Source organism: Pristis pectinata, chromosome 10 (assembly GCF_009764475.1).
Source record: "Pristis pectinata isolate sPriPec2 chromosome 10, sPriPec2.1.pri, whole genome shotgun sequence".
In the NCBI taxonomy this organism is placed as follows: Eukaryota; Metazoa; Chordata; class Chondrichthyes; order Rhinopristiformes; family Pristidae; genus Pristis; species Pristis pectinata.
The window spans coordinates 26101446-26172117 of NC_067414.1; the positions used below are offsets into that span (position 1 = coordinate 26101446).

The 70672-nt window shown below is 39.5% G+C and overlaps 1 protein-coding gene across 5 annotated transcripts; it reads right to left on the minus strand.

Moving 5' to 3' along the window:
* Window positions 1–6141: 6141 nt before the first annotated feature.
* On the minus strand, window positions 6142–54051 carry elovl4a (ELOVL fatty acid elongase 4a). 5 transcript variants are annotated; one of them, XM_052025375.1, is made up of 7 exons: window positions 53916–54051; window positions 44782–44881; window positions 28809–28996; window positions 27685–27765; window positions 19910–20081; window positions 14470–14597; window positions 6142–12364 (listed from the first exon to the last, which is right to left on the minus strand). In XM_052025375.1, exons 2-7 carry the CDS (start codon window positions 44846–44848, stop codon window positions 12080–12082), a joined length of 921 nt encoding a protein of 306 aa, XP_051881335.1. In that variant the 5' UTR covers window positions 44849–44881; window positions 53916–54051; the 3' UTR covers window positions 6142–12079. The 5 variants fall into 5 exon arrangements, with proteins under 5 accessions (XP_051881335.1, XP_051881337.1, XP_051881336.1 ...); XM_052025377.1 differs by having other exon boundaries at window positions 53957–54026; XM_052025376.1 differs by having other exon boundaries at window positions 53928–54002.
* Window positions 54052–70672: the final 16621 nt, after the last annotated feature.

Below are 70672 nucleotides of genomic sequence, written 5' to 3' on the forward strand. Positions count from 1 at the left end.
TAACTTAGGTCTTCAACCTTAAGGTGTGATTAGATGGATAAGATCAATTACTGCTGGTGAAATACTCCCCAGTAATTCTGGTTTATTTTTGACCCACACATGTGTTATGTTTGCTCTGCTGCTGTGCTCTTCGAAAGGACCTTTATTAATAATCATGCCCTTCTGGGAAAAGCATCTATGGAAACAATGGATTAGAGCAATGGGAATATAACTTGAAAGATCAGATAAAGAAAGTAAAAATACACAACTGATTAAACTGTCACTTCAGGATTAGGAATAATATGCATATGCACCATATGTGCTTTATCAGATGTCAGGACATGGTATCACAGAGTGCACAGATACAGCTTCTTACTGTAAACTTCTCTTGGTTCCTATTGTGTTGTATTTAGCATTTTAGGGTATTGTGTGAGATGCTGAATGGATGCATGCCCTCTCTTGATGGTGGTGAGAAGCCATTGTAGTGTATGTCTCGGGGGGAGTGGCTGAAGGGCAGTACTGGCAGAGGGGTAGGACAGCTTGAATTAGGAAGATAAGTGAGTTGGTGAAATGTCTTTAGGCCAAAGACTGAAGAAATCTGACGACCTCATGACTCACTGGTATCCTCTCATGAAAACTGATGATTCAAGCAAAAAGCAGACTAAATAGAAATTTTTGTGAAGATGTGGCAGTAGATGTGAGATCAAGAATATAATTTGTTGCTTCATAATTTTCATTCAGGATGGTTTGTATCCTATAATTCTCATTGCAGTTAGTTGTTCCGGCAGTGGAGTAAAATATTGATACATGAAAAATTAAAATGGTGCTTCAAATCTTTGCCTTTCTGCCAGTGGCACGGAGTGTTAGACCTACTCTGGAGTTAGTCTCTCTGTCAGACCCGACCTTCTCTGTTTTCTTTGAGATCATGAATCACTTTCTATCTTTCTTTCACTTTTTAAAAAAAATAACAAGTCATTGAGAAACGAGGTGATTAGCACTAACATTAAACCTCGTCACAAATACCATCACTTTGTTGAGAAACCCGTCCCAGGTTGTTGGTGCTGAACATTTTATGAAGTAACATCAATGCATGTTAGATGAAAATAAAACAAAATGCATATGCTAGAAATCTGAAATAGAAACAGAAAAGACAGGAAACACAAGGTGGTACAGTGGTGCAGCTAGTAGAGCTGCTACCTCTTAGCTCCAGAGATCCAGGTTCAATCCTGACTTCCAGTGCTGTGTGGTGTTTGCATATTCTCCCTGTGACAGAATGTGTTTCCTCTGTTTACTCGGGTTTCCTTCCACATCCCAAAGACATATTGAGAAAGTGTATAATGAAAGGTTAGGAGAGTAAAAGTAAAACTTACATTACAATGGCTTCTCACCACCATCAAGAGAGTAAAACTCAATATGGGTTGGTAGGTTAATTAGCTACTGTAAATTGCCCCTGGAGTGTAGGTAAGGGGTGGAATTTGGGGGAGTTGCCATGATGATATGTAGCTGATGAAGCCGTCTGATTGAGGCAAAGCAACACGTGCTGATACAAAAACAGAAAATGCTGGAAACACTCAGCAGGTCAGGCAGAATCTGTGGAGAGAGAAACAGAGTTAACATTTCAGGTTGAAGACACTTTGTCAGAAATGATATCAGTGAAGTCACCAGATGTTTATCACCATGGCAACTGTGTACTCACCCTACCAGAGATAATCGCTTTGTCCTACCCATCCTATCTTCACCCTCTCTGTAATTTAAAATTAACTTGTTTTCTCTCTTTCCCACCTCTGACACAATCACAATTGCCATTCTCACATTTCCTATCATGAACTGCTCACAGAAGCAAAGTCCTGCATAGCCATGGGCATCTCATTTGTAAACCCCATCCCTCGGTAGTAATGGTTTGGGAGTGCAGCGCAGCACATCTCTCCATGAAACTGCTGCGAAAGGGTTTGAGAGCTGACCTTTGTCCCTTTCCTCAGCTGACTTGGACATTCTGCATAATTAAGAAAAACTGATAATTGGACAAATAAAACTTTAAGAATGTATAAATTTAGAAACTAAATCACTGAAGAACATGGTGTTAAATTTAGTTAAATGATTTTAATTTTAAAAACAATTACAAGCTTTTAACTAAAAGAAAATAAATGTGAATTATCAAATTCTTGCTTCCTTTGCAGCCATTCCTCCCCATTGGAATGGATGGAGGAGCTGTATCTGCAGTAGGACTGCCCTAGTGTAGTTCTCTGAGTAGGACCCCAGTGTAAGTGCTGGGGAGTTGCCCCATCTTTGCACTTTGCTGCTGCAATCCACAAAGTGTCCAATGATGGAGCTTGAAGGGAAGTGGCTAGCAAAGTGTGGCCAGCAAGTTTGAGTCTTTCTATTAATGCCATATCCACTGGACACTGTGCGGATTCATTGGCATTTCCACCCTAAGTCCAGGACAATGCTATACTTGGATAGAAATCTTACATGGAACTTATAACTAACACAAAGGCAATTTGTAATGTTCAGAAAATGAGAAAGCCTTTTCACCCAAATGTTACTGATAATTAATATTAATGGTCACTTCAATCCCTTGTTCTTTTTCCATTCTCTCTTCTTGTACACCCGCAAAACCTCCCAGAAAACCTCAACCCACTGCAATTTGCCTACCTCCGAAACAGGTCTACAGTGGACGCCATCTCCCTGGCCTTACACTCATCTCTGGAGCATCTGGACAGTGACAACATCTATGTTAGACTATTGTTTATTGACTATAGCTCTGCCTTCAATACTATAATTCCATGCAAACTCATCACCAAACTCTGAGACCTTGGACTCAACACCTCTCTCTGCAACTGGATCCTTGACTTTCTGACCAACAGACTGCATTCAGTGAGGATAGGCAGCAACACCTCCAGCACGATTATTCTCAACACTGGTGCCCCACAAGGCTGCGTTCTTAGTCCCCTATTCTACTCCCTATAAACTCATGACTGCGTGGCTAGATTCTGCTCTAACTCCATCCACAAGTTTGTAGATGATACCACTGTGGTGGGCCGTATCTCAAATAACAAAGAATCGGAGTACAGGAAGGAGATAGAGAGCTTAGTGACATGGTGTCATGACAACAACTTTCCCCCAATGTCAGCAAAACAAAAAAACTGGTCATTGACTTCAGGAAAGGGGGCGGTGTACACGCACCCATCTACATCAATGGTGCTGAGGTCGAGAGGGTTGAGAGCTTCAAGCTCCTAGGAGTGAACATCACCAATAGCCTGTCCTGTTCCAACCACCTAGCCGCCATGGCCAAGAAAGCTCACCAGCGCCTCTACTTCCTCAGGAGGCTAAAGAAATTTGGCATGTCCTCTTTGACACTCACCAACTTTTATCAATGCACCATAGAAAGCATCCTATCTGGATGCATCATGGCTTGGTATGGCAACTGCTCTGCCCAGGACCGCAAGAAACTGCAAAGAGTTGTGGACACAGCCCAGCACATCACGGAAACCAGCCTCCCGTCCATGGACTCTGTACATACATCTCGCTGCCTTGGTGAAGCAGCCAGCATAATCAAAGACCCCACTCACCCAGGACATTCTCTCTTCTCCCGTCTCCCATCAGGCAGAAGATACAGGAGTCTGAGGGCACATACCAACAGGCTCAAGGTCAATTTCTATCCCGCTATTATAAAGCTATTGAATGGTTCCCTAGTATGATAAGATGGACTTTTGACCTCAGAATCTACCTCATTATGACCTTGCACCATATTGTCTACCTGCTGATCATGTCACTTCCTCTGTAGCTGTGACACTTTACTCTGTATTCTGTTATTGTTTTTACCCTGTACTACCTCACTGCACTATGTAATGAATTGATCTGTATGAACAGTAAGTAAGTCAAGTTTTTCACTGTACCTCGGTTCAAGTGACAATAATAAACCAATACCAATGCACAATGACATTGTGCTTTCAAGACTTTGGTGCTATCTAGGTGCACATAAGGTGTGTAGGTTAGGAAACTTAATGAAGCATTTCTCTATATTCCCTCCCTATTCATTGCCACCTATTTTAAACATGTATTCTGCTTCATTTAATTATTCATATTCACAGTGAAACTACTTTCAACGTTTCTAATTTTACTGCAGCATGTGAATGAGGCTGATTCGCAAGAGCTTAACAACACTCTGCTTAGCAACAAGGTCCTGAATTATAGCGAAGGAAAACTTTGGGTTGAATCTCATTGTTTTTAATACCTGAAAATTAGAAGTCATTTGAATCACAACAATTACATATTTGGATCAAAATCAAATTTACTTGATGCAAATTCAATCCAAGTTGTACTTCAGTAATGTTGCAGAAGCAAACAGAAGTAGGAATAATGAATAATTAAATTTTAATTTACTAGTTTAATCTACAGGGACACAAAGGTTTCTTAGTGATCCAGGTGTCTCAAAATCATAAATGAGATAGAAAAGAATGGGTTCCTAGTTCCACCAGACCCATCACACAAGGGGATATCTTCTGTGGCTGGAGAACATCACAATAGATGCGCCAGCCACAAGAAAAGACCAGAGGTCAATTAAGGCTCATCCTTTGAGTATCCTATTTCCCTAATCATTAGACTTAATCATGATTGGAGTACTCCAATATTTTTGAGCCCATTGCTTGGTTGGTTGGAGTCTTACAGGGATTTATCACTTTTTTTAGTGAATAAGATTCCATTATTGTTTTTAAATTTTATCAAAATGAAGCCCACCTATGCATATATTTTCCATATATTTTAAGTAAATGAAGCCCATAAAGAACAGCTTTTTGACTACTATTTTGACTACTATCTTGACTATACTAATGAACCACACTGGTGATATCAGAAGTCTGATGAGGACAAACTCCAATCTATGCTGCAACTGAAGCAGATTTTAGTTCCTGCCCCCTTAGAATAATGTTATGAAAATATTTTTTAAAAACTTTGCAAAAAGTATATTTCTATCACAAATGTGCAGTGGTACATACATGCATAGTTTTCCCATTATACAGCACTGGTATGTGCTCCAAAAAACTTCACAAGTAGTAGGTAGCGGGGCCTCTGGTGCATTTTTAGGTGCCTTTTCCATTCTTCCCTTTGAAATGCCACACACAATACAGTTAGTGAATTCATAATGAAAGTTAGAGAATTGCAAATGCATTTGTTTATTTTTTCCTATTTTCTTAGTTTAACTCCCAATCAAATGTGATTCATGTTTGTTTGAACTCTGCAACTTTTATCCATGTTTGACTTATTAGCCAGTTACATAAATGCATTGCTCTGGTTTACTACAAACATATATGCAACACAAGAAGCCTTTTCCTCTTCTGCCCTGTTCCCATGGAATGATTTATTGTGGCCAGGCAGGGTGTATTTTAAAGAAAAAGTGCTCTGAAGCCTACCCAACCCAATCCACGCATTCCTCGAAATAGGTAGCCACCAACTCAATTTTAAGGCGGCCTGTAAATGGACAACTGGTATACTGGGAGGGTAACAGGATTCTGTAGCAACAAACAATCTGCTGGGGGAGCTCAGTGGGTCGAGTAGCATCTATAGGGGATGAAGGAATTGTGGATTTTTCAGGTTGAAACCCTGCATCAGGACTTGGATGAGTTAAAGTAATAACATATTTTTGAGAATAGATCCCAAAATCCTCCTTACTGCACCACTTTCTTCAGGTGTTACTTTATAAAACAGAATATGAAGTGCACTTTCTCAGAAATTCTCTGTCCAAATAGTTTTGATGTCACAGAACATGCTTATGAAACCATTTTGCACCAGGCACTAATAACCGGTGACAGGATTTTAATGACAATTGGGGAATTTAAGTTCAAATATTAAAATAGGATTTAAAAATTTTTCGTCTTTTTAAACTTCTGGATTGTTACCAACACATCTCCCCCCAGCTGACCCAATAGTTTTACTGATGTTCTACAGGTAAGATTGAGCTACTTTATGTGCGTCTCCAGACTCACTAATGTCATTACATGCTGCCTCCATTCAAAGGCAATAAGGGATGGACAATAACTGTTGGCTTTAGAGTGATGCCCAAATGTTGTGAACAAATAAATAAAAACCCCTTTCTAAACTAGATACTGTACTTGGTCCAAGCTTGTAGTCTATGAGCCATAATGAATTACAGAGGCAAAAGACATGTAGCAGTATTCCATTTTATTTCCACAACTGCAGCAAAACATTTGCATACAGAAAGACTGCGTACAGTCATATAAACTTTCCACTTCTTGGCATTATAATACTGCATACTTTCAAGTTTACACATATATGTGGACTTAAAACTTTCAACAGTGAAATTCTTCAATTAATTCACAATTTGACAATACGACATGAAAGGGCCAAGTCAATACACAAAGTCAAACTTAGATGTTCATGGAACCCCATACACCATTCAGGGTTCTCTACCAAATTCTTTGCTCAGTGGATTTTGTGTACTTGAAATACATGTTGTCAAAATGAGTTTGTCGTGAATACATCCATTACTTTAAATTATCACTCACTTTGAGAAAGGAATTCAAAGTGGTGAAGTACTACTTGGTAGATGAGAAGACCCTGCATCTTATCTTTACGTGTGGTAAGTCAGCATTTGAAGCTACCCATATGTGACCCTTAGGTAACCAGCAGCAAAGTTACAGGCAAGTCCATGCACCAACTGCGCTACATCAACAGCTTACTTATCAACTTTCATTTGCATGCGGAATATAATGGAACATTATGTTCCACAAAGTAATAGTATCCCATGAGGTAACAATTCTTCCCGAGTTGCAAATTTAAAACAGCTTTGTAAAGTGTAAATCTGGAACAAGCACAAATAGTGTCAACAAAAAGTGATCTTAAAACTGCCAGCAATTTCATTTATACATTATTAAAACACATAATGCAGCTACATTTGTCCAAGTTATTTGAATTAAAATTTGGTTTTAATTTAGATTTTGTTGCAACTTAATTCAGACTCCTTTGTTAAAGTTATCCAGAAACCTTTGGGAAGAGTCCACTTACAACTTTGAGTTTGTTTTGTGAGTTGGCTTATGCTCACAGTAAGATTATGTCAGTGCAAAATAAACAGATCAGAAAAAAAATTTAGCATTCTTCAGCTTTGTTGTACTGAATGTAATATTTATAGGTGTTTTTCTATTGCTACCACATTTGCCCCTTCACAACAATGCAAAAGTTACAGTATAATTCTGGAGATAAATTGATGAAACACCATTTGACAACTCTGGCTCATACTGCTTGGGCATGACTCATCGGGCATTACCTCAACACATTATTATTTTACACTCCTGGGTACAATGAAATTCCTGGGCACTTTGTAAACACAAAGATTCTTTTAAGATAAAAAAGCTTCCAATGCTCTCATACAAAATTTCTTACAGGGAAATCTCAGCAGATAAAAAAATAATTAAAATGGGTGATGCAACCTTGAGCAAATTGATCTTCATTTCCTTGAATCCAGCATTTTGGGTATGTGTTTATTCAAATAAATGTATAAAATATAACATTGTCTTTTTGGTATAACTGGCAAACTTTCCATCATACATCATTCACAGGCTTGTAAGATATCTCAATGACTGCTTTTAATGCTGTTCTTTGACTAAATGGTGGTAGATGCCACCAATACAGTTTGAGGAGCTCTGGATTTCCCCCTTCAATGTAGGCAAACAAATTTAAGTTTTTTTAAAATATTAATTTACCAATAACTTCCTAATCAGGAGGTGATCAGTCACCTAACAAGCTACAGGGTAACACATGCAACAATGTTTTTCCGCACTACGATAATCAATTATTTTTTTAAACAAAAAACTGGCCACTGACCCACTTACAGATCAATTTGAATAAAGAAAAACCACAATGTTTTTGATATTATTCTTCCATTTGATTTGTTCTGTTTCCCCGACTCCACTGTCATTCCCGCCGAACTGTTAAGCACTCTGTGAAATTACATTCCAAACTTTTCCTGAATGTATCCTTCTCATCAGAGATTGAGTGCTTCAATAAATCTGAACCTCAAAACCAATGTGTATGTTGTGCTGAAATCTCAACAATACCTAGGAAAGACTCCTCTGTGCATTTGAAAGACTGGATTCATCAGGTTTACTTTTGTTGAGTGCAATCATGATAACCACTGACAAATGATTTCCACATATGTTAAAAACAAAATGTTGAGATGGATAATCATATAACTACTACGGTTCTATTAAGTAATTCCATATCCAATGTTTACCAGGAGCAGTCATTTATTTTACAATTAACTAACCAAGATTGCTTTTTAAAAAAAATGCAACTAGTAATATTCAGCTGGAAAGCGTTCAAATTATTTTAGTGAACAGTACTGTTATTTGACAGATTTCACTTAACAGAAAATGGAGTACTGCAGTATTATAATAAATTCTTCAATAACAAGCATTTCAATAAAGAATATATGTAGAAAAGATTTATAACATGCTACATTTAAATGGTATATCCAAAAGCAGCATTTAGAAGAAAAAAAACTACAGATGCATAGGACTGTTATTACATTTTTATGCATCTTTACTGTTTTCACCTCTTAAAAAATTCTTCAAAATTATGTAAGAGCAGATAATCTGCAATGTATATTTCTCCATTAGAGTTGTAATCAGTTGTTCAGGTTTCTACCTCCATCTTAAGGGACTGACAGCTTTGTGTTTAATCAAAGCTAATTCAGTGCCTTTAACATTAGTGCTCATGAACTTGTTTTTAACCGGTCCAAACATTACCTCGTGATACAAAATCCAAATCATTTCCCAAGCAAACAGCTAATGGTAAAAGAAAAAAAATTAAACTGCTCTCATTAACTGAACATTCCTATACACAAGAAATCTTCAATCAACATTCAATTCATGGGTGCAACTAATTGTGTCGTATGATATTTAGGAGTTGGACCTCTCTGCATAGTATTCAAATATCCAAATGCTAAATAGGAAAAATCTGTACATAAATGAAAGTACTTTTAGAACTAGTACGCAAAAGAAAAAAGACATATTGATTAAATTTCTGACTCCATACGGTGTTAAAAATACAATATCAGCAGTAATGGCCAAATATTTCAATTACATTTAATCTTATAAAGAATTAAAACTACAACAAAAAGAAGAATCTATGTCAAACAAGGGGACAGGGAAGTCCCCTATCAGTGGTGTTCTTAAATAAATTAGATCACATTCACAGAGCTAATTCTTACTAAAATATGAACTGAACAGAAAATCTTCTGAATTAATCAAGTTCTAACCCCAGAATTAGAAGTTTTGAATGGAGGTTCATGTTTCATAACATGACCCAGATATGAAAGTCTATAGCCATTAGCACTAAGACTGGCTTTCCACAACCCAGTAGAATGACATGCTGATGCCAATTAGGATTTCATCAACTTAATCACCAGTAAAATTAAATCTAGGCAAGGTGCTGCTCAGGCTTAACAAAGCCTTCTCACCTGCATCAGCAGCCACTGAATTAAGAAATTTAAAGAAACATAATCCTGTTCAGGTAACCCACCTACAGTGCAAACATTTTAATATTAAAATGACCAAAATAAATTGGACTACTGTGCCACTCACACTCCAAATTTCTGGATAGTCAAGCGTTGCACACGTCACAAGCATTTTTTCCTAAGTAATATATATATAGACATTCTATACTCACTACATATTAAAAAAAAGGCTCAACTGATGAGAGTTTAAAAAAAAAAGTCCCTGTTTTAGTTACAACACTGCACTGGTACATTTAGAAAAGGTTTTACTTCATCAGACCAGAATTTTATTATATTTTTTTTTTAACAAGTCAGCAAACATAAAATATTTTGATATCAAAATCCAAGATTACAGTATAGCCCTTAAATCTTATTGTTGGATGTGTTCACAAATATATTGTTCCAATTTTATATGGGAGCTTTATCTGGTTGCAGGTCTATTTCTTTTTCCTGCAGCTTAAATCAGTGTTAGCATCTACTACTAGCACACTACATGACACTGATACCAGCTTAGATTTGTACTGGCTGTTTGTTGATTGGAATATCACCACTATAGTCTTATTGGGAAATAAATCTGCAAAACTATCTCTATGGCCTTCATTCATAAAAGTGCCACATTAGAATATGGGAGGTAAAGGGCAGCAAAAAAGCATCTTTGTGAAAATATGACTCAACGGCCCTCATGTCAGAAAATAGACCAAAACCAGATCATGCATATACAAATACAAACATCTGATCTACTGTCATAATCATGAAGGAAGATTTTGTCTTTGTGCTATAATTAATACAGCTAGTAAACACTTTTGTAGACAACATTTTACCATACAGAGAACATTTTGCATCATGAATGTGCTTATTCAGACAATACAGTAAATCATCCCCAAAAAAGGAACACTTTACTTGAAACTAGGTTGTTCCACCCTTGATTAAGAATTATTTAGCCTAGCTCAACTCTCAGGCCATAAGCTTTAAATCTGTGTAACAACTTGAATTATAATTGTATAATCTGTCTTTTGTGCTGTTCCTTTGCTTTTTATTAAAACCACAAAAAATTGGAACATTTTAAACACCAACTTTCTTTTGCCATAATTAAAGACTCTTACTTCATAGTAGTCTGTTGTAACGTGCATGAAAGTTGATTATAATTACCTCACCTTTCACTTGTCTGTTGTTCTAAACTATGGGCAACTACTGTTACAATTTAAACTTAGAAACAGAGGCCTCATGACAACAGAGCACTTTTTATTTCCATTACCTTAAAGTATGATTTCATTATTTAAAATTATTTTTAATTAATTTTAGAATGTAGTACCTGTTGCAATAAACAAATGTTAACATTAAATAAAATTTTGAAATCCTAATTGCACACAGTAACAGGCTTTGTTGTCACAGATATACTTGGATGTAATTCTGGAATTTAATTTGAAAATATTTTTCTGTTTAAAACATGCACTCTTCTCTGATACAAACCACTGTTTCTCCAAGAGTATACTGTGAAGAAAATGCACAACTCACTATAGATCTTCATAATCTGAAAGACAACTTAATTTCGTATTTCTGACATAAGTGGTATGTGTGATTTTGTGACTTGCATCCTGTCCCTGTGGTTAGATAGGTTTTTGCAGATTGGTGCTAAAGTCAAAGTGACAGAAAAGTCCAGTTTCATTGAGTTATTAAAATGAACAAACTCAACCAGAGGGATCATGAAGACTAGTGTTCTTAGAAACCAGATGGAGCACTGACAGGGGAATCACCATTAAGTGCTTCCCCTTCTTAAAGGAGAAACAGATGACCAATATTTAATATCTAAGATCACACAAAGAACATGCTCTGCAGAGTTGGGTACAGCTCCTTTCAAAAAGCTGCTCTCCAGTGTCTGCCACTGACAAGGGAAGGAAATTAACAGGTGGGGATGCTTGAATATGTTGCTCTCTAATATACTGTACTGATTGAAATTAATAGAACAATATTGGGATCTTGCTGAAAAGAAATGCAAGATCTGTAATGAAGTTTGGAGTTAAAAGTTTATGTTGCTACAACAAATAATGTCTTTTTACAAACATCCAGACTGACCAACACTGCCAACCTTACTCTACGTTAAGATCTTCAGTACAATGATACCTATTGGATCTAATGAATACTAGTCATTTCCTTGACATTCCTATGAATTTCTGGATATAGACTGTAAACAAAGGATACATCTAAATGTCTCTATGCAGTAGAAAATGAAGACATGAAAAAGCAGCATTACAACTGAGGTAGAAGTAAAGGAAAAAGCTATTTTGCAAGGACCAGTAGAACAGCAAACTTAACATTTAAAAAATTGATATAATTTATATTTGAAAAGGGCAAAAGTCATGTTCCTCTTTCAGTGCAATTCATTTAATGGTCAATTTTCTTGTCTATATTTATGTCAATACCAATGTATTGAACATAAATTTCATTTAAAATAAATACAATAAATTACAAAGATGGCAAAGGGTACAATAGATTCTTTCAAAGCCAGCTGGAAATGCATGCAGCCATCTTTTGCTGACACGGACTATTTGATTCTAAAACATAATCTTTTACTTAAACCTTTGCCTTTGTGTCTTATTCACGTTTGGCTTTTCCTTTTTTCTTCTTTTTCCCATTTTCTGCCACTAGCCTGTTTTCTGATTTGATTATTCCATTAGCCATTGCATTGCCATTCACAACCACTTTTCCAGTTTTGATGTGCTCTCTCTTTGGTTCCCTGTAGGTCTGGTAATAAAAGTTGGCGAAGAGGATGATGAAGGAAATGGCATAAGCGATCAGTGCCCAATGCATCCATCTTGGAAAAGGGCAATCAATATATAGGGAGTACGCAGTATGACCTATGGTTACATGAAACTGTACCTGTATTAAGAGATAGTAATATTTGTAATAGGAGCAAACAATATTGTTAGATCCAATGTCAAGATATTAGTTCCTATTTTTCATATTATTTTCCTCTCTCTTGCATCTTACTCCAAATTATGAACATTTTTTTAAATGTATGGAACCATTGTTTTTGATCTTCTGCACTACAATGAAAATCCAAATACTTCTGGATTCATGTGACTGCTTTAAATGAATGTACAAACAATACAACATTCATTAATGTGGATAAATCCCCAGGGCCTGACCAGGTGTATCCTAGGACTTTGTGGGAGGCTAGAAGAGACACTGCAGAGGCATTTGCAGAGATTAATTGCTTCATCGTTAGCCTCTGGTGAAGTTTCCCAAGACTGGAAGGTGGCTAGTGTTGTTCCATTGTTTAAGAAATGTAGCAAGGACAAACTGGGGAACTACAGGCTGGTCAGCCTGATGTCAGTAGTGGGGAAGTTACTGGAGGGAATTCTGAGGGACAGGATCTACCAGCATTTGGATAGGCAGAATCTGATTAGGAGAGGTCAGCATGGAAAGTCGTGCTTGATGAACTTTTTAAAGAGTTTTTTTTTGAAGAGGTAACCAAAAATGTAGATGATGGTAGGGCAGTGGATGTTGTCTATTTGGACTTTAGCAAGGCCTTTGACAAGGTCCTGCATGGTAGGCTGGTCTGGAAGGTGAGGTCCCATGGAATCCAGGGAGAGCTAGTTAGGTAGATTCAAGATTGGCTCGGAGGTAGGAAGCAGAGGGTGGTGGTTGAAGGTTGTTTCTTGGAATGGAGGCCAGTGACTAGTGGTGTGTCGCAGGGGTCAGTGTTGGGACCCTTGTTATTCATTATTTATATAAATGATTTGAATGTGAATGCACAAGGCTTGGTCAGTAAGTTTGCCGATGACACAATATTAGGAGGAGTTGTTGTTAGTGAAGAAGGTTATTGTAGATTACAGGGGGATCTTGATCAGTCAGGGAAGTGGGCCGAGGAGTGGCAAAAGGATTTCAATACAGATAAATGTGAGGCGATGCACTTTGGAAAGTCAAACTAGTGTAGGACTTATACTATGAATGGAAGGGCACCTGGGAGTGTAATGGAACAGAGGGACCAAGGATTACAAGTGCATAGTTTGTTGAAAGCAGCATCACAGGTAGACAGAGTGGTGAAAAAGGCCTTTAGCACGCTGGCCATCATCAGGGCATCAAGTATAGGAGTTGGGATATAATGTTGCAGTTGTACAAGTCATTGGTGAGGCCACTTTTGGAGTACTGTGTACAGTTTTGGTCACCCTGTTATAGGAAAGATGTGGTTAAACTGGAAAGGATTTATGAGGATGTTGCCAGGACTAGAGGGCCTGAGTTATAGGGAGAGGTTGCCCAGGCTAGGTCTTTATTCCTTGGGCCATAGGAGAATGAGGGGTGATCTTATAGAGGCTTATAAGATCATACTGCTACTGCCACGTGCTCAATTTTGTGAAGTCTTGTAAGGTGTATACCTTTGGGAGGTGTCAAAATAAATATTATGCTGACTTCTCTGTAAGCCTTTTATGTGGCTTCTCATGGGGAAAAATATTTTTTGTAACCATATTCAGTTGTGCCACAGCCCTTTGACCCAAGGATTTTGGGAGGTCTGGTGCCAAGTGGTTCTGATGAAATTCAAACCAGACATCGAGCAGGTATGTCCTGCTTGATAGCACTGTTGACAACACTGCTATCACCATGTCGATAATCAACAAAAACTATCGTCCATTTTGGTATAAAAATACAACTTATTTTTTAGGCTATCATTTATAAATAAACAATCATGATTAACATACTGGTTTGTTTGCTAATATTTACATAATTTCAGTACGAGATAAGGTTAATGAGCATGAATGGCAAGTAGAGATGGTGTGCAATTAGTTGGTTTATTTAGAGCAGATAGTGCTCAGGTTCATTTGGCATATTATCTTTATAGTTAGTAACCAGTGTATAAAGTCATTTGTCTGACTGTAGTTAAACCAAGTGACAGAGAAAAAATGGGTAATAATAATCAATCCTCCTTAATGAACAAGTAAGTCTAATTAAAAAAATATAAAATTAATCTATAAGATTTAATTTACCAGTTGCAAGATGGTCAAGTATCGTTTCCACCAGAGATATTTCTGAAACTGTGGGCCACAAGCTGCTAGTCCATAGTACAAATACATAATAATATGGATGACAGCATTCATATGAGCTCCAAAAAAAGCTGAAATATCAAAATTAAAGCATTACAAAGAAATGCATTCTTCAGACTTTATGATTTATAACAACTAATTTTCCTATAAGGTCAAAATACAAGAAATTCAATCATGCAGAGAATATTTTGAGGGCTATGCGACTGAATTGTTGGGTGAAATCAACCATAATAAGTAGCTTATATAGCACACCAAAAGATTTGATTATGCTATTACATGCAAGCCACCTGTTGTATACCTGAAGTGCAGAAAGCATGCAGTGTTGACAAGAATTGTTGTGCAATGTATAATTGATACCTCTCCTATAAAACTGCTTCATGCATATGCAATTACTGTGTTGTGCATGTAGGATGCACACAGGAAATCAGTCAGAACAGCAAGAATAATCCTTCCAACTAGGCTATTTGAAGGGATGATCAATTACTTGGAGGCTAGTTGCTGCGTCAGAGCGGAGCTCACTAGAGTTAGTGATTATCAGTTTGGAACTGCAACATTAGTACGGAAAATATTTGCAAGTGTTGGTATTATAGTAAATAAGTGAGTACAGTGTCAGTACTGATTGCTGTAAATTATTATTCATTCAGCATTGAATGGTGAACATATGAGAGTAAGCAAAAAACTGCTGAAGGAACTCAGTGGGTCAGGCAGCATCTGTGGAGGCAAAGGGATAGTTGCCGTTTTGGGTCTAGACCCAGCATCAGGACTCATGTTGAGAGTAGGCTTTTTAATTCACATTTTTTGGGATGCAGGTGGCACTGGCAATGCCAGCATTTATCACCCATCCCTAGGTGGGTGGGTTGCTTTGTCCTGAATGGAATCAATGCCTCTTGAATGTTGTTGGAGCTGCACTTATCCAGGCAAGTGCAGTGTATTCCATCACACTCCTAACCTGCCTCTTGTGGTAGATGGAAAAGCTTTGGGGTATCAGGAGGCAAGTCACAAGTTACCTACAGTTGCACTTGTAGCTTCAGTGTTTATGTGGTGTGTCCACTTGAGCTTCTGGTCAATGGTGACCCTCAGGATGTTGATGGTGGGTGACCAGACCTGGGTATAGTCATTGAACGTCACGACTAGGTTGTCTGACTCTCTGGTTGAAGTTGATTATTGTCTGAAACTCTTTGGCTGAAATCTTAATTGCCACCCATCAGTCTATGGCTAAATTTTATCTAGGTCTTGTTACATGCAGGTGTGGACTGCTTCAGTTGCAGGGTAACTGCTTATGGAACTGAATGTGGGCAATCATTAATGAATATCCCCATTTCTGACCTCATGGTCATTGATGAAGCAGCTGAAGAACTTTGTGCCTAAGACACTCTCTGAGGACCTCATCAGGCTGCGATGATTGACCTCCAACCACAACTATCTTACTTTGCACAAAGTGTGACTCTGATTACTGGAGTGTTGTTCCCTTGGTTTCCGTTTTCAATCTTATCAGGGCTCCTTAATGCTGCACGAGGTAAAATGCTGCCTTGATGTAAAGGACAGTCATGCTCACCTAGTCTCTGGAATTCAGTGTTTTGGACCATGTATGTACCAGTAATGTGGGGTGGTATGGAACTGAGTGATCCTGGTGAAACTCAAACCAAACATAATTGAGCAGGTTACCATTGAGTATGTCCTGCCTGACAGCACTGTCAACAACATCTTCAATTATTTTGCCAATGATCTAGAGTAGACTGAATGGTCAGTACTTAGCCAGATTGGATTTTGTCCTGTTTTTTGTTGTATGATACAGTTATTGGTGGATCGACTTTGTTGCTGATCACACTGACTGTAACCCCTGGCATGAGGTCATTAAAAGTCTTCTGGCACTAGAACCATGTCCTGAAATTACTTGCAGCTAGTGAGCTCAAATGGGCAAAAAGATTATGTTGACACCTCCTAAGAGCCTGAATGCAAAAAATTATATACAAAACACCCATGACAAACTGTAACAGTTCCTCATAAACACCATTTTAGCATGCTTTCACATACGGTATGTTTAAATTTCCAGGCCAAAATGTGAACAATTCTGAAGATATTTTTATAGCATCAGTTGAAAGAAATCTAATTAGCTACGATTGTGACTCATCCCTGTAAATAGCCAAAACAGCTTTCAGGTTTTGAAATTTTCTTGTTTGACTGAGGCTTTTGTATGGACTCAACATGACTCTCACTGTGCATTATAATTCTGCTACATACTTCAGAGATTTTGGATAAGGTAACCAAATGTTGAAATAGTTATCTAAGGATATTTCCATGTTTTAACTAACACCGAATTACAGGCTCTAAGAACACGGACAGATTTGCGTTTCCACTCATGACACCACTTATCACAGGCAGATAAAGGCGTGATAAGTGCATTAAAAAATACAGTATTCTATTTTCTGGGATCACTCATCACAGGATACCCAGTCTCTGACCTGTTTTGTCATGAAGGTATTTATGTAGCTGGTTGAGAGAATTCCACAGGTTCGCCATCTTGTGAGTGAATAAATTTCTCATAATCTCAGTCCTCACTCATATCCTCACATTGTGACCTCTTATAGACCATCTCCTGGTCTGAGGAAATATCGCAGTTATAATACTAGCGTTTTCCTGATAGTGTGACAATTGCCCTGTCCATGAAAATCAGTCAACTTTCTGTCAGCTGCAGTGATAGAAGGTATCATTGACAGTGTTTTCAAGCAGCATTTAATCATCAATAACTTGCTCACCAATGCACAGTCATTCACCAGGAGCACTTGACTCTAGACCTTATCACAGCCTTGATCTAAACATGCAGAGTTAACTTTCAGAAGTAAGCTGAGACAATCGTGACAATCAGAAAATTGATGGTGCAGGGTTTGGCAATGATCAGAGCAGATGGTTAGATTTTCTCTTGTTGGAGGTGGTCACTGTCTGGCATTTGCATGGCACAATATTACTTGAAACTTATTAGACCACATTGTATAGGTCTTGTTGCATGCAGGCATGTTTCATTTCCTCGAGTTGCTAAAGGAATTGAACACTGGACAATCAGAACATCCCCACTTTGGATGTTGTAACAGAAAGAAGGTCATTGTGGAAGCTGCTGAAAATATTTGGGCTTAGGCCAAATAGCCTAGCAACAACCTAGCATTGGGATGTTTCACCTTCAGCAACCACAACCATCTTCCTACGTGTGAGCTGTTACTCTAACCATTAGCGTATTTTTCTCTTGATGCCCTCTGACTTTATTTTTACTTGGGCTCCTTCATGCCACACTTGGTCAAATGCTGCCTTGACGTCAAGGGCATCCACTCTCAGCTTACTCAGTTACCAGCGATGGAGGACATTTATCAGGCTCGATGTTGGAGCAGGGCTTTAAACATTATTCGAGAACCAGCTCACCCTGCTCACTACCTTTTTAAACTACTCCCCTCTGGTAAGCGATACAGGACAATACATGCACACACTACAAGACTGAAACACAGCTTTTTTCCCCAAAGCTGTTAAATTGTTGAACATGGACTGATACCTCTTATACATACATACACTTACTATGTCTTCCCCCCCTTTACTGGCTGGACTCATCATGATGTTATTTAACATATTGATATGCTGCTGAATATCATTATTATTATCATCATGGTTCATTTGCAAGCTGCCTTTTTATATTCTTTTTAAACTTTATACTTGTGTAAGCATGTTTGTTTTATTTTATAGTTATAATTGCTCTTATGAATTTACTGTTTTGGTTTTTATTAGGCAAGGGAGTACCATCGTAATCTCGTTGTGTTGTTGTTGCAACAGTACAATGACAAATAAAGAAATACTAATAATAATAATAATTGTCACACTATCAGGAAAATGCTAGTATTATAACTGCGATGTTTCCTCAGACCGGGAGATGGTCTATAAGAGGTCACAATGTGAGGATATGAGTGAGGACTGAGATTATGAGAAATTTATTCACTCACAAGATGGCGAACCTGTGGAATTCTCTACCAGGGAAGGCAGTGGAAGCCAAATCACTGAATATAATTAAGGCAGGTAGATTTCTAGGGGCAAAAGACATCAATGGGTATGATGAGAGAATGGAATATAGTATTGAGACAGAGTATTGGTCATGATTGTACTGAATGACGGAGCAGGCAAAAACGGTCAAATGGTCAGTTCCTGCTCCTATATTTCTATCTATTAAAAAAATGCATGCCTAGAGGTGTAACTAATTCTAGAGTGTAAGTTTCAGTGCTATAGCCAGAATGTTATCCAGTCCTCTAGCCTTTGCAATATTCAGAGCTCATAGTCATTTCTTGACAACATGTGGATTGAATTGAATAGGCAGAGGACAGACTTTTGTGATGGTAGTCATCTCAGGCAGAAGAGAGATGCATCATCCACTTGGCACTTCTGGCTAAATGTTGCTGCAAATCCTTCAGCTTCGTCTTAGGCACTTGCATGCTGGGTCCTAATGAGGACATGGGGTATTCTTGGAGCCTTCACCTTTTAGGCACTTAATTATGCACCAGTGTTCAAGACAAGACCATTTGTTAGGATCACTTAGCTCTGTCTAATGCGTTTGCTTGTGTCCTGTGTTATAGCTTTGCAAAATTAATTCTCATTTTTCAACATGTCTGGAGCTACTCTTATCCGTTTGCACTTCTCATCCAACCACGGTTGATACACCAGCTTAGAGGTAGAATGAATAAGATGAAACGATTAATTAATAGCTGGCATGATGGAGTGAAGGATATGCTAGGCCATAAATTCCACATTTCTACTACTGTAATCAATATTATTTCTTCTTTTATTTTCTTATGACAAAGGTGACCATTCAGTCCATGGAGCTGATTCCATTCTCCACCTACTTCTCTGTAACGTATTCTCTCACACATGCCAATCAATACCTCTCTGATTTGTCCCCCATCCACTTACACTAGGGTCAATTTACAGTAGCCAATGAATTTAACAACTAGCACATCTTTGGAATGTGGGAAGAACCAAAGCACTCAAGAAACCATTTAATTTACAGAAGGACTATGCAAATTCCTCACACACAGCACCAGAGGTTAAACCCAGGTTACTGGAGATAGCTGGCATCATCTGCAGTGCCACTGTGTGCCAAAAGTTCATAGTGTCTTATGGATATTGTTTTCAGCTGCCAGGTCTGTCCAAGTCTATGTCTTTCAACATTATGGTAGTGCCACACAACACAATGGAATGTTTCCTCAGTAAGAAATCTAGAATACCATACTGTATCAAGGTAAACTCATCTTCAATCTTCAGCAATGTTTTATAGTTCAAAACAATTTACATGGAGATTTAGTCCCCCTGATGAGCTGACATCTGTGATTATATCTCAATTCCATTTTGTACTTACATTGTCCTCCTGCTACCCATTTGATTCCGATCCACCAAAGGGTAAACATTGTGAAGTGATGATACACATGTAGGAAGCTGACCTGGTTAAATTTCTTCCTCAATATAAAAAATACTGTATCCATGTATTCAATCCCTTTTGAGACATAATACCACCACAAGGCTGAAGCTATCTGTGGTGGACAAAAACTATAATTAATACAATAACTTTAACAATTACAAAAATGTAAAATTCACAACAAGTTTCATAAGTGATATTCTGTAAATAATGTTAAAGGTAAATCACAAGAAGCTGGCCAGTGTATGAAAGAGGCAAGACATTGAATGAGTAAGATTCCATAGAAGTTGCTATCAGAAAAAGTGATATTAAGATTTTAGATTGTCATAATGAAAAATAAAGCTGGTTCACAATAGCCTTCAGAAAATGAAAGCTACCATCCTTACTTGTTCTGGCCTATAGGTTACTTCAGTCCCATGTCTTTGTATTTTATTCTTAACATCCTCTAGGTGGCTAGCAAATCAAAATAACAGTGGCTTGAGAAGGCGGTCCACCGGCACCCTCTCAGAGGACTATTGACAAGCTCTGAATGCAATCCTTGCTTGAGACCCAAATGTCAAGAATGACATCTTTAAAAAAAAACTAACCATGATTCCAGGACTGTAAACTTGCATATATTATATTTTAATGACAAAGGAATAAAGGATGGAGTGAAAGAATGGATGGAAAACACGAAGATGAAAAAGACATTTAAGAGAAAATGCAAGTTATGAGCTAGGCTAAGGCATACCCTTTTTAGCTAAAAATAGTAATCAATTAGAATTAGTTATATTAAAAGCTGAACTTTCCCACTTCAAATATTTTCCTTCCCATCCTCAACAAGTAATTAACTATTTGCCTTACCAATACATCCCACTTCTTCCTCACCTAACCCTTGGAAACTAATATCAAAGCTAATTTGTGGTCTAGCTCCATCTAGCTATCTTTTCCTTAAATCCCCAAATACTTTCTGTTTAAAACCAATTCAATCTAAGATTTATAAATGATAATTGACAGTTTCAATCATTTGTGGAAGGCAGTTACAAATGTTCACTTCTCACTACATGTTTACCACGCATGTAACATTTGCACCAAAAATTGCCAGTGATGATCATCTTGAAAAAGAGATAGTCTAACCATCTAACCTGGGCATTCAGCAGCTTCAACTAGACTAAATATTCAACCATTAACATCATGTGGAGGCAGTGGGTGGAGGGAAGGGTGGACGGAGGGGGTGCAGTGTCACTTTTGGCAAGTAATTCAACTGAAGGATTCACATAAATGTTAAGGTTACAATAGGTTGATGCTGGCATCCTGGATGAAGAGGCTCAATTCCTAACACTCTAAAGTCTTCCTATCATCTACATAGCAGAAGTCTAGAGCATGAAGGAATATTCTACATCAGCTGGCTTCAACAACATTCAAGAATTGATGCCATCCACCACCCGAAACATTCAAGCCCTTCGCCATCAATGTGGGTGCCATCTAAAAAAGCACTGCAGTTATGCTCCTAGGCTCTCCAGGGACACCCCCAAACCACCTCGACCACCAAGGACAAGGTCAGCAAGCACATGGAAAAAAACCTGTTACATGCAGGTTCTCTTCTGGGCTGCACACTATCTTGAACTTGAAATATATCACTTATCCTTCAGTGTTGCTGTGTCTGAGTCCTGGACCCTCCTACCCAAGAGCATTGTTGGAGAACCTTCATCTCAAGGGTTGCAATGGTTCAAGAGAGAAACTCACGAGCAACTTCTTAAGGGCAATTAGGAATAGGCAATAAATGCTAACTTCCCAGCGATATCCATATCCCATAACACTCCTGAAAAGCTTAACTCTAATTTTTAGACCCTGCCCTCTTAATTCTATTCATACAAACTACATTAAATAGGATGAATGAAAACCGTGAGTTCTCCCTAATATCTTGTAGAGCTTCAACTAAATTATCCCTTGAGCTGTTAAATTCCAGGGAATGTAATCTTAGTTTGCATAATCTCTTCACAATTTAATCCTTATTCATATACATCGAGGGTGCATTACTTCTGGGGCCAATAAATTCTTTTCAAGCCTGGTCCAAACAGGGGCTTTGGATAACTTCCAGCCACTTGCACTCAAGTGGCTTCGGAGAGAAGAGGTGGAGGCTAAGGCAAGTCTCTGGTAAATTTCTTTCTTTGTTTGATTTTTCCTTTCGTGCCAGGCTAGAGTAGTTAGGATGGCTCCAGGACGAGTGGTGTGTTCATCTTGCGACATGTGAGGGTTCTGGGAGACCTCCAGTCTCCCTGATAGCTGCATATGCATGAGGTGTTTCCAGCTGCAGCTCCTTACAGACAGTGTTAGGGACTGGAGCTGCAGCTGGACGACCTTCAGCTCCTACAGGAGGATGAGGAGTTCATAGATAAGAGCTACAAGAGGGCAGTTACTCCTAAACTGCAGGAGGCAGGTAGCTGGGTGACTGTCAGGAGAAGGAAGGAGAATAGGCAGGTAGTGCAGAGTACCCCTGTGGTCATTCCCTCAATAACAGGTATACCGCTTTGGATACTGTTTGGAGGTGGGGAGGACCTACCAGGGGAAAGCCGCAGTGACCAGGTCTTTGCACTGAGCCTGGCTGTGTGGCACAGAAGGGAAGGGGGGAGAAGAGGAGAGCAGTAGTGATAGGGGATCCAACAGCAAGGGGGCAGACAGGAGATTCTGTGGACATGAAAGAGACTCCCAGATAGTATGTTGCCTCCTGGGTGCCAGGGTCTGGGACGTCTTGGATCAGGTCCACAGCATTCTGAAGGGGGAGTGTGAACAGTCAGAAGTCGTGGTGCATATTGGTACCAATGACATAGGTAGGAAAAGAGATGAGGTCCTGAAGAGGGAATATAGGGAGCTAGGTAGGAAACTGAAAAACAGGACCACAAGGGTAGTAATCTCTGGATTGCTGCCTGCGCCATGTGCCAGTGAGGGTAAGAGTAGGTTGACTTGGCAGATGAATGCGTGGCTGAGGAGTTGGTGCAGGGGGGCAGGATTTCAGATTTGTGGATCATTGGGATCTCTTCTGGGGAAGATATGACCTGTACAGAAGGGATAGGTTACACCTGAACTGCAAGGGGACCAACATTCTTGTGGGCAGGTTTGCTAGAGCTGTTGGGGAAGGTTTAAACTAGAATGGCAATGGGATGGGAACCCAGTGATAGGTTAGAGGTTGGTGCATTTGGTGTACAAGTAGATGCAACATGTAGATAGACTGCGAGGAAGGATAGGCAGTTGAAAGGGCAAAATTGCAGTCAGTTGGATGGGCTGAAGTGTGTCTACCTTAATGTGAGAAGTATCAGGAACAAGGGCGATGAACTTAGGCGTTGTGGCCATTACAGAGACTTGGCTGTCATAAGGGCAGGAATGGCTGCTGGATATTCCGGGGTTTAGATGTTTCAAAAGGGACAGGGACAGAGGTAAAAGAGGTGGGGGAGGGGCTTTGCTGATCAGGGACAGTATCACAGCTGTAGAAAGGCGGGATGTCCTGGAGGGATCGTCCGCTGAGTCAGCGTGGGTGGAAGTCAGAAACTGGAAGTCTGCTGCTGTTGGGGGATGGGGGTGGGTCTGTAGAATGCTCTATTGGGAGTATTCTACAGACGCCCCTCCCTCTCCACCCCCCCCTCCCCCCCCAATCGCAGCAGAGACACTGAGGAGCAGACTGGGAGGCAGATTTTGGAAAGGTGCAAAAATAACAGGGTTGTTGTCATGGGTGATTTCAACTTCCCTAATATTGATTGGCACCTCCTTGGTGTAAAGGGGATAGATGGGGCAGAGTTTGTTAGGAGCGTCCAGGAAGGATTCCTGACACAATATGTGGACAGGCCGACTAGAGGAGAGGCCATACTGGACCTGGTACTAGGCAATGAGGTCCCCATAACTCCTTGACCTTTACCATAGCCTTGGAGAGGGATAGAAGTAGACGATATGGGAAAGTATTTAATTGGGGGAGGGGGAATTATGATGCTATTAGGCAGGAACTTGGGACCGTAAATTGGGAACAGATGTTCTTGGGGAAGTGCACAATGGAAATGTGGAGGTTGCTTAGGGAGTACTCACATGGGGTTCTGGATAGGTTTGTCCCATTGAGGCAGGGTAAGGATGGTAGAGTGAAGAAACCATGGTTGACAAGAGACGTAGATTACCTTGTTGAGAGGAAGAAAGGAGCTTACCTAAGTTTAGAAAGCAAGGATCAGACAGGGCTCTGGAGAGTTACAAGGTAGCCAGGAGGGATCTTAAGAATGGATAGGGATCTTGGGGTACACGTCAATAGATTCCTCAAGGTTGCTGCGCAGGTTGATAGGGCTGTTAAGAAGGCGTATGGTGCGTTGGCCTTCAATAGTTGGGGTATTGAGTTTAAGAGCAGTGAAATAATGTTGCAGCTCTATAAAACTCTGGTTAGACCACACTTGGAGTATTGTGTTCAGTTCTGGTCGCCTCATTATAGAAAGGATATGGAAGCTTTAGAGATGATGCAGAGGAGATTTACCAGAATGCTGCCTGGATTGGAGAGCACGTCTTATGAGGATAGGTTGAGCAAGCTAGGGCTTTCCTCTTTGGAGCGAAGGAGGATGAGAGGTGACTTGATGGAGGTTTATGGGATGATGGGAGACATAAATCGAGTGGACAGTCAGAGACTTTTTCCCAGGGCGAAAATGGCTAACATGAGGGAGCATAATTTTAAGGTGATTGGACAAAGGTATGGGGTGGGGGAAGGATGTCAGAGGTAAGGTTTTTTTTTTTACACAGAGAGTGGGGGGGGGGGACGTGCATGGAATGCACTGCCAGCAGAGGTGGTGGAGGCAGATGCATTAGGGACATTTAAGAGACTCTTAGATAGGGACATGAATGATAGAAAAATGGAGAGCTTTGTGGGAAGGAAGGGTTAGATAGATCTTAGAGTAGGATAGAATGTTGGCACAACATCATGGGCCGAAGGGCCTGTACTGTGCTGTAATGTTCTATGTTCTTTCACTTCTGCCTTCTAGACGTAAAGGCCAGCATTCCATCTGCTTTCTTGATTATTTTCTGCATCAACCAAGTCATTTTAATGATCTCTGCATGTGGACCCTCAATGTCTCTATGGGCCTCCATTCCTTTTTAGCCTTCTGCCATTTAAAAAGTATTCTATTCTATCAATCTTAGATCTAAATCTATTTGCCATGGATTTGTACTTTAGTATGAGTTATTAATATCTCTCTGTCATCTTATATTTCAATCTACATTGCTTATAATGCTGCCTGTTTTGGTGTCTTGACAAATATGGATAGTTCAACTTCAAGCTTATTGTCATGGGCATAAATGCCTTGAAAATTAGCTTTTTGCAACAATAGCACAGTACATTAGAAACATGAAAAACAAATTACATAAACTTAAATTAACATAAATTATACATAGCCACCATCTAAGAATTTTATCAATATGATGAGTAGTCACAGAACTACATAGATCCTTGCAGAACAAAACAAGTGACATGCTGCCAATATGAAACCATGTACAATATTGCTGTTGGACCTGTATGCATCCAGCCAAGGGGAGACTACTACATCACATTCCTTTTGGTAGATGCTTGAAAAACATTGTGGAGGCAGATACCAATTTCTGACCTGCTCTTGTAGCCACTGTACTTATGTGGCTGCTCCAGTTAAATTTCTGGTCCTGGCTGAAAACATAGAAGATAGGGGACTTGGTAAGACCAAGAGTACTTTGTTAGAATCTCTCTTGTTGGAAATGGTCATTGTCTGGCAACCAAACATAAGAACACAAGGAAGTAGGAGCAGGGGTAGGCCATTCAGCCCCTCAAACCTGCCCGGCATTTCAATATGGTCATGGCTGATCTGTCCCAAACCTCACTTCCTCTTCTATAGATTCAGTGTCCACAATTCAGTCTCCTCTACAATTAAGAAACTAAATACAGTCTGGCTGATCTCTTTGCAGTTCACAAGAGGAACCCTGAGCTTTCAGCTTCCTGTCACTTTACTTTCCGTCCCACTCCCACTTTAACCTCTCAGTCTTCAGCATCCTACAGTGCCTCAATGTTGCCCAATTTAAGGCAGAGGAACAGCATCACATCTTTTGTCAGGGTACATTACAGCTATCAGGATTTAATATTGAATTTAAAATTTCAGGCTACTGTCTTATTTCTTTTTTATCCACAGATGTGGATGCACCTTTCTTTTGTGATTTGTTTCACCTTTCTATTCTGTCTCCAACTGCTAGCTTCAAAGACATTCCCTTCCCTTTTCCCACTTTCTCTGCTATCTAGACTAAGTTGCTTTCTCTCTTTCTCGGTTCTGATGAATGGTCTTTGACTTGAAACATTGACTGTTTCACTTACAACAGATGCTACCTGACCTGCTGAGCTTTTCCAGCATTTTCTGTTATTATAGTGGAAACCATCTGGTGTTTTACCACTATTTAGTGCTTCAATACTAGTGAGTCTCTCTTCCTGATTCATTATTAGTTTCCTCAATATCCATTATGCTCCCATCCTGTTGCTCCAACATAAATAGTGAATCAAAGGAATCATACATGATGTTCATTAGTTCCTCACTTTAATTTGTAGTAATACCATTATCTAGTTTTAAGAAGACCTCATTGTTCCTGATCACAATGTTTTTCCTAATGTAATTGTGAATATTGTGTTGATTGTGAAAGACTCAAATTTCTTTCATATTGCTTTTTATATTTCTCATCTTCTGTTTTGATGCCTTTAGCTCTTTGTATTTCTCCCGGTTGCCAGGACGTGTACTAGCTTATGCTGGAGACACAAGAGATTCTGCAGATGTGGCAATCTGGAACAACACCCACAAAATGCTGGAGGAACTCAGCAGGTCAGGCAGCATCTATGGAGGAAAATGAAGTCCTGATGAAGGGTCTCAACCCAAAATGTCGTCTGTTTATTTCCCTCCATAGATGCTGCCTGACCTGCTGAATTCCTCCAGCATTTTGTGTGTATTACTAGTTTATGCCCTTTTGTCTGCTCTGAGTTTTCCATTACCCTTTACTGTTTGTGGTCATCTCCTATAGTGCTTTTGATAAATAGAGCTCTTGCCCATTAGGAATATAAATTGCTTTTGTAAAACATTAAATTCATCTTTAAGCAGCTATCACTGAATTTCAACTATAATACCCATTATCAGATTTGTCTCATTTAGTATAGAAAGTTCATAATAGGCTGTTAAATAAATCCAGCTAATCGCTTATTGCTATATCTAATATTACCTTGTTAGTTGTAGGACATATTGTCAACAAAACCACCCGGAGCACACTTAGAAATTCACTACTTTTCAGCCTATCCCATTCTATATGAAAGTTAAAATCCACCGCTAGTATGAAACCTATATACAACTCCAATCAAAATTTTAAATGTTTCACTTTCTCAATTCAACCCATAAAAGTTCAACTGTCACCAGGTTACTATTTGACTACTGCACATTGAGGTAAAAGAATTGAAATATCAGGGAAAAGATCCTTTTACAATATAATTTAGGAAGGCTTCAATGTCCCTCTCATGATGGTCAGCAAAAATGTCTTAAAAGAATCAGTGAATTTCCTTCTGTAAATGCAACTCCAGAATAAAAAGGACACTAGAATGAAGATTGAGCAAATATTGAATATTCTTTTAAACTTCTGGCTAAGATATGAGCATACTCCTGCTTAATAGTTACACATTTTTTTTAAAGAAATAAATCCTCAGGAATTGCACAACAAAAACTACCTACCCGCACTTCATTGACATCATCTGTGTAATTGACAGTCTGACAGATATAACTGTATCCTGCTGCTCTTGCAGCAAAGAAGAGCTGTAAAGAAAAATATTGGTCATGAAGAATTAGCAGTTATGTATAATAAAACAGACGACCATGTATTTTAGTCTGTCTATAACTTGATTAGACCTCCATAATAAAGGATAAGAAAAGGATTTTTATGGGTTAAGTGTTCCTCACGTATTGTGGACAAATTTGCTCCATAGACATTACTGCTACAAGATAGCCATTTCAAAACGCAGATTTCAAAAACATGCAATTAAAATAAGGTCTTGCAATAAGCCTGAAATATCTTATAGATTACTAAATTTGTTGTCAGCAATGACTATGCATTTTGTATATTATTAGTGGTGACAATTCAAAACTATTTCATTGGCTATAAATCATTTTGCAACAGTCTAAGATTGTGAATGGCAGTATATAAAAACAAACTTTTCTTTCCAAATTTACATGCAAACTTAAATTTTATAATTTATTATTTGACAGACATGAAGCATTGCTGTTGGGGACTATTTAGTACCAATGATATTTCTGTATTTTAGATCTAGTATTGTGTAATGAGAAGGGCTTAATTGACGATCTGGTGGTTAAAGGGCCTTTTAAAGTAATAATCAAGAGATGATAATTTTTTTTTATACAAAGACTGGAAGTGATTTAATTCAATCTGAAACCAGTCTTAAATCTGATTAAAACACACTGTGAAAGCATGAGGTGCAAGCTGGCTATGGTACAGTAGAAAGCTACATTAAACAGTATGAAAATAAACCAACAATGGTTATCTTTTAAAGAATTAATACGAAGTTTACAAGCAACATGCATCTGTGTGCCGAGAGGTGGGATTAGGTTGGAGTGTTTCTTTTGGACTAGCATGATCATGGTGAACTGAAAGGCCTGCTCCTGCATCATAAGCTTCTATTATTTCAGTCGGCTGAAGGGCTTGTTTTTGTGATGCAAGTACAATGTAATATATGTTTACCTTAATTCAAATCTGAACATATTCACAAACCTAAAAACCAAAGATTTAGACACAACAGCAAAATGTAATTAAACTAGATCTTATAATTATAAAAAAGGCTAACCTCCTTAAAGATGTAGAGATTTAGTATAACCATTCCAAAGTTATAGAAAATAAGCATAAATCGTAACTGAAAAGGCTCCCTGTTCTTCATCCATTTTGGCCCCAGCCAAACAAAGAGGAGGTAAAGACTGCTCACTGCCAACGTAGGTAAGGGGGACTGCATCAAAGTCCAATTTTCCACCCGTTTGTCTGTTAAAATAAAGTGGTTGTAAGTGTGTGTTTTTTTGAAATGTATGTAAAAAAAATAAACATTCACAAAAAAGGACATAAGAAAAGTGGCATACTCTACAGCCTTCAATTCAAGCTGCTTTTATTTTGGCCCTCTCTAATTGAGGATCTGGAAAACCAGCATCTGTGAGCTTGCTCTATAGTTTATATTGCTAAATCTGGTTCCATTATCTCATCAGCAGAATTTAAGACCCATGGGTCCACAAGACTATTTTTAGGAGAAGGGAGTCTGAATTAGCTATGTGAATGTCAGGAAATGACACAGATGCTGGTCTCCTGGAATCAAAACTAAAACAATCTCATCATGAAAACCATTGTTTATACTTCTCAGGTGCTATGCTCTTCAATATCCTCCTCATTTTGCTCATCACAGGTGGTAGTACTGGCAGATCTACAGTATCCATTGTTCTTGTTTTATTTTAATTGGCTGCACGTTAATACAGGTGATTTAATGGCTTCATATATTGAGAATACATTACAAAATGAAAGAGCAATGAAAAGCTTCAAATGTACTTTGTCATTACTTAAATTAACTTAACTTTCAGTAACATACGTGACATATAATTCCTGGGACGACCTTGAAGAATCTGCCAATATGAAAACTTCATGCAGTGGTATATGCACAGAAAACTTTATTTGATTCATATAAGTAATTGATTATGCACTTTCACTGACAAAATTATGCAGCTTCAATCCTGACCTCTGGTGCTGTCTGTGTGGAGTTAGCATGTTCTCCCTGTGGCCAAGTGAATTTTCTCCAGGTGCTCTGGTTTGGTAAGTTAAATGGCTACTGTAAATTCCCCTGGGAGTAATTGATAGGAAATGTGGGGAGAATAAAATGGGATTGGAGGAATATTATAAATGGGTACTTGATATCGGTGCACTCATTGGGCAGAAGGGCTTGTTTCCATGCTGTATACCTCTATAACAGTCTCCATTATGAAAACAAATCTTCTCAGATATCTCTAAGTACAGTGGAGGGATCTATATAGAAAGCAACAAAAACAGCATCTAGCATGGCTAAAGCATCATGTTGTGTACAGTATTTCATTTGGCATTCATGCTATCCACAACTCTGTCATTACTGAATCATTGCTGCATGGTAGACCACAAGTTTTCAGCCAGCTCCAAGGTCTTGATCTTCAAATACCCTTTTCCTCAAGTGACTAAAACCATGCTAGTGCAATGAAAGCTCTGGGATATTGTGAAACCAACATCAGTGTCTTCGCTTAGGCCAATATCCCAAGCACTGAGGCTCTGGTTACCCTCAGTCAGCTACATTGCGCATACCAGACACGAGACTTCCAAAACAGACCCTCTAATTGCAAACTCTGTAATAGGAATAGATTATCATGCGCACAGAGGAAATGATTAAAGGATGTGCTCAAAGCCTCTTTGAAGAAATGCAACATCCCCACTCACTCCTGAGTATCTCTAGCCCACAACCACTCAAAGAAGGAGGAACATCCAGGATATATTAGGAATCTATAGAAACAAAGAACTACAGATGCTGGAGGAACTCAGCAGGTCAGGCAGCATCTGCGGAGAAAAGCAGATGGTCAACGTTTTGGGTCAGGGCCCTTCTTCAGTCCTGACCCGAAATGTTGACCACCTGCTTTTCTCCATGGATGCTGCCAGACCTGCTGAGTTCCTCCAGCATCTTGTTGTTTTCTTCTATTAGAAATCTATCATGTATTACGGCTTTATGCTTTGAATACACACAAAAGACACGTGGAAGTGACAGAAAGAGCAGACCACTTCATAAACTACCCACCAGCCTGTCCACCACGTCAGGCACTTCCTGCCCATCTGTAGAACAGTTTGCAGTTCCTATGGTGTCCTCACTGGCCACCTCAGACTCCATAAAACTGGAGTGGAAGCAAGTCATCTTCCTGAGGCACAGCTAAGAAGGATTTTGAAATGGCTTGTGCAGTTGTTCACCGTTAATATAATGACATATAGCCATTTCAACAACATCTAAAAACTTGGTGTTTCCTGTTAAACATTTCCATCAAATGAATCAAGCTAATCATATTTCATCTCCAGAACTGAAGATACTGATTCAAATCCTAGTGTGAGAAAGTACAGCAATTATATGGTCAAAGAGTAACATTTTTCTGCTTTCATTCCTTTCTAAGTATAGAGACATCATGAGCTGCAAAAAATTTGTATGCTCATCATACATAAGAGTCCATTCAGATCAGTCACTAAACAACAGGCACCAAGGTGCCCAATTTTGTGGCTAAAATTTCTAAAGGAATATACAACCTGATCTGTACTAACTTCAACTATTTTGATGGCAACACATTAAGGAAACAGAAGCTGGTTATTATTGAAATAAACTTATTCAGTATTGAATTAGGTATTAGTTGGCTCGATATAACACTTGGAAGGGAGGTTACTTGTTTATGCTTTGTTAGCATGAAATTCTGCTACACTTTAGATTATTTCTAATGTGATAGAAAATTATTTCTAAAGTGATAGAAAATTATTTTCAATCTATGCCCATTGACTATTGACCTTTTTTTTCTAAAGTTAATAGATCCATCTTCTGTCCAGGCTTTTGTCAGGGCTGAAGGTCTCTTCTTATCTTGGCAACAATCTTGTAAACCTGTTTTGAGGGTGACACTGGCCCAAATATAACTCTATTTCTCTTTCCAGAGTATTTTTGTTTTTATTTCATATTTAGAGTTTTCATAGTATTTTGCTTCTGTAGCTTGAAAAATCTTCTCTGCATGGTCTATGGAGCCACTACATTGATCCTGTAACATGGTAGTGCCCAGAGACCTGCCTGGGCTTATGCAGGTCTCTCACTAGCACAATACAAAGTTTCAAAGAGCCCTTTTAAAAAGCTCTTACAGGCACAACAGGTTGTTAGATCCATTAAATTACAATCCATGTCCTTACTTTACTTTTAGATTTTAGGCTAGTCACATACATGTACATGAACTTGAGGGATTCACAGATGTGAAGGTGGACAGGGATTAAGTCTGTCCAGGTGCTTGATTTAGAGGAGTTGTTGTTTGATCTTTGAGGCAAAGGTGTGAACAACTAACTTCTTGGGGAAAAAAATGTTACCTTAATGTTCAGATTTCAGGAACAGGTAACTGACAGATCTTGTACTATATTTTCTTTTTCCTCTTTCACTTATTTATTAAAACTTCATATATTATTCACACTTGCAGGTTTCAGTAATGGCCTACTCACAACAAACCACACTGATAAACTCAGTCAACAATAAGCCCTTCCCACAAACTGTCCCTTATTGTTGGAACAATGTTGGGTTAAGATGGTTGCTGATATGGGCCTGAACAGGACTTGGGGCAATGTCACCAGTTAGATGAGTGATCAGACACATTGGGTGGGATCAGCATTCAGGAAATTTGTTGAGGAGATGAGTGATGTGGTAGAGGAAAAAGGGACCTCCATTTGGGATTGGAATATTATTGTCACTTGTACCAAGGTACAGTGAAAAACTTATCTTGCATACCATTCATACAGATCTATTCATTACACAGTGCATTGAAGTAGTACAAGGTAAAACAATACAGAATGCAGAATAAAGTGTCACAGTTACAGAGAAAATCCAGTGCAAGTAGACAATAAGGTGCAAGGTCATAATGAGGTAGATTGTGAGGTCAAAAGTCCATTTTATCATATTAGGGATCCATTCAATAGTCTTACAACAGCGGGATAGAAACTGTCCTTGAACCTGGTGGTACATGCTTTCAGGCTTTTGTATCTTCTGCCCGATGGGAGAGGGGAGAAGAGAGAATGTCCGGGGTGGGTGGGGTCTTTGATTATGCTGGCTGCTGTATCGAGGCAGTGAGAAGTATAGACAGAGTCCATGGAGGGGAGGCCATTTTCCGTGATGTGCTGAGCTGTGTCCACAACTCTCTGCAGTTTCTTGCGGTCACAGGCAGAGCAGTTTCCATACCAAGCTGTGATGCATCCAGATAGGATGCTTTCTATGGTGCATCGATAAAAATTGGTGAGTGTCAAAGGGGACATGCCAAATTTCTTTAGCCTCCTGAGGAAGCAGAGGTGCTGGTGAACTTTCTCAGCCATGGCATCTACGTGGTTGGACCAGGACAGGCTATTGGTGATGTTCACATCTAGGAACTTGAAGCTCTCAAGCCTCTTGACCTCAGCACCACTGATGTAGACAGGAGCATATGCACTGCCCCCTCCTTTCTGAAGTCAATGACCAGCTCTTGTTTTGCTGGCGTTTGCTGGGCCTATTGGGTGCTCTGATCACTTGAAAACTTTTTTCCAACTTCATTAATTTTCAATGGAAGGAAACTGTTTTATGCCATTTAATACACAGAAGATTTTAGATTTGATATTGTGCTCATGTTTTAAATAAAAATCAAAACTAAGCAGCACAATTTCACTTGCAGCTAAGAGCAATTTTACTGATAGTGTGCAAAGGAGAAACTTAATCTTTATGCATGGGGAGTCTTCTACTTGTAAGAAATAATGAAATGAAATAGCTGGAGGAGGGTAGAAGACAGGTGGTAAACAAGTAGTGGAGATGAATATTCTATTTACCTTGCTTAAATGAGAAGAAATTTGAGCTCAGCAAATTGCACTAGTGATAGGGAATGGAAACAAATTACATGACATTTGATCCAAGCTCTGTAAATGGAGAAGCCGCAATGTTGTGAAAGGACAAACTGAACTTCAGATATTTCATGTTTCTGCCCTAGTCCCCAATTCCCCTCGGTTCCCTTCCAAGTGTAACAATGTTATTCTGCTGTGATGCTTTTGCACAATACCATGAAAATGAATAATTCCAAAAGAAATCAGAGGTGAAGCTGCCAATCTGATTTCAACTTCAAATCTTAAAACTGAAGCACTTGTATTTCCATATATTGATGGGAAAAACTGTTGTAACTTGGGAATTGCAGGAACAGGTGTATGCATTTTCTTTCAAACACAAGTGACTACACTAAAACTCCAATAAATTGCCCATTTGGAAAACCTGATGGTTTAGCATCTGCCTGACCAGGTGAAGTTTCCCGTGCTGTCTTTCAACTCACCGGGTTCACTGGAAAACTTACTGTAATACTGTGTAATGCTAAATATAATGAATGAAGAGTGTGTTGGGGTATTAATTGGAATAACATCCAATAGTCCAGAAAATCTAACAGTCCAACACCAAAGTTCCAAGAGTGCTAGATTGATAGAGTTTTACTGTACTTGGAAAAGTACATAAACTCCACTACAGAGTTCTAAGAGATAATGTGTAATAATACATTCAATATTTTTAAAAAATCTTTTGTTTTGCATAATACAAATGAATTTTATTCAAAACCTGATTGTCAAATGTGATCCATTCCTTTCTGCATTAATGGTTATGGTGTTGGTGCAATGGTTGCTTTACCAGACTAGTAGCCAGAGGCCTGGATTTACAATCTAGTAACCAAGTTCTAAATCCCATCATGGTAGCTATGGAATTTCAATTCAGTAAATAACCTCAAAATTTAAGAAAAAGAAAATCTGGTGTTAGTAATGAAGACCACAAAACTAACCAATCTTGTTCACTCATGCCTTTTAGGAGAGGTAACCTGCCATCCTCATCCTTATGTCAATCAAAACTGCAGCTATATAATGACCCCTAATTACTTTCTGAAATACCCGAGCAAGCTATTCAGTTGTATTTAATTGGCACAACTGAATGACAAAACCGATAGACAATCCAACATCAAACTAGTCATTGATTTTGGACATGGAAAAGTTGTTCCCAGCTAGTCAACTTTCCAAAGTCCTTCTCACAAAAATCTGGGAACTGAAGTCTAAACTGGGAGGGCTGTCCCCAACTAGTTAATCCTGGTATTTTCATACTCACGAAATCATATCTTATTGACAATATGCTGGGCTCCTTGAAAACATCCTGTCGTGTCAATGGAACATCCACAAGAAGGGGCTGTACAGGTAGGAAGATGTGGCCTTGTGAAGCCTCAACATTGACTCCAAACCCCATGAAGTTTCTTGAATCATCAAACAAGTTAAGGAAACCTATTCCTGATTAACACCTACCTTCCTCCCTCAACTGATGAATCAGCACTTCTCCATGTTGATTTTGGAAGAATCATAAAAAATAGCAAACATACAAATATATGAGGGGTGGCTTCAATGTCCATCAACAATAGTGGCTTGGCAGCAATATCCAAATGTGGATATTGCCAAGTCTTGAAGGACATGGCTTCTAGACTGGGTCCTTGGCAGATAGCAAGAGAACTAGCCCAAGGGATAAACTTACTTAATCTCATCCTCACCAACCTACCTATTGCAGATGCATCAATCCGTGATACCATTGGTGGAAGAACTATTGCACAATCCTTGTGGAGACAGTCCCATCCTCACCAACCTACCTATTGCAGATGCATCGATCCATGATACCATTGGTAGAAGAACTATTGCACAATCCTTGTGGAGACAGTCCCATCTCCGTACGCTTCATCATGTGTGGCAATACAATAATAGTAATTGTTAAAGACTTAAAACAAATTTGGGAGTTCAGAATTGGGCATTCTTGAGAAGTACTGTGGACCAGTTTGTAACATCTGCAGGATACACCACAACAAGTCACCAAGACTCTGAAGACAACACCTTCCAAACCTGTGACCCCCTACCAACTAGAAGGACAAGGGCAGCAAAAGCATGGGAACACGACCATCTGGAAGTTGCCCTCCAAGCCATACACCACCTTGCCTTGGCTGTTCCTTCAATCTCGCTGGGTCAAAATCCTGGAACTCCCTAATGGCATTGTGGGTTATACCCATAACTCGAGGACTACAGTGGTTCAAGGAGGCAGCTAACCACCACCTTCTCAAGGGAAATTGGTGATAGGCAGTTAAATGCTGGTTCAGCCTGTGAAGCACACATCCCTTGAATTCATAAAAAAGGTAATTTACCCATCACACCAGCTTTCCTTATACAAGGCATAAAATATATTACTATGTACCACTCTCCCCTTCCACTCTATCATGATAGGAACATAGCAGCAAAAGCAGGCCAATGAAACCCCTTGAATCTACTTTGTCATTCAATAAGATCATGGTTGGTCTGATCTTCAACCTCAATGCAATTTTCCTGACCATTTTGCTCCATCTTTCTCCAAAAAAAAAATTCCCTCTTCCTAGACATCAATCTAGTGAACCTTCACCTTCACTGCATTGCCTCCAAGGCAAGTATATTGCAACCTCAGAAAGACGACCAAAATTATACACACTTCTCAGATGTAGTTTCAAAGACCTGTAAGGTTGTAGCAAGATTTCTTTACTCCCAATTTCCATATCTCTTACAATAAAAAAGAAACATTTCACTTGAGTTCTTTTTTACTTGCTGTGCTTGAATTCTAACTTCCCTTTTCTTTCACAAGGAAATCAAAATTACATTTAATATTCACACTATTGAAATTGCTTTTCCATCAGAATGAATAACAACATTTTATACTCCACCTGCTCTCTTTTTGGAGGCTCTTAGTGTCCTTCACACAACAATTTCCCAGCTGTCTACATAACAGCATCAAGCTTGGCTACAAAGGACTTTGGCCCCTACTGTTGACTGTAAATAGCCAAGGCCCTAATACTGAGACTTGAGCTACTCCAAGAATTACAGCTTACTAACTTGAAAATGATCCTCTATCATGACATATTATCCTCAACCTTATGAGAAATTTGTGCAATAATCTTTTTGTGGAATTTGTCAAATACCTTTAGGATATTCAAATACAATTCATCCTCTGGTTTCCCTTTATCTATTCTGCTAGTTACATCTGTAATGAATAAATTTATTAAGCTGAGCATCATGTTCTCACACTCAAATTCCACCTCCAGTTCTTTTGGATTTCTATTTTCCTTCAAAATCTTTCTAAAAACCCTACTTTTCAACTGCACATTCTACAGCATTCTACAATCTTCTTACCACATGTTGGTTCCAAATCCTAACTGTGAACTATATTGGAACGTTTCACTGTACAACAGCTTGTTGTTTTTGTTCCACTTGCCAATATTGTATGCCATCAACATTGGTAAGTTCATTTGAAAAAAATACTCAAGAAGCTTGACAACATTCTGGACAAAAAAAAACACAAACCTGCTTGATTGAGAACCACTCTCTGCATCACAGCTTGGAAATTAGCAGCACGACAGTGGTAATTTTCAAGGGAAGGCAAAAATGATTCGTCAGTTGGTAATTTCCCCCACACTTCCCATTGACAAGTTCGTTGGCAAGATCAGGAAAAAAAAGATGGATGTCAGGTGGTTTTTAGAGACCAGATCTTATAAACAGGCATTTTGCTAACTATACTGTATAGCTTGAAAAATGCAAACAAGATGTGAAAACTGGATAAACTGTTCATAACATTCTGCAGTAAAGCTCAATTTGCTTTGTGATTCAAAATGAACTTGAAGGCCGAGATCAAGTTGCTTAAGTCCAAAATTGATGTTACATTCCATTACAGTACTCAGATCTTACTAATGTGATACATTAGACTACTCTATAAAGAATAACAATATGAGTTATGGAATTTAGTAACTAGACTTGGTGTTGAGTGGAATTACAAAACCAATTCATTTGGCACAACATCCCATGGGCATTAATTAAATTATGAAAGCCAAGAACTGCTGAGGCTAGGAAACCTTAATTGTGTTTTTCTCAATAGTGCCAATAGGAGACAAGCATGGTTACAAGACTTGAGCAGACCATTTATCAAAGATTGCAATTAAAATGCAGTTCAAAAGTGTAAACTTCAGAAATTGTGTCCATGAGTTATGGCAACTTACACTTATACAGCACTTTTACATGGCAAAACATCCCGATGTGCTTCAAAGAGCATTATTTTCCCCTACATTCTCTACATGCCCATTTGCCCTCTCAGAGGTCATTTTTTCCAATAGGCTAATTTCTTGCATACTTGTCCATATTCCTATTAAACTGCTCAAAATTCATCTTCCTTCCCCAACTCCCACATTAGATGTTAGTTTTAGCAATTCTCTGATTCTTTTCCTGCAACCATCAATCAGGTTTCTACCCCTATTGCAACATCTACTCCTACAACAAAGTGGCTCTTTGTCAAAACTGATAGGTTGATGTTGTGACTCTGTAAAATTATTCATACTCATCCTCCTTGATCAGTTTGCAATCTTTGACATGGCTGACCATTTTCCTCCAATGCCTTCCTTTTGGTACAGCTAGATGAAACTGCAACCCATAGGTTTCATTCTTATATATCTCCTCACAGTCAAAGAATTCCACCAACTGATTCTCTTTCCACTCTTGCACTAGGATGTCTCTTTGATGTCATACTTTTTTAAAATCTAAATTATCAAAGTGCAAAGTCTGTTTCCCATGTATGTTAAGGAGAGCCATCTTTCTCTTTCTTACCATCAGCTCCTTGATACTTGAACTCTTTCCATATTGTCAGAATTCTTGGTAGGACATGCAGTAATGGATGAGCAGAAATTTCTTCCAAATAAATATTTGGAAAATGGAAGCCATTTTCTTCAATCCCAACCAAAAATTCCAAATACTAGCCATCAACATCCTATTTCCCTGGAAATTCCCTGTCAAACAAGACTGTTCACAGCATATCTGACCCTATGTTGAGCTTTCAACTGTATACTTGTGTTGAAACCCTTATTCTGCCTGGTTACTCTGAACTAGATAATAGCAACAAAATCTTGGTTTGCCTCCCATTTCCTATTCTATGCAAACTTAAAGCCATCCAAAATTCTGCTACATTTGTCCTAATTTGCACATCTAGTTCAACATCAGTCCTATTCTCACTACAATACTGTGTCCAATTCTGGTCGCCTCATTATAGGAAGGATGTGGAGGCGTTGGAGAGGGTGCAGAGGAGATTTACCAGGATGCTGCCTGGATTAGAGAGTATGGATTATGGGGAGAGACTAAAGGAGCTAGGGCTTTACTCATTGGAGAGAAGGAGGATAAGAGGAGACATGATAGAGGTACACAAAATATTGAGAGGAATAGATAGAGTGGACAGCCAGTGCCTCTTTCCCAGGGCACCAATGCTCAATACAAGAGGGCATGGCTTTAAGATAATGGGTGGGAAGTTCAAGGGAGATGTCAGAGGGAGGCTTTTCACCCAGAGAGTGGTTGATGCATGGAATGCGCTGCCTGGGGTGGTGGTGGAGGCTGATACGTTGGTCAAGTTCAAGAGATTGTTAGATAAGCATATGGAGGAATTTAAAATAGAGGGATATGTGGGAGGAAGGGGTTAGATAGTCTTAGGTGTGGTTTGAAGGTCAGCACAACATGGTGGGCCGAAGGGCCTGTATTGTGCTATGGTTCTATGGTTCAATGCAATGGTTAAAACATAACTTGACTTCAAAATTCCCATTCTTCTTTCAAATCCTTCTATTGTTTATAATAACTCCAACTTTAATTTTCTATTGACCCATAATTAGAAATATCTGTATTCCACCTATCTAGCCTCGTGTATAGCCAATCTGAATTAGTCTACCACTGGATGCTGTGGCTTCAGCTATCAACAACAATTTCCATTTATACAGAGTTAGAAAATCTTTTACTAAACCCAAGGTTTTTGTGAAGTACATGAGTTTAATTTATTCTAAAGGCTGATTGCTAATCAAGATAAGGTTCTTTTGGGTGAAGGTTGTGTATTCCTGAAAATTCAACTTGGGCTTCCACATGTGGTATGACATCAGACAGCATGCAGTGATGTTGCAGAGCATTCAAGGCCCCCAAATGGCACATGAGACTCACATTGAACCAGGTCTTAATGGGAGGCTCAAGACCTGCTTTGGCATAAGTTGAAAGAGACCATGCTCACCTGTTCCACTGTTGGACGCAGGAGACAAACTTTTTATTTTAAGTACTTTGCTTGGAGTCTGCTCTCACGAATACCTCCATCACACCCCATCCCACCCCACGTATGACAGACAACCAAAAGCATGATCAAAGAGATAGGTATTAAGGAGCATCTTCAAGAATAAAAGTAGGGAAGTGGAGACATTTAGAGACACATCCACATCTTAAGACCATGACATCTGCAGGCACAGCCGTCAACTGTGTAACAATTAAACAGAAATGAACAAGAGGTCAATATAGAGGAACACAGATTTCTTAAAGGGTTATGGGGCTGAAGGAGATCATAGAGGACAGGGAGGATGAGCCCACGTAGGGATTAGATATCAAGAAAGATATTTTTGTTATAATCAAAATGTTTCTTAATCTGGAGCAAATGATGGTCAGCAAAGCAGGGGTGATAAGCTAAGACAAAGATGGCAGAATTCTGGATAATCTTGTTTACAGAAAGTAGAATACTAGAGGCCAGCCAGTATAGTCAACTAAGTTAGTCAACTCTGGAAGTAACAAAGGCATGGAAGAGGGCTTCAGGAGGAAATGAGCTGAGGAAGGGATGTAGTTCAATAATGCGACAGAGATGAAACCAGGCCCACTTAGCGATGACACAGAGATGCGATCTGATACTCAGTTCAGGGTCAAGTATGCCACTAAAATTGTAACCTTTCCAGCCTCAGACAGCTGCCAGGAAAGAGGTGGTGTCAGTGGCAAAGGAACAACATATGAGGCTTTGAGCAGTCCAGTGTTTAGCTATGGAAATCTTATTGGAGATTTATCAGAAAATCTGAAAGTGATTGTGGCTGAGAAAAACTTTGGGGTATGCTGAGGATTATTTTTTAAATGAGGTTCTCTCTATGGCTAATGACAAAAATATCAGGAGTTAATTTCACAAAACCACAGATGCAAGCTAATGTATTGAGAGGAACTGTGGAAATCATAGGGAGAAATTTCAATTCAAACAATGCAGTCCACCTTCAAGCACCAGCCAGTGGCACGAAAGGTCAACTTGGTTATACATCACAAACATGAATTAAGTGGATGCTTCCACAAATCAAAATTCAATAAAGGTGAGAGACACACTCAAAGTTAGCAGTTGAAGCACATCTTACTTTATTGGAGTTACATCGACTCAGCTCTCACATAAACAACGGATTGAGCAAATAAGCTTACTGGCCTGACAGCTGTAGTGATCTACTTATTCACTGTTGTCCTAGTCTAACACTATACCACTGCCTTCATTATTGGACTGGTTCAACATGTTTACAGATATTGTACAGTTAACATAAAATAGCAATATGTGTGAACACAAATGATATGCTGCTGCCAAATTTTGCACTAAAATGGACTTTATTTTTTTGTGTTAATTGTGTTCTTTCTTGTAAAAATTGTGTTTATGTTTTTTGTGTGAATGCTGCTGCGAATAAGTTTTTCATTGCACCTATGCATACATGTACTTGTGCAATTGACAATAAACTCGACTTCAACAAAATCTAAATGTTTTCCAATCCACACTTTAAATTGGAAGGATTAAAAAAAACTCAACAAGAGGAATCAGACCTGCCAACTGTATTCAACTCCAGTTTGGTTCTTTGGAGGCTGGGAGAGCAAATGGTGAACTGAAATTCTCTAAGCACTTGGAGAAAACATTTAAGCGCCTACAATGTCAATTTTGTTTTATTGAATGATTGATCTTCACCTTTATAGCTTAGTCATCCAAAGTCATTAAAGGGATCTTGGGTTCATTAAAATACATTTTTTAAATTGATTGAATAGTATTTCTCACACCTTCTTGGAAAATGACAAGGCAGATTTACACATTTTACAGAATCAGAGAAATAAAAATGCAAAACCCTTTTCCAAAAAAGAGGGATGATGATAAATCTGGAAGCTCCAGGTCAACCAGTTCAAAGTGGGAAACCATTTCAAATCATCAAGGACAAAAATTATTCTCCCTTAGACGTCTAGGTTAATAAGAGACATCAGGATAGACGTTGAAGGAAAAATCATGTCCAACTGATCCAACCAAAGACATAACAGAAAGATTGATGAAGTAGTAATCGTACCTCAGGACTTTCAAAAGGCACTTCCAATGTCCTTCATAACAAAGTAAAGAAAATACAAGTATGTGGTATTAAATGGACAATAGTGATTTGGATAGGTTATTGGCAAAAGGACAGGAGGCTGTAAGTACAGGGATTCCCAAGAGGTTGGTATTAGAAACAATGATCTGTGCTTCTGTGCAAGTGATGAGCATAGAAAGAACCGTCTTGTATATTATACAAAACTTGGCAACAGTCTAAATAACAAGCAGGATGCAAAAGGGTTTGGGGAGACATAGGCCAGTGAAATCAATAGATACATGACACATGCAATTTGATAAGAGGTTTGTGTGGTGCCATGCACTTTGGATGAAACATGTGGAGAGGCAGTTTCATCTGAATGATGCAAGTGGGTTCATAGATTTTTCAAAATGGCAGAGGAAGTTGCTAAGTCACTTAAACATACAAGATGCTGAGCTTTGTAAGTAAAAGCACTGAATACAAAAAGACATACAAAACCTTTGCCAGGCTCTATACCTGGCAAGGCCTTGGAAAAGGTTTAGAGAAAGTTTACCAGGTTAATAACAGAGATCAAGTAATTATGTGAAGAGATTGAAGAAACTGCAATGGTTAAAGAATATCCATCAGACGTTTCAAAATTCTGAAAGTTTTTCATTACTTTCTCCATCAAAACCTGTTTCCTCCAATTAGATGTTCTATTGAAAGCAACAGACAAAGGAATAAGAGAGGCATTAGAGAAATCTGCTTAATAGATTCCCTCCATCTGACTTCAACTTCTATAAACTCTTCACTCTCCATCTCTATTCCATATGACAATAAACTCGACTTTGAACCTTATGATCGTAAAAGTTGAGGGCCAGAGACTGCAGCATATCATGAAGACCATTATCAGAACTAGCTGATTGTTGCTATCCTCAGCCAAGTGTATCCTACATTCCACAAACCTCTAGATCCTCACCTAAAAAATCTCTTACTTCAAGATCTCTGACCCAGATTCAACACCAAATGTACAAGGTCATTTCAAAAGCTTCCACTTGGCTTCCTCAACTACCCCTTTATCCAACTAGTTACCCAGACACTAAATTATGAAAAACATATCCATAAAACTATCACAGAATTTACATCCCCACACAGTACCTGCACCTTCAGCCAAAGCCTTCAGCAAATATCCTCACCCATTTGCTCGAAGCTTTGTGACTACTAACTTCAACCTCATTGCAAAAAAAATTTTTTAAAAACTCTCTAACTTCTCCCTCCTTTCAAGTCTTTGCATAATTCATAACCCTGACAATTGCATTTGAATGTATCCTGACCATCACTTACAGTACGCTTTGAGTTTGTTCAATCGAGTGTCTATCCTACCCACTTCACTAGGGCACAACGTCTCTAAATATATCCCAATGATTTTCATCAGTGTGCTATGTTTATCAAATTTCCTTGATATCTCATAGCACTAAGCATAATTGACCTCTTTAATCTCGGCTGCCATACTCTGTGGTTCACATTTGTGGAGCTCCATTCCAACTGTCTCAAGAATGCCAGGATAAATTTTACAATTGTTTCCCCTATACAACTAAAAATTAAGATGCATCCCAATGATCTGTTCTTAACAGTTTCTTTCCAATGTTTAAATAAATTCATTAAGTAACTTTAGTACTAGACTTAGGGTCTACTTCCAGACATATACTAATAACACAATTTTATTCTGGCATCATCTTTGACAGCTTGACTCACAGTGCTGTGTGATTGCTCAGCCAGCATAAAATTCCAGATTAAGATGATCTCTAACAACAATTTTAAGCCAACCTTTGAGATACCAAAAAATTCCTCTCCTTTACCAGAAACTAGTGCATTAGAGCTGTTCCTTCAAGATGGGCCTGAATACATATAATTTTCATAACAAAAGACCAAGCTTCAAACTGCACATCAAATACACAATTAACTTTATGTACTTTTAGAGACACTCTACCAGCATTTACTTCCAACTCAACCATGTTACCACTAACATTGTACTGTTGTTTTATTACCTTCTGATCTCTTATGCTCTTCCTATCAGCCTCTTAAATTTAGCCCTACAGCAACTGCAAGTCATCCAAAGATTCATTGTTTAAATTCTATCCTGTATTCATTTCTATTCCCAATCATCTGTACCTTCATCAACTAACCTTTAACTCATTTTTTTTTAACGTCTGACACCGTATGAATACACATTCCTTCACTATAAACTCAGTAACAAGATCAAAAAACATCATCATTCTCTCTCTTTCCCTAAATTCTTCCACTTTGCTGTTTATCCCTGCTCTTAGAAGCCTCCACTAAGCTTAAATTTGTGGTCTAGAGTCACTATTCTTAACTCTACACTAACCATTCCCATTGCTTTGAACATGCTTTGGAGAAAAGATATATTAAAAAATGATAGTATTTTTATCATTATTCACTCATGCAATACATAACGCAGTACATTCATTACAGATTTGGTCAATACACAAAATCACATACTTTGTCAAGTACTGATTACTGCCTTGAAATTCATCCCAAAGGTACAGTCAAGTCAATGTATCATATCTTGCTTCTGAACTGTGGCGGGGTAAAACATGCTGATATGGTTGTATAGCACAATTAGCACCACAGTCCAGGCATAAACTTCTGGGCAAAATGTTTAAAGAAAGACTGTAACTGTAAAAAAAAATTATCTAAACCAGTCAGCAGGGACATAAGCTGGACATAAAGACAGCACTGAATTAATACAAACATATCCATACTACAAAAACTGAATACAGAGACACCATAGTAATACAAAATTACCATGGACAGAATATAAATAAATACCTGCAATGGTGAGGCTCCATCGATAGAATTCCAGGGAATCATTAATGAGGTGTACAACTGCATCCATAATTTCACAAAGGAATAATTATCCCAACACAACCTATGAAAAAATAAAAATACGATTTTGGTTCACAAATTAATTCAGTTAAATCCCTTATATTTGAAACTTTGTCATACATTAGACACAGGATTTATGGACCACACAGTTTGTGGGATTCTCATTAGAACTTTTTGAATCGGTCCTTCTTGAAGGAGTTCCTTTAAACTCCTCTTTAACCCAACTTTAAGTCAACCCTCTTTGTATCATCTTTTTCAGCTCACTGTTAGTTTCTCCAATTAGGTTCCCGAGTGACAGCTTGGGATAGTTTCCTAAATTAAAAGGCACAAGGGCTTGAAATTTGACACAAGCCGAAAGGTCAATGCATAGCAGCAAAATTCAGCACTATCCCTGGCCCAAGGCATTGTGCACTGCTGAATGCCCATTTGACACTCTTCTTCCCACACTGAGCATGCAAAGTGACATCCAGATTGGAGAAGGGGGGTTTAATTACAAATGGTCAGAAGTGTGGTCGAGGCCTGAAGTTTGAGAGATACTGTGGATCAATGGGTTGAGTTACAGGCCAGCAAGTAATTAAAAAAGTATCCATGCAAATCTGTTTTCCACTGCCAAGCTGTTCCAGGTACGTTTCAAAGCATGTTTGTTGTTAGCAATGTTACCCAAGTTCCTGGACAATGGTCTAAGGAGTCAAATTGTTGGCTGCTCAAAGTGAGAAAGTTGATGAGCAAAACGTAGTTGATGGGATATATAAAATTTCTTTATGAGTCACATGTACATCAAAACACACAGTGAAATGCATCTTTGCCAAAAGGCATTTGATAAGGTGTCACATATTAGGATTATCAAGAACATAAGAAACAGGAGTAGGAGTATGCCAGTTGGCCTGAGTTTCTTCCGCTTTTCAATAAGATCATGACTAATCCAACCTGGGTCTTAACACCACTTTCCCGTCTTTCCCCATATACCATGACTCCTTTGTAGTAAAGTATCTGTCAGTCTTCGCCTTGAATACATTCAATAACTCTGCCTCCGCGGCTCTTTTAAGTAGAGAATTACAAAGAATCACACCCACTGGGCAAAAAAATCCTCATGTCTGAAATGGGTGACCCCCTTATTTTTAAACTATGCCCCCTAGTTCTAGATACCCCCAACAGGGGAAACATCCTTTTAGCATCCATCCTGTCAACTCTGATAAGAATCTTAAATGTTTCAATGAGATCATTTCTCATTCTTCCATACTCTAATGAGCTTAAAACCGACTTGTTCAACCTTTCATCAAACATCTACCCTTTCATCCCAGGAATCAACCCATTGAACCTTCTCTGTTCTTCTTTCAATGCACGTATATCCTTCCTTAAATATGGAGATCAACATTGTAAGCCATACCAGGAGTATGGTTGAGACAGCACCTTCCATAAAAGCTTCCCTACTTTCTCTCACATAGCCCTTATAATAAATGCCTACATTCCATTTGCCTTCCTAATAATTTCCTGTTTCATTTACTAGGACTCCCAAATTGCTTTGTACTCCAATGTTTTGTAGTCTTACTTCATTTAAATAATAATTTGCTTTTTCAATTTTCTTTCCAAAGTGGATAGGCTCACATTTTCCCACATTATTTCCCATCTGCCAACTTCTTACCCACTCGCCTAGCATGTCCATATCACTTTGCAGGTTTTTGGTAGCCTCTTCGCAACTTGCTAATCCATCTATTTTTCTATCGTCACCAAATCTGACTACAGTACACCTGGTCCCATCATCCAGGCCATCAATATAAATTGCAAATTATTAAGCCCCCCTCACCAATTTCTGTGACAATTCACTTGTTACTGATTGCCAATCCGTATATGACCTACTTATCCCCACTCTGTTTTCTGTTAATTTGCCACTTACCTATCCATGCTAATACATTAACCCCAAGATTGAAGACCATGGAATAAAAGGGGCTGCAGATGAATGAATAGAAAATTGGCTAACAAGAATGGAAACAGATTAGTAGTGAAAAAAAATTTTAAAAACTGTTCATGTTGGAAATCTGAAATAAAAACTGAAAATTCTGGGTAGTCTCAACAAGTCATGCAGCTTCTGTGAAAGGAGAACCAGGGTTAATGCTTCATGTTGAAGACCTTTCATTAGAACTGGGGAAAAAAACAAATTAATTTTAGGTTGCAGAGATGGGTGGATACAGATGAATAGGACAAAGGGAGTATCTCTGATACAGTGACACCAATGGCTGTGGAGATAAGTTGATGGGTTAATGGGACAGATAGAGAGAGAAAGTAAACCAAAGCAATAAAATGAAGACAGAGAGTGAGAAAACAAATAAAGAAGTGTAAAATCTCTGAAATGCAGGGCTGTAGCACATGCCCAACAGGTCAGGCTATGCTAATGGAGAGAGAAAAACTGAGCCAATATCACAGAGAGATGACTTGTAACAGAAATGGTCAGTTGTGAACAAAGAGAAAGTAAGCTACCCAAGGTTGTAGAATTCAATAGTCTGTGAAAGTAGTGATAGGTTGTTTTTCAGTGAAATGAACAAAGGTATCAGAACTAGGATCACTGGCTTTTTAATATATTTTAATATCTTGGATGCACAGGGCACAATTTTCAAATATTCAGATGAGATGAAACCTGGAAGTGCAATGAACTGCAAGGAGGTTAGCGATAAGAAGAGACTTCAAGGAAATACAGACATGCTGGCGGAATAGGCAGATTGATGACAGATGAAATTCAATACAGAGAAATATGAAGTGTTACGTTTTTGTCAGAGGAGTGAGAAGCAATGGAAACTAGAGTGCACATTTCTAAAAAGAGTACAAGATCAGAAAAATTGGGAGTACACATGCACAGCTTTTTGAAAGCAGCAGGGTAGGTTGAGAAAGTAGATAAAAAGGTAAAAGGGATCCTAAGCTTTGTAAATAAAGGCAGAGCAAGGAAAGCAATGTGAAACTACAAAAACAATGGCTCAGCCTAAACTGGAGTATTATGTGCACTCTTTAAGAAATATGTGAAGACTTTGGAGAAGGTGCAGAAGGGATTTACTAAAATGATGGCCTAAATGAGGGACTTTATTAATTTGGATGGACTAGAAAAACTAAGGTTGTTCTCCTTGGAACAAATAAGTTTGTGAAGAAACCCGATAGAAGGTAATTAAAATACATGGGGTAGAAATTTTTCCATTGACAGAGGGGTCAAGAACTAGGAGATGCATAATGAAGATGATGGCAAAAGAATCAAAAATGTGACAAGAGATTTTTTTTAAATGCCAGTAATTCCTTGCTTATTCAGTATTTAGGTATCTGGAATTCTCATGCAACCAGCAAAAATCACAGACTGTTCTGTTTTTATGAAGATAAGCTTAAATGGTGAAATTTATTTGAAATATTATGAAAAATAAATATAAAAAGACATTTTTTAGTTTATATATGTTTGTACACAAGGACATTGCAGTTTTAGGCTGATTAGCAGCAACATCCTCTTTGAAGATTTGGTACTTCATGTGATGGTGAGTACAGTCATTCATTTGATTTGTTTTTGCTGTATTTTATATTAATACTATTTAGCTTTAGAATATAGAATTGCAGTGGAAAACATGGTTATTTAAAAGGATAAGGAGATGACATATAATTTGGTCGTTTTGTACAATGAATACGACTGTGTCACATACAGTATTTATTTGAGCAACTCCCCCCCGCCCCCACCACTCCCCATGGATGTCAGATATATGCAGCAAGTGATTAAGGTTTTGAATGCAAAAGATAGAGGCAGATTCAATTGTGGAATTGTAAATGGCTCAGGATAGGCAATAATTCGTAGGGCTCTGGGGAGAGGGTGAAAGTGGGATTAGCTGGATTGCTCTCATATTGAACCAGTATGGACTTGAAGGGTCAACTAGCCTCTTCAGTGCTGTAATCATTCTGTGCTTCTGCCCATCATAATTTGGTTCCTCAATCTGCAATTCCATGATTTAAAGTTATAGCCACAGTATCAAGCCATTCAACTTCTGACATTTTCAAGCTAGTATTCTAAATCTGCCTTTTGTTTTACAAGCTTCCTCCTATAAATATTGTACTAAGTAAATAGATGAGATAATCCAAATCTAATTTTCACTGGAACCTTGTTAAAGTACTATTTAGTAGACAGGGAATTAAGTGTTTTGCTTTTTCCAGTTTGAAGCAATTTTTGGTACCATGATCCAATAAGGTCTCTTTAAACATCTTCTAAATTGCAGGAGTGTTGCTAGTTCACTTTGTTAGATTTCCTCAAACTAAAGATTATAATAAGCATACGAGAGAAGGCCTGGAAGTGAATATTGCAGAAGGAATAAAACTATGAATAACCTTTCTTTTCCTAACATCATTCTGTAGGGTCATGTCCAACAATTAAAAAATACACTCCAATTCACCTTTAAAATGCAGAGTAGAGCTGGAACTCCCATTTAAAATTTTGGTCAAAAAATATTAGCATAGGGGTATGGTGGCATACAAGCTAAACTACTGGATCAGCAATCAGAGTTCTAAATCAATGATAAGTCAATGATCTACAGAGTCATGAGTTTGAATCTCACTATAGCAACAAGTGAATTTAAATTCAAATAACTAAATGATTTGGAATTTTAAAGAAATGTCACCATGAAACTACCTGATCATCATGAAGGCTCGACAAGTTCACTAATGTCCTTCATGAAAGAACATAAGAACAAAAACAGGAGTGGGCCAATCAGCCCCTTAAGCCTAATCTACCACTCACAAGATCATGGTTGAATACCATCACATAATCTTGGTTCAATACCATTGTCCAGCTCTCTCCCAATACCCTTTAATTCTCTATTAGCCCCGGTTATAACTGTATGCAGTACTCCAAGTATGGTCTTGTTAGCACCTTCAAAGTTTGCATCACAACTTCCCTCCTTTAAACTCCATATGCCTCACAATAAAGTTACAGCAAGTCATGAGCCATCCTAATTACTTGTGTATCTGCATGCCTGCCACTTGTGTTGCATGCATTAGGACCCCCAGACTCCTCTGTAACACACTTTGTAATCTCACTCCATTTAAAAATAATATCCTTTCTCATTCATTCAAAGTGGACAGCCTCACACTTTACTCCATCTATCAACTTCTTACCTATTCATTTCACTTATGACTTGACTGACATGATTTTTTTTTTAAATGTATAGTTACTATCTCCTTAATAATCGATTCCAACATATTCCCAATGACTGATGTCAGGCTAACTGATCCATAGTTTCCTGCTTTTTGTTTCCCTCGTCTTAAATTGTGGCATTACATCGGTCATTTTCTAATCTTCTGCTCTCTCTCTAGAATCCTGGGATATTTTGGAAGACTACCGCCAACACATGCACTCTCTCTTTAGATACTTCCTTTAAGACCCTAGGATGCCTACATCCTATGGACTTGTCAGCCTTCAATCCCATTAGTTTGCCCAGCATTTTTTCCTTAGTAGTGGATATTATTTTAAAACTCCTCCTTGCCTATAGCACTTTGATTATCTATTGGGATATTTTTTATTGGCTCCTATCATGAAGATAGGCCCAAAATAATTAATTAGAATTTCTTTCATTTCCCTTCTATTCACTGTCCAATCTCATTTTTCAGTCTGGCATTCTTACCCAACTCTGCCTATACAGTACGTAACTGCAGATCCACCAAAGTGGTTCACTCTTAACTACCTTCTCAATTCAGGGGGAATTAGGGATTATTGCCAGATCTCATGAATGAATAAAAACCAATAAAAATAAATCAACATCTTTTTTATAAATAGGCAAAGCAGTGAGGTTGACGTTAATGGGATAGTGAAGAAAAGTAGCTGCACCTAGTCTAGTAATGAGTGAAAAGCTTTGCTGTGGTCCAGCTTCAAACACTAAGTAGTATAAAATTTGATAATGAGAAAAATTATAAAGTATGCAGCTAATTCATTGTGTTCCATGCATTGACAATTTAATAAGAATGTTGATAAGGGAAGATTAATTTATTGGAATGAATGGAAGTTTTTCTATCTTTCCCCACCCCCACCATCTCATTTACCAAGGCTTTGTAAAACAAAATGTAGCAGCTTTTACTATGAAGCTGCAACATTCCACGAGAAGTTGAAATATTCACAAAAATATTGTTGAATGCAAACAAGCAATGTATTTTAAAAGTTGTTATTCCGTTTCTGATACATACATGAAAGTCACCTGCATTTCGTGTGTGTGCGTGCGCGTGCACGCCTTGGTACTTTCATTTTTCATTTATTCTTTGAACTTTCCAAAACATTTTTTTTCCTCTTATTCTCTTCTTCTATAAGTTTCCAACCAACATAAGGAAATGCCCTTCAGGTATTCACTCTTATGATTGTCCAGACGCTCATAAATATCAATAGGTGACTTAAGTTGTGGCCAAGTCAGCCATAAGATATAATATCGTAATTAGTCACATGTACATCAAAACACACAGTGAAATGCACCTTTTGCAAAGAGTGTTCTGGGGGCAGCCCGCAAGTGTCACCACGCTTCCAGTGCCAACATAGCATGCCCACAACTTCCTAACCTGTATGTCTTTGGAATGTGGGAGGAAACCCACGCAGTCACGGGGAGAAGTTACAAACTCCTTACAGACAGTGGCCGGATTTGAACCCCGATCACTGGCGCTGTAAAGTATTACGCTAACTGCTACACTACCGTGCCTGCCATAATATGACATCCATGCATGCACTTCAAGCAAGGTCACTGGTTATGTCAGAAAGAAGTAATGCTGATTGAGCTTCCTCCCTGTAAGCAATAGGATTAAGGTCGATTCCCATATCGCCACTGCCAGCATGCAACTCATTAGTGCTTTCAATGGATAATATGGCTCAGTGTTTTATTTACCCTTTACCTTTTCAAAGTTAAAATATCACAAGTCTGGCCTCTTGTCTGCATTGAGTTAGTGGCAGTAATACACTGAAACTGGCCAATCTAGTCATAATTTGATGTCCATGTATGCAGTTCCTGCAAAGTCACCGGATATCAGAAACAAATAACACTGATTGACGTTACTTCGTGAGAAGTGGACTTTCTATTGTCTATCTACTGGTAGCAGTTAAATCCTAAATCTAACCTTAGAATCAGTGCAAGAATTCTCAATTCTAATTGTTAACCAGGAGCCATTGCATTAAAAAAAAACATAAATGCCAGTTCACTTCATGCTACAGAGTAAATTATTCATTGACATTCACTGTCCTTTGACCGTGTCGCCCAGCCTCTTCCCTTTCTTTGGCAAATGGGACATTTTGATCCGATTATGTTACATAAAGGGTATGCGGGATATTTTTCAATGTAATGGTGTTATTTTAATGGAATTTATTGTTGTTGTCTAGTCTCACAAATGAAGAATATGGTGCAGGAGGGATGCCAATGCTGATGGAACTATGCTGCAGCATGAGTCACTATATACAGAAGGTTGTGGATTGAGGAGAGAAAAGGGGAGAAATTGGAGCAAAAATACCAACTAGTGTGTTAAATATAGTTCCTAATAGTTATTTCATATGGATTACTCATGGAAGCTGATGGCAATATTCATTTTAATGCTACTCCTATTTATTAAATTGAAAGTATGTCAAGTTTGATTAATTTCTATTCATTGCAAAAACTATTAGCTGTTGTAAATACATTTTGAACAAGTTTGAGATTTTTGTTTACTTTTCCATTGAGGTAAATTATACTGAGTCAACATTTGTGGATTATGCAAATTCACCTTAAGTGCTTCTTAAGAAAGGTATATGTATACATGCAATAAATAGCCTAATTTCCAGACAGCTGGTTGCTTTAAGACAGAATCTTTCGTGTGGTACATGTTACCTTATATACACAGGTAACAACATCTACATTTTAACTGCATTTTGTAACAATAATTCATCTGTATATTTTTTTAAATCTTACTGCAAAAACGTTCAAAAATATTAAATTTACACCCGGATTCCTCTCCCTAGTTAAGTCTTGAAAGCTGACATATTGAAAATAATCTTTATTACCACAGCAATAAAATTCTTTTAGTCACGTAAGACAAATACCAAAAAAAATTCTTTCCTGAAAGATTGAATTAGGCCAGACTAAATGGGAAGGCTTATTTTTAAGTGCTACAAATCAATCGAAATTAGCCATATTAAAATCACTATCTGCTTGTGATGCTACCTCATTTCCAATAGTCTATTTAAAATGAACATCTCCAGTTCACAATATTACTAAAAGTTTTTTTTTAAAATAAAGATGCTGCAAATCTGCAATAAACGCACACCGAGCATATCCAGCATATTCCATATTGATTGGAGTCATCATTCATTTTCTTTGTAGAAATAAAGGTAAAAATCACATCCAAAAACTCCATTCCCATTAACAAAAGCCGCTCTGGTTCCTGTATCATTCCTTCTTCAAAACGTTATCAAATGAGCTTCCGTGTCATTCATCTTACTGCATTGCCTCAATCTGAGATTTCTGTAAGTATTCGTTATCAATTTAACGTTATTAAGCAAGTTAACTCGTGAACTGGATATATTTCACGAAAAAAATAATCAGTAAACACGCATATATTTTAAAAATATAAAAACTTAGAGAACGAAATATTTAATTCCGTAACTGTTCTGCAAAGACAGATCATTGCTTATTCCAAATCCTCCTCCGTCTCATCAACCACGGCAATTGCATGGTGCAATAAAAAAAACTGCACTCTCTCTCTCTCCAAACTAACCGGTGGTGTAACTCCCGAGATGGATACCAGACAATGGGAACGCCAATATGTTCGGATCTCCTCAGCCAGGACAAGTGTGCGAGGGACGCTGTGCAGCTCCCACCTTGGGAGGATGATCAGGAGGTTCCTCGATCACGTTCGCTGCAAGGTCAGTGTGTCTGCCCGCTCCTCACGCTCTCCCCCGCCCGCTCCTCACGCTCGCCCCCGCCCGCCCGCGTGCTCGCGCTCTCCGGGGAGACGACGCTCAGCCGTTCAACGGACCGGTGCTCCGAGCGCTCCACCGGCCGGGCGGCCGCTCAGCCGCAGGTGACCAGTGACGAGACCGGGAAGAAACCGGAGCCAACGGTTACCTCCTTGCGTACCGCTTTCTTAACCTCACTGCCTCCCTCACCGAAGGCGCTCTTCCCTCACGCCGACCTTCAGCGGTTCTCCATCACTGTCCGCCCATCCACAGCTGTCACTCGAGCAACTCACTGCGCATGCGACTTCACCTGTCACTCAACGACCGCCGCACCATTGACGCACGCTCCAACATCCCGCGCAAACCCAGGGGCGCAGAGCAACAGTGCAAAAAACTGATACTAAACGAGTAGTAATAAAAAAATCATATTTTATTCATCAACAGTTTATCGAAAGGATCATATTGCAATCAAAAAATGAGCCTTAAGCGATAGTTAGGAACACGAAAATGAAGTACACAAATCAGTAAAAGCGCTTGCATTAATATAGGGCGTTACATGACTTTCCAAAGTTTTAGATCCAATTAAGTATTTCATTTTTTAATAAGTGCTGTCACAACAGCAAGCTATTTGAACATCGCAAGCTCGAACAAACAGCAATACAATCATTATTAATGATGTTGATTGAGGGGTAAATTGTGTCCCAAAACCAGGGAGAGCATCCCAAGTTATTCCCTGCAAGAGAGGCAGGATCTCCTGACAAGGCACAGAATTTTTTTAATACAAAATAAACTCTATTCATAATAAAAGAAAAACTATATACAATTACAAAACAGTGCAAACCTTTACATTCTTGTACAGATCATTCATTAGTGTTACCCTTTTATATAGAAAACAGCACCGATGCCACATATGTGGCTCCCTGGAAACTACCCGGTCCCGTATTTACAATATTTAGGGGCTTTCTCGCCTGTCCCCGCCCCTCCCTCTCCAGTGGCAGAAGAACCCTAAACTGTAGTCCTTCCCCACCGAGCCTTTGCATTGGCTGCGCCCAGCTTCAGTGCGTCCCTCAGCATGTATTCCTGCAGTCTGGAATGTGCCAGCCAGCAGCATTCCCCTATGGACATCTCGCAGTGCTGGAAGACCAACAAGTTTCAGGCAGACCAAAGAGCGTCTTTCACCGAGTTGATGACCTTCCAGCAGCAGTTGATATCCGTCTCTGTGTGTGTCCCCGGGAACAGCCCGTAGATCAGGGAATCCTCTGTTACGCTGCTGCTGGGGATGAACCGTGACAAGGACCCTTGCATCTTTCGCCACACCCTCCTCGCAAACCTACAGCCCGCAAAGAGGTGGGCGACCGTCTCGTCCCCAGCACAGTCCTCCCAGGGGCAGTGCACGCTTGGAGTGAGGTTCCAACCATATGGGAAGGATCCGACTGGGAGGGCCCCTCTCACCGCCAGCCAAGTGAGGTTGGTGCTTGTTGGTGAGTTCTGGCGATGAGACATTCTGCCAGATGGTCTGGACAGTCTGCTCAGGGAACCACCCCACAGTATCCATTGAGTACTTCTCCTGCAGTGCCTGCAGGATGTTCCGTGCTGACCACTGCCTGATGGACTTGTGGTCAAAGGTATTGGTCTGGAAGAACTTTTCCACGAAGGACAGGTAGCGCGGCAGCGTCCAGCTAACTGGGATGCCGTGTGGCCATGGGGCCAGGCGTATCCTTCGCAACAGCAGGGACAGGTAGAACCTCGGTACGTAGTGACACTTGGTGCCCACATACTTGGGTTCCACGCACAGCCTGATGCAGCCACAGACGAAGGTGGTCATCAGGAGGAGGGTGACATTGGGGACACCTTTACCCCCATTGTCCAGGGACTTGTGCATGGCGGCCTGTCGGACCCGCTCCATCTTGGATCCCCAGATGAACCGGAAGACAGCGCGGGTGATTCCCAAGCCAGAGGAGCGAGGAACAGGCCACACCTGCGCCAAGTACAGCAGCCCTGAGCTCACACCTGATGACCAAGTTCTTCCCAGTTATCGATAGGGAGCGCTGTTCCCACAGTCCCAGTCTCTGCTTCACTTTCCCAATCCGCTCCCACCAATTTTTGTTGCACACCCCAGCCCCTCCGAACCAGATAAGGCACAGAATGCAAGAGCAAGGAAACCATGATAAATCTTTCCAAGACACTGGTTTAGCCACAACTGGGGTGTAGGTGTAGTTCCTGGGTACCACACTTAAGCAAAGGCTTCCAGAGATAAGGGATTTTTAGTTATATGGATAGAATAGAGAAGCTGGAGTTGTTCTCTTCAGAACAGTAATGGTTGTAAAGGGACCTTGATGGAAGTAGTCATGAAGGATACAAGCAGAGTGGCAAGTGAGAAACTGCTCCCATTGGGGAAAAAAAATCAGATGCTCAAAGGCTGAAATGAAAACAAAAATGATGGGAATTCTCAGCAGGTCAGACAGCATTTGTGGAGAGAAACAGACTTAATGTTTCACTTCATTCAGAACTTTTCCCATTGGTGGAAGGGCCAAGCACTAGGGAACATAGAATGAAGGTGATTGACAAAGGAACCAAAATAACAAGGGGATTTTTCTTTTTTAAGATTGAGTGGTTAGAGTCTAAAATGCACTCCCAAGAGTAGTAATGGAGGTAGATTCAATTGTAGTGTTCGAAAGGGAGCTGAATAAGAGCCTGAAGGGAAAGAATTTGCAGAGCTGCAGGAAAAGGATGGGACAATGGGATTAGCTAGATTACTCATACCAGAACAAAGATCTCAGGGAACAGGTAAAACCTTGACTTAACATCTCAATGCAGAATCCCTTCATACTGCACCAGAATTTAAACCTTGATTTTTGTGAAGTCAGTAGAGTTAATTAATAACATAAATAAGAGGTTATAATGTCAGTATGATTATGTCATAATGGTTAAACATTGACTGTTCAATTATGATAAATTTGCAATCAAGATTTCTGTGTGAGAATTATACTGGAGAGATTAATTTGCATTTAAACTCATTGGCCATAGAATATACTGTATCATTGTAGTTGGCAATATATTAAAGGAACTTGTACGCCCTCAAACTGGTTCCCTTTCCTTCCTCTGTAAGGTTGGTAATGAAATCTCATCAAAACTGAAAATTCTTGCAGGGCTTGACAAGCTGAATGCAGGTACGATGTTTCCCCTGACTGAGGAAGGAGAACCAGGGCTCGCAATCTCTGAATAGAAGATAGGTCATTTAGGACCAGAAATGTATTCACAGTGGGTGGTGAACCTTTGGAACGTTTCACCCAGAGGGCCATGAAAGTCAAGTAATTAAATTCATTCAAAACAGATTAACAGATTTCTGGATAAAAAGGGAATCAAGGGAACTGGGAAAAACACATGAAAATGGTGATAACAGTGATAAGCTTGATGAATGGCAGAACAGGTTCTAGGAGTAAAATGGCCTACTCCTGCTTCCATTTCATGTGCTCCAATGTATCTTTCAATTTTAAAGTGATCAGCAAACATCTCCAAATATGAAATCCATTCATTCTGCATTCTCCATGTCTGGATAGATTCATATGCAGCTAGGTACTGGAACCCAAGAGAAGGAATCTGTAGAAAGCCTACGAGATGGCTTTTTAGAGTAGCTTGTGGTAAACCCCAATAGAGAAAGGCAATTCTGGATTCAGTGTTGTCCAAAGAACCAGATTTGATTAGGGAGCTTAAGGTAAAGGAACCCTTAGGAGGCAGTGATCACGATATGATAGAATTCACCCGGCAGTTTAAGAGGGAGAAGCTAAAATCTGATGTATCAGTATTACAGTTGAGTAAAGGTAACTACAGAGGCATGAGAGAGGAGCTGGCCGAAGTTGATTGGAAGGGGACCCTAGCAGGGATGATGGTAGAGCAGCAATGGCAGGAGTTTCTGGAAGTAATTTGGAAGACGCAGGATCAGTTCATCCCAAAGAAGAAGCATTCTAGGGGAGGATGAGGCAACTGTGGCTGACAAGGGAAGTCAAAGACAGCATAAAAGCAATAGAGAGGGCATATAAGATTGCAAAAATTAGTGGGAAGGTAGATGATTGGTGTTACGGACTCAGTAAAAGTCCCTTTAAGATAGAGAGTGTGTGTGTATGTGTGTGTGGGGCGTGCTTACGTCAATAGAAGATAAAGGACGTAATGACGTTGTTGAAGAAGTCAGAAGAAGGAGAGAGAGAGAGAAGGGAGAGAGACACCAGCCTGCTTGTTTTCTCTATCGATGGATGAGAAACAATAACTGTGTTTGCCACTGAAATCCATGTATGGAAGTTGGAAGTAATCCGGTGGAGTTCACTTTGTTGCTGACCTGTAGAAGGAAACAGGTATTTGTGTGTGGACGACCACGGTTCGGATGCTTTTCGGGGTGAGGAAGTCACTACCGAGTAAACACTGAAGTGTCGTTTGGGTTCCATCGTGGAACATTTGGATTTCGTATGTACTCTCTCTATGTTTTTCTACATCTACATCTTATCTTCAGACAACGGTGGTTGTTGAAGAAGCCCTTGCTCATGTTTCACCTTATGGCTTGCGGAACTGAACTTTAAGAACCATTCAGGAACTGGGAGTTTTGGACTTTGTCACACACACACACAAAGAGTTTAGTTTTGGGGTTAACGTTCGAGGTTTAACATTTTTGAATTCTAACATACTAACATTTTTACTTTTATTTTACGTATTATCATAAGTAGTGATTAATAAAATAGTTTTTAACACTGAATCATGCTCAGTGTGTTTCTTTTGTTGCTGGTTTGTGACAAAATTGGGGGCTCGTCCGGGATAGTTCCCAAGGTTAACGAGTGTCGTCTGGGATTGTACCCCAGATTGACGAGATTTGTTCGGGATTCAATCCAAAGATTTTTGAGGGAGGTCTGATAAGTTCTTTTTAATTGGCTTGTGTGTGTGGAAACCAGCAGCAATGGATATTAAGGCATTTTTGGAGTCACCAACCCAAAAGGGATTGGAGGTGGCGAAAAAGGATGATTTGATAAAGATTGCTACAAGGTTAAACCTTACAGAAGTAAAGCAGTCTATGAGAAAGGCAGATATTCAGAGACTGATAGCTGGCCATTATGTGGAAAAGAAGGTGTTTGAGAAGGAAGTGTTAAAACAGTTTCCTGGCAGTGAAATAGCAATTTCTGAGGCACAGGTGCAGCTGGCAAAGATTAGAGGCTGAACGAGAGCAAACCCAGTTAAAGATAGAGGCTGAACGAGAACAAAAGAAATTAGAGGCCGAACAAGAGGAAAAGAGATTAGAGGCCGAACAAAAGAAATTAGAGACTGAACAAAAGCTAACTCAGATGAAGATAGAGGCTGATCTAGCAATGAAGCAGATGGAATTGAAGAGGATGGAGCTGGATAGTGAGGAGAAGGAGAAACAGAGGCAGCATGAGTTACAAATGAAGCGTAGGAGTTCGGAATCTGATTCTGATGATGGTTTTTCAGCCAGCAGGGAGGTTCGATTAGTCCCTCCTTTTGAGGAAGATCAGGTTGATCAGTATTTCCAACATTTTGAAAAGGTTGCTGTGAGTTCAAACTGGCCAAGGAAAGGATGGGCTCTTATGGTACAGAGTGTGATTAAAGGTAAAGCTCAAAAAGCTTATTCTGCTTTGTCTGCTGAGGATGCAGCTGATTATACCAAGGTAAAACAAGCTATATTGAAGGCCTATGAATTGGTCCCTGAGGCTTATAGACAAAAATTCAGAGACTTGAGGAAATCTGCAGATCAGACTTATATGGAATTTGCCAATGGAAAGAGAATATGTTTTGAACGATGGTGCCTGGCTAAAAATGTAGATGGGGATTATGATAAATTGACAGAATTGATACTGGTGGAAGACTTTAAAAGATGTGTTCCAGCTGAATTAACAACATATTTAAATGAAAAGGCAGTGGAAACTTTACAAGAAACTGCTAGGTTGGCAGATGATTATGCTTTAACCCATAAATCCAAATGGGGACAACCCAAAACCTTTCAAAAGAGTTACAAAGACAATACAGGTAAACCGGAGATTAAATTGGGAGGTAATCAAAAAGGAAAAGATGAAAAGAAGCCAGGGCTGGAGAAACCTGTTGAGCGTACTTGTTATTACTGTGGGAAACCTGGCCACGTGATATCTAATTGTGCCCTTTTGAAGAAAAAGAAGGAAGCTGGGCCCAATGCTTGCTTTCAGGCAATTAAAAATCAAAAAGGTTTAGGAGATGCTGTTAAAGATCAGTCCTTGCAAGAGGGAAAAGCGGAAAAGTTGGAGGAGGTGAGAAAAGAATTCCGTTCGTATGTATCAGAGGGTTTTGTTTCACTGAATGATGAGTCACCCCAGGTGCCAGTGAAATTCTTAGAGATACTGGGGCTAGTCAATCTCTCTTGCTGGACAGTGTTTTAAATTTTGGTGAAGAAAGTGACACTGGTGAAGTAAATCTAGTACGAGGCGTTACAGGTGAGACCATGTCTGTCCCTTTTCACAGGGTGATTTTAAAGTCAAAGTTCGTAGAAGGACCAGTCGAGATAGGGATAAGACCTAGTTTGCCAGTGGAAGGAGTTTCTTTGTTATTGGGAAATGACCTTGCAGATGGAGAAAGTGATCCTGTGGTACAGTTAACAACCAAACCAAGGATTGATGAGTCTGAGAATGATCCAGATGTTTACCCATCATGTGTGGTGACTCGAGCTAGAGCTAGAGAATTAGCCAAGACAGACAGTCCGGTGCAGTCTGATGTAGTTCCTTGTGACAGTCCTAAACAGGAAGAAAATTATGATGCCTTATCTGAGACTTTTCTGTCTTCACTGGAGGATCAACATCCTTATAGTGAGCCTGAATTTAAAGATTTGTCTTTGTCGAGGAAGGATTTTATGGTGGAGCAGACAAAGGACCCTGAGTTGACAGAATTGAAAGAAAAAGCACTCTCATGTGAGGAGATTGAAAAAGTGCCAACTGGATACTATGTCAAAAATGGAGTGTTAATGAGGAAATGGAGACCTCCTCATGTTCCTGTTACTGAGGAATGGGAAGTTATTCATCAGGTTGTTGTTCCAAAAGTTTATAGGGATGAGATTTTAAACCTGGCCCATAGTATGCCTTTGGGTGGTCATTTTGGTGTGAATAAAACTGTAGGGAAGATCTTGAAACAATTCTATTGGCCTGGTTTGAGAAAAGATGTGGTGATGTTTTGTCGAACCTGTCACACATGTCAGATGGTAGGTAAACTAAATCAAAAACCCCCTGTGGCTCCTTTGAAGCCAATTCCTGCTTTTGGTGAACCCTTTTCGAAGGTGATTGTGGACTGTGTTGGCCCCTTACCAAAGTCTAAGACTGGAAATCAGTATTTATTAACCATCATGTGTGCCACTTCTAGATTTCCAGAGGCAATACCCCTTAGAAATATTAAGGCCAAGACGGTGTCAAAGGCTCTTGTAAAATTTTTTACCTTGTTTGGTTTGCCAAAAGAAATCCAATCTGATCAAGGTAGTAATCTTATGTCAAAAATTTTTCAACAAATAGTCTATGAGCTGGGAGCAAAGCAGATTGTATCATCTGCATATCACCCAGAATCTCAAGGAGCTCTGGAGAGATTTCATTCTACTCTCAAAAATATGCTGAAGACTTATTGCTTTGAAAACACCAAGGATTGGGACGAAGGTATCCATTTACTTTTGTTTGCCGTTAGAGAATCGATCCAGGAGTCAATAGGATTTAGTCCGTTTGAGCTTGTATTTGGACATAGGGTGAGAGGACCTTTGGAGTTGTTAAGAGAGCAATGGGTTAATGAGGAAGTGCACTTGAGTCTGTTGGACTATGTCCAAAAATTTAAAACTCGGTTGGAGAGAGTCTGCCAGCTAGCGAGAGAGAATTTGAAAACAAGCCAGATAAGAATGAAGACATATTTTGATAGACGTGCTCGGCCTAGGACATTCGCAGTGGGGCAAAAGGTGTTGGTATTTTTCCCTAGCCAAAATAATCCCTTGCAATCTCGTTTTTCTGGACCCTATGTTATTGAATCTCGAGTGACTGATCTAACATATATAATCAAAACACCAGATAGACGCAAGAAAACACAACTCTGTCATGTAAACATGCTAAAACCTTATTATGAGAGGGATTCAGTTGTGGCCTTGGTGGATGGTGTAAAGGTTGTTTCTAGAATGCCTGATGTTGATGTTGAGGAAGGCCAATTTAGACCAAATATTGTTCCATCAAAACTAAAAAACCAAAATATCCTGGAGAACCTTGAAACGAAGTTGGACCATTTACAAGTTTCACAAAAACAATAGATGAGAGAATTAATTTTAAAATTTAAAAATCTGTTCCCAGATGTTCCAAACAGAACATCGATAATTACCCATGATGTTGATGTTGGGGATGCAAAACCAATCAAACAACACCCATATCGAATGAATGTAGAAAAAAGTAAACTTGTTGATCAGGAAATAAAATACATGTTGGAAAATGATATTATTAGACATTCTACTTCAAATTGGAGTTCGCCCTGTGTTATTGTACCTAAACCTGATGGAACTGTTAGATTTTGCACAGATTACAGGAAAGTGAATGCTGTAACAAAGTCAGATGCTTACCCTATTCCTAGGGTGGATGATTGCATAGACAGAGTGGGAAAGGCAAAATTTCTTACAAAGATTGACCTATTAAAAGGGTACTGGTGTGTTCCATTAACAGATAGAGGAAGGGAGATTTCAGCCTTTGTAACCCCTTCTGGATTGTATGAATACAATGTTTTGCCATTTGGAATGAAAAATGCTCCGGCAACATTTCAAAGAATGATTAATTCAGCGATTCATGGGTTAAAACATACAGATGCCTACATTGACGACTTAGTGACTGGGAATGATACATGGGAGGATCACATCTCTGCGTTAGAAAGGTTGTTTGAAAGACTTTCCAAGGCTAACCTTACAGTTAACTTGGCTAAAAGTGAATTTGGCCATGCCACTGTGACGTATCTTGGTTATGTTGTAGGTCAAGGCAAGCAAGCTCCTGTTCAGGCAAAAGTTCAAGCCATATCTGAGTTCCCTATTCCCACAGGTACGAGGACTGTTAGAAGATTTTTGGGAATGGTTGGATATTACCGAAAATTTTGTAAAAATTTTGCTGACATTGCTCTTCCCCTAACTAATCTTCTGAAGAAGGGAGTAAAGTTTGTTTGGACAGATTCTTGTCAAGAAGCATTTGAGAAGCTGAAAGCCATTTTATGCTACCATCCTGTGCTCAAATCACCTGACTTTGACAAGCCATTTTCATTAGCAGTAGATGCCAGTGATGAAGCTGCAGGAGCTGTGTTATTGCAGAAGGGTGACCTTGATGATATTGACCATCCTGTAGCTTACTTTTCAAAGAAATTTAATGAGCATCAAAAGAATTATTCCACCATAGAGAAAGAATTACTGTCGCTTGTTTTAGCCTTGCAACATTTCAGTGTATATGTTTGCACCGCTCAGAAACCATTGACTGTGTATACAGATCATAACCCATTGGTGTTTCTGAGCCGAGTCAAAAACAAGAACAGAAGGCTGTTAAACTGGAGTTTAATTTTGCAAGAGTTTGATCTCATGATAACTCACATTAAAGGCAAAGATAATGTGATTGCTGATTGTCTTTCCCGATGTTAAATGGGAAACATGTATCTGTACTAATCTGATAGTCTGTAGTTGTGTAGCATGATAATTATTAACATTACTAACTGTATGCGCGGTTAAAATTTTCTTGGGAAAATTTTTTTTTAGGTGGGAGGTGTTACGGACTCAGTAAAAGTCCCTTTAAGATAGAGAGTGTGTGTGTATGTGTGTGTGGGGCGTGCTTACGTCAATAGAAGATAAAGGACGTAATGACGTTGTTGAAGAAGTCAGAAGAAGGAGAGAGAGAGAAGGGAGAGAGACACCAGCCTGCTTGTTTTCTCTATCGATGGATGAGAAACAATAACTGTGTTTGCCACTGAAATCCATGTATGGAAGTTGGAAGTAATCCGGTGGAGTTCACTTTGTTGCTGACCTGTAGAAGGAAACAGGTATTTGTGTGTGGACGACCACGGTTCGGATGCTTTTTGGGGTGAGGAAGTCACTACCGAGTAAACACTGAAGTGTCGTTTGGGTTCCATCGTGGAACATTTGGATTTCGTATGTACTCTCTCTATGTTTTTCTACATCTACATCTTATCTTCAGACAACGGTGGTTGTTGAAGAAGCCCTTGCTCATGTTTCACCTTATGGCTTGCGGAACTGAACTTTAAGAACCATTCAGGAACTGGGAGTTTTGGACTTTGTCACACACACACACAAAGAGTTTAGTTTTGGGGTTAACGTTCGAGGTTTAACATTTTTGAATTCTAACATACTAACATTTTTACTTTTATTTTACGTATTATCATAAGTAGTGATTAATAAAATAGTTTTTAACACTGAATCATGCTCAGTGTGTTTCTTTTGTTGCTGGTTTGTGACATTGGGAAGCTATTAAAAACCAACAGAAGGCAACTAAAAAAGCAATAAGGGGAGAAAAGATGAAAGATGAAGGTAAGCTAGCCAATAGTATAAAAGAGGATACCAGAGTTTTTTCCAGATATATAAGGGATAAAAGAGAGGTAAGAGTGGACATCTGACCACTGGAAAATGACGCTGGAGAGGTAGTAATGGGGAACAAAGAAATGGCAGATAAACTGAATAAGTATTTTGTGTCAGTCTTCACTGTGGAAGACACCAGCAACATGCCAGAAATTCAAGAGAGTCAGGGGGCAGAAGTGAGTGTAATCACTATTACTAAGGAGAAGCTGCTTGGGAAGCTGAAAGGTCTTAAGGTAGATAAGTCACCTGAACCGGATGGACTGCACCCCAGGGTTCTGAAAGAGGTAGCTGAAGAGATTGTGGAGGCATTAGTAGTGACCTTTCAAGAATCACTAGATTCAGGAATGGTTCCAGAGGACTGGAAAATCGCAAATGTCACTCCACTGACAGGGAGGGAGGCAAAGGACAGGAAATTATAGACTAGTTAGCCTGACTTTAGTGGTTGGTAAGATGTTAGAGTCCATTATTAAGGATGAAGTTTCGGGATACTTGGAAGCACATGACAAAATAGGCCAAAGTCAGCATAGTTTCCTTAAGGGAAAATCTTGCCTGACAAATCTGTTAGAATTCTTTGAGGAAGTAACAGGCAGGATAGACAAAGGAGAGTCAGTGGATGTTGTTTACTTGGATTTTCAAAAGGCCTTTGACAAGGTACTGCATATGAGGCTGCTGAACAAGATAGGATCCCATGGTATTACAGGAAAGGTACTAGCATGGCTAGAAGATTGGCTGACTGGCAGAAGGCAAAGAGTGGGAATAAAGGGGGCCTTTTCTGGATGGCCTGTTTTCTGGTTGACTAGTGGTGTTCCTCAAGAGTCAGTGTTGGGTCCACTACTTTTCACGTTATATGTTAATGATCTGGATGATGGAATCGATGGCTTTGTGGTAGGTCTGCAGATGATACAAAGATAGGTGGAGGGGCAGGTAGTGTTGAGGAAGCAGGGTTTCTGCAGAAGGACTTGGTCAGTTTGGGAGAATGGGCAAAGAAGTGGCAGATGGAATACAGCATGGGGAAGTGTATGGTCATGCACTTTGGTAGAAGGAATAAAGGCATAGACTATTTTCTAAATGGAGCAAATTCTGAAATCGGAGGTGCAAAGAGTTTTGAGAGTCCTAGTGTAGGATTCCTTAAACGTTAACTTGCAGGTTGAGTCCATAGTAAGGAAGGCAAATGCAATGTTAGCATTCATTTCAAGAGGACTAGAATATAAAAGCCAGGATGTGATGCTGAGGTTTTATAAGGCATTGGTCAGACCATATTTGGAGTATTGTGAGCAGTGTTGGGTCTCGTATCTAAGGAAGGATGTGCTGGCATTGGAGAGGGTCCAGAGAAACTTTACAAGAATGATCCTGGGAATGAAAGGATTAATGTATGAGAGGCATTTGATGGCTCTTGGCCTGTACTCACTGGAGTTTAGAAGGATGAGGGGAGATCTCATTGAAACCCACCAATTATTGAAAGGCCTGCATAGAGTGGATGTTGAGAGGATATTTTCAGTAGTAGAAGAGTCTAGGACGAGAGGGCACAGCCTCAGAATAGAAGGACGTCCCTTTATAACAGAGATAAGGAGGAATTTCTTTAGCCAGTGGGTGGTGAATCTGTGGAATTCATTGCCACAGATGGCTATGGAGGCCAAGTTACTGGGTAGAATTAAAGCGGAGGTTGATAGGTTCTTGATTAGTAAGGACGTCAAAGGTTGCGGGGAGAAGGCAGGAGAATGAGATTGAGAGGGAAAAATAAATCAGCTGTGATCGAATGACAGAGCAGACTCAATGGGCTGAATGGCCTAATTCTGCTCCTATGACTTATATTCTGTGCTGGCAACTGTAAATTGTCTCTTTCGTTTAAATGTCATGCATCATGGTTTTAATCTCACTCAATTGAGGAGGATTCTGAAGCATCCTCCCCAAATTTGGCTACTTGCAGACATTCATCTCCATCTTATGTTTAGTTCATGGTGACATGTAGGAAATCATCCCAACCAATGGGCCTAAAACACATCAGTGCAGATTGGTATCAGGCAAGATTGCCCCAACACTTTTTCCCAATCCTTACCACCAATGAACTCCTTGCTGGAGTAGAAATAATCACAGCGTTGATGGGAAGTTGTACAGCCTTCATTCCAAAAACCAGGTTGGTCCAACCTCAATAGTCGAGCTGCAGCACACACATATGACGACTGTGTATGTACGCATTCAGAGGTCGAGATCCAAGATATCATTGACTTTTTCCACTGAAGCCAACAAGAGAATGGACATCAACATCTGCAAAAAAAAATAAAGCTCCAGGGTTTGTAATTGAATTAGCCCTGACTAGGGATTTTTAAATATATAAAACAGCTTCCTTATTCTGTGGTGAAATGCATTTACTTGAGCTTGAGAGATTACAGCAACCTTAATGTAAGAGCTGACACTAAGATATCCTTCCCTTTCTTCCCACCTCTCATAGAATAATGAGCAGAACACTATATATATCCTCACCACTATCCAGGAGGTTAATCTGCTAACAATCTGATTAGACACGACTTCTTGTGATGGAGCAGTTCAACCTTCCCCGACTGCAGTCTGTCTCAATGATGCACCTGCCGCCACCTGCTGGTGATGGATCAGGTCACCTTTACTAACTTGCAGGGCTCCTCGTGACCAAGAGATCTTACTTTTATTGCATGCAGGAATTTACCTTATACAAGTGAAATTATGGTTTCCCCTTTGTTCCAAGATTAAGTCTTACACAAACCTGGCCCTAACAGGTTTCAGTGATTTTTGTCCTCTCCTGCCTGGTAGGCATGTTAGCTATTTAGTACAATTTTTAAAGTTACAAAATCATTATTTCTGAATTATATTTCAGAAGTCACAAGTGGATTTCAATAGAATAACACATTCACAAGGTGATTCATTCCAGTACAATCCTTAAAACATTTCCAGAACCACCTCTGTTAAAAGTGAACTGATCCCATATTAAATGAAATGCCGTATGTATTCAAGACCTTCAATACTATTTCAACAGAGCAATTATATTTGTTTGTGTAACTGAAGTGCTCTTTCAGAGGGCTTTTAACAATAATTTTTAACTATTAGCATTTCTAAGTCTTCTGGGATAGAACTCAGACATGAAGCATGGGAGTTCACTTCAGCTATCTTGATGGCAGTCTACATTCCACCGCAGATGGACATGAAGCCTGCACTCAAGGAACTATACTCTGTGGTCAACAGCCTTGAAACACGATACTCTGAGGCCCTCTTCATTATTGCAGGTGACTTCAACCAGGCCAATCTCAAGAGTGCGTTACCAAAGTACTACCAGCACGTCTCCTGTCCCACCAGGGGCCCTAACACCCTTGACCATTGCTATACAACCACCAAAGATCCCTTCCGAGCCACCCCTCACCCTCACTTTGGTAAATCAGACCACCAGGCTGTGCTCCTTCTCCCTACATACAAACAGAAACTGAAACGGGAGGATCCAGTACAGAAAGTCGTGCAGTGCTGGTCTGAGGAAATAGATGAGCTTCTACGCCACTGCTTTGAGTCAGTGGATTGGTCCATGTTCAAAGACTCAGCTACCAGCCTTGATGAGTATCTCACCACAATCACAGACTTTATCAGTAAGTGTCTTGAGGACTGTGTACCAAAGAGGACAATATGGGTGTTCCCAAACTGGAACCATGGATGAACCGGAAGATCCATTCCCTACTGAAGTTGAGGACTGCTGCATTCCAATCAGGTGACCCTGACCTTTACAAGAAATTGAGATACGACCTCCAGAAAGCTATCGGAAATGGCAAGAGACAATACCGGTTCAAAATAGAATCCCAGACCAGCCGTCAGTTGTGGGAGGGCTTACATGCTATAACGGGCTACAAAATGAAGTTGGGCAGCATAGTCAACAACAGCACATTCCTTCCTGATGAGCTTAACGCATTCTATGGGCATTTTGAACAGAAGGAGAGTGGATTGTCGTCATCCTCCCTGACAGCCTCCAATGCAACTGAACCGTCGAGGACGTAAGATCAGTCTTCCGGAGAGTGAACCTGAGGAAAGCATCTGGCCCGGATGGTGTCCCTGGCCATGTGCTCAGATATTCTGCTGATCAGCTGGTGGGGTTATATGCAGACATACTTAACCAATCCCTGCTTCAATCTTAGGTTCCCACCTGTTTTAAGAAGACCACTATTATCCCGGTACCAAAGAAAAGCAAGGTAACATGCCTTAATGACTACCGACCAGTGGCTTTGACATCCACCATGATGAAGTGCTTCGAGAGGCTGGTCATGGTACACATTAACTCCAACCTCCCAGACAATTTTGACCCACTGCAATTCGCTCACCGCCAAAACAGGTCTACAGTGGACGCCATCTCCCTGGTCCTACACTCATCTATGGAGCATCTGGACAGTAAAGACACCTACGTTGGACTATTGTTTATTGACTACAGCTCCACCTTCAACACTATAATTCCAAGCAAATTCATCACCAAGCTCCGAGACCTGGGACTCTACATCTCCCTCTGCAACTGGATCCTTGATTTTCTGACCAACAGACTGCAATCAGTAAGGATAGGAAGCAACACCATCAGCAAGACACTGAGGCCCCGCAAGGCTGCTTCCTCCGCCCTCTACTCTACTCCCTATACACTCATGACTGTGTGGCCAGATTCTGCTCTAACTCCATCTACAAGTTTGCAGATGATACCACCGTAGTGGGCCACATCTCTAATAACGATGAGTGGGAGTATAGGAAGGAGAGAGAGCTTAGTGACATGGTGTCATGACAACAACCTTTTCCTCAATGTCAGCAAAACAAGAGAGCTGGTCATTGACTTCAGGAAGGGGGGTGGTGCACATGCTCCTGTCTACATCAACAGTGCTGAGGTCAAAAGGATTGAGAACTTCAAGTTCCTAGGAGTAAACATCACCAATACCCTATTCTTTGCCACAGCAAAGAAAGCTCACCAGTGCCTCTACTTCCTCAGGAGGCTAAAGAAATTTGGCACGTCCCCTTTGAATCTCACCAACTTTTAATCAATGCACCATAGAAAGCATCCTATCTGGATGCATCACGGCTTGGTATGGCAGCTACTCTGCCCATGACTGCAAGAAACTGCAGAGAGTTGTGGACACAGCCCAGCTCGTCACAGAAACCAGCCTTCTCTCCCTGAACTCTGTCTATACTTCTCGCTGCCTTGGTACAGCAGCCAGCATAATCAAAGACCCCATCCACCCTGGACATTTTCTCTTCTCCCCCCTCCCATCGGGCAGAAGACACAAAAGTCTGAAAGCACGTATCACCAGGCTCAACATCAATGGCAGCTTCTATCCCACTGTTATAAGGCTATTTAACAGTTCCCTGGTATGATAAGATGGACTCTTGACTTCTACCTCTTTATGACCTTGCACCTTATTGTCTACCTGCACGATCTCTATAATACTTTGTTCTGCACTTTGTTATTGTTTTACCTCGTACTACCTCAATGCACTGTTGTAATGAATTGATCTGTAAAAGCAGTATGCAAGACAAGTTTTTCACTGTACCTCGGTACATATGACAATAATAAACCTCTTTAATCTGTTAAACATTCTCCATGTGTAAACTGGTTTAATCCAAACAAGACTTCCAACACAACCTCATCTAGTCAAACAGTAATGAAAAATTTTCAAAGCAAATGAAAAAATTGCATTTGATCTTTAACGACCCCAGCATAAGATTGTTATTCCTTCCGGGTTTCTTGCAGCAGAAATCAAACCAAAACCTGGAGGGCCAGCAATCCTAGAAGCATTAGTGAACAGTTAAGATATTGAAGAGTTATGTTTGAATTTATCTATGCATTTCATCCTTCATAGATACTGCCCACCTCGCTGAACGATTCCATAGTTTTTGTACTTCCCCCTCCCTTGCTCTGATTACAATTTGATCTCTACCTTTATCCCCAACCCCAAAATTAATTTGCAAACTTTAAGTCCAGTGCACTTTGTTACGAGCCAGGTTGCTACTTGGTGAATGTCCCTTTAAGGCACCTGGACAGTAGTAGTGTGTGTGGTGTTATTTACAAGATAACAAGACTATAATTGGAACTGGACTGGCTGTTTGTACAGAGAGTCGGAGAGAGAGAGAGAGAGAGAGAGAGAGAGAGACACTGACTGCTGGTCTCTGTACCTATGGATGAGGAACCATAGCTGTGTCTGTCGCTGCAATCCATGTATGGATTTTTGGAGTAATCAAGTGGAGTTGACTTTGTCGTTAACCTGTACTGGAAAGCAGGTATTTCTGTGGGCAGCCATGTATTGAATGGCTTCAGGGTGGCAGACACTTCGAAACAAAGCAGTGGAGATCTT

Excerpts from the sequence above, each read along its gene's own strand:
- elovl4a (XM_052025375.1), bottom strand. The coding sequence starts at position 44,848 with ATGGATGCAGTTGTACACCTCATTAATGATTCCCTGGAATTCTATCGA. Across the intron at positions 20,082-27,684 it reads ATGATGTCAATGAAGTGCGG|ATAGCTTCAGCCTTGTGGTG; the intron begins GTAGGTAGTTTT and ends TGTCCACCACAG. Across the intron at positions 14,598-19,909 it reads ATGGGTAGCAGGAGGACAAT|CTTTTTTTGGAGCTCATATG; the intron begins GTAAGTACAAAA and ends TTGATATTTCAG.